The sequence below is a fragment of the Cajanus cajan genome, chromosome 4 (assembly GCF_000230855.2).
Source record: "Cajanus cajan strain Asha chromosome 4, NIPB_CcT2T_4, whole genome shotgun sequence".
Lineage (NCBI taxonomy): Eukaryota > Viridiplantae > Streptophyta > Magnoliopsida > Fabales > Fabaceae > Cajanus > Cajanus cajan.
In genome coordinates this window covers 63,370,932-63,431,879 of record NC_138520.1, presented here as the reverse complement: position 1 = coordinate 63,431,879, position 60,948 = coordinate 63,370,932, and the positions used below count along the sequence as shown (strand labels likewise).

The 60,948-nt window shown below is 33.1% G+C and overlaps 5 protein-coding genes and 1 long non-coding RNA gene across 8 annotated transcripts in view; 1 reads left to right on the top strand and 5 right to left on the bottom strand.

The window, feature by feature from the left end:
• Positions 1-3,789: 3,789 nt before the first annotated feature.
• On the bottom strand, positions 3,790-6,766 carry LOC145956907 (uncharacterized). 2 transcript variants are annotated; one of them, XR_014433287.1, is made up of 3 exons: positions 6,156-6,766; positions 4,744-5,276; positions 3,790-4,654 (listed from the first exon to the last, which is right to left on the bottom strand). It is a non-coding gene; the product is annotated as an uncharacterized LOC145956907 (long non-coding RNA). The 2 variants fall into 2 exon arrangements; XR_014433286.1 differs by lacking the exon at positions 6,156-6,766 and having other exon boundaries at positions 4,744-6,149.
• Positions 6,767-6,826: 60 nt separating this feature from the next.
• DET2 (3-oxo-5-alpha-steroid 4-dehydrogenase family protein) lies at positions 6,827-7,772 on the top strand. Its single transcript, XM_020379651.3, has one exon. The coding sequence runs from the start codon at positions 6,882-6,884 to the stop codon at positions 7,659-7,661; it is 780 nt and encodes a 259-aa protein (XP_020235240.1). The 5' UTR covers positions 6,827-6,881; the 3' UTR covers positions 7,662-7,772.
• An 8,587-nt stretch (positions 7,773-16,359) lies between these two features.
• LOC145957447 (uncharacterized) lies at positions 16,360-18,366 on the bottom strand. Its single transcript, XM_083073705.1, has 2 exons — positions 17,845-18,366; positions 16,360-17,730 (listed from the first exon to the last, which is right to left on the bottom strand). The coding sequence occupies exons 1-2, from the start codon at positions 18,364-18,366 to the stop codon at positions 16,360-16,362; spliced, it is 1,893 nt and encodes a 630-aa protein (XP_082929831.1).
• Positions 18,367-29,765: 11,399 nt separating this feature from the next.
• On the bottom strand, positions 29,766-35,839 carry CAC3 (acetyl Co-enzyme a carboxylase carboxyltransferase alpha subunit). Its single transcript, XM_020379653.3, has 12 exons — positions 35,525-35,839; positions 34,783-35,164; positions 34,559-34,633; positions 33,775-33,882; positions 33,526-33,686; positions 33,288-33,402; positions 33,049-33,203; positions 32,163-32,214; positions 32,015-32,083; positions 31,692-31,769; positions 30,315-31,602; positions 29,766-30,023 (listed from the first exon to the last, which is right to left on the bottom strand). The coding sequence occupies exons 2-11, from the start codon at positions 35,125-35,127 to the stop codon at positions 30,316-30,318; spliced, it is 2,445 nt and encodes an 814-aa protein (XP_020235242.1). The 5' UTR covers positions 35,128-35,164; positions 35,525-35,839; the 3' UTR covers positions 29,766-30,023; position 30,315.
• A 2,540-nt stretch (positions 35,840-38,379) lies between these two features.
• Positions 38,380-43,056, bottom strand: LOC109815071 (RING/U-box superfamily protein). Its single transcript, XM_020379664.3, has 4 exons — positions 42,897-43,056; positions 42,088-42,435; positions 40,713-40,771; positions 38,380-39,594 (listed from the first exon to the last, which is right to left on the bottom strand). The coding sequence occupies exons 2-4, from the start codon at positions 42,340-42,342 to the stop codon at positions 38,601-38,603; spliced, it is 1,308 nt and encodes a 435-aa protein (XP_020235253.1). The 5' UTR covers positions 42,343-42,435; positions 42,897-43,056; the 3' UTR covers positions 38,380-38,600.
• Positions 43,057-49,408: 6,352 nt separating this feature from the next.
• LOC109815079 (uncharacterized) overlaps positions 49,409-60,948 on the bottom strand; it is an 11,985-nt gene continuing 445 nt past the window's right edge. Inside the window, exons 1-14 of one of the 2 annotated variants that reach the window (XM_083072778.1) lie at positions 60,889-60,948; positions 58,309-60,651; positions 58,040-58,157; positions 57,843-57,925; positions 56,915-57,159; positions 56,040-56,126; positions 55,811-55,910; positions 55,322-55,529; positions 55,132-55,207; positions 54,615-54,669; positions 54,044-54,508; positions 53,852-53,918; positions 52,552-52,617; positions 49,409-50,377 (exon numbers count right to left, since the gene is read on the bottom strand). The exon at positions 60,889-60,948 is cut by the window's right edge and continues 445 nt beyond it. In XM_083072778.1, coding sequence (XP_082928904.1) covers positions 54,371-54,508; positions 54,615-54,669; positions 55,132-55,207; positions 55,322-55,529; positions 55,811-55,910; positions 56,040-56,126; positions 56,915-57,159; positions 57,843-57,925; positions 58,040-58,157; positions 58,309-60,651; positions 60,889-60,948 — 3,513 coding nt within the window. In that variant the 3' untranslated portion in view covers positions 49,409-50,377; positions 52,552-52,617; positions 53,852-53,918; positions 54,044-54,370. Of the gene's footprint in view, positions 50,378-50,485; positions 52,146-52,551; positions 52,618-53,851; positions 53,919-54,043; positions 54,509-54,614; positions 54,670-55,131; positions 55,208-55,321; positions 55,530-55,810; positions 55,911-56,039; positions 56,127-56,914; positions 57,160-57,842; positions 57,926-58,039; positions 58,158-58,308; positions 60,652-60,888 lie in introns of those variants that run through there. The other variant, XM_020379671.2, reaches the window with a different exon arrangement.

Genomic DNA, 60,948 nt, shown 5'->3' with positions numbered 1-60,948 from the left:
CTATATATAGCCATTTTCTGAAATTTCCAAATTTCACCCTTAGCAACTATTCACCTCAAATATCCTATTCCTTGAAGTATTTCAACTCCCTAAGCTCTAAAACAACCTCAAATTCACTCAGAAAGACCGAATTTATCTTATGTTCCTATCCTTCAATCTCCTACCCATCCTATTCCTTTCCATGCAATGCGCACAACTCACCACCATATGAAATGTAACATGTATTAACACACAAATGAACATCACTTTCAGATACATATGCTTGGAATAATGAGTTGCATGCCATAATACTTCACTTAACCAAGATGAGAAGGAAGGTGATCAGTCTTCTTCCCTCTTAGTACCAATTCAGTATAATGGTGTACAATGTATCATTCACCAAATTCATGCACACACGTGCCTATATAAACCTCTCAAAACATCAACCTCTCATCTCATACTATAAAATCACTACCATGCTTAAACAACTAATCAAAACCACATCAACATACAACATGCACAGAGGTAAGTACATTTCAAATCCACATCTCCATAATCTAATCCAAATCCATATAAACAACATATACATACATGCATACATACATACATATATATATAGAGCATATCTACCAAATAACTCGGTATTTCCATGATGTTACAGCATACCACAAAAAAAAATTGCAAAACAAATGAAAAAAATACCGACATGTCTTCCTAGTCATGATCTCCATGGGAAGTGATGGACATGATTCTCTAATCATGTAACATCTTTTTTTTTTCTCTAGGATAATTATGATTAATTTTTTTAGAGCTTTGAATTGAATTTGATATAATTTTCGCAATGCTATGAATATTAAGGGTAGGTGTAGGGCTAGCGAACTAGTTTGAACATTTTGTCTTTCTATTTTCATTTTGGTTGAGAGTTGAGACTTAAAGCTTGTTTGCAGCAATAATAGATTTTTGGAAATCTCTTGGGTACGATAGATGTTTCTGTACGGAAACAATTGGACATGTATGTGGTATTTGAATTTTGATAGCTAAGGATAAAGATTTTACTATTGAGGAAGTGTACTTCTTCCCTCAAACTCTCATAGTTAAGATCTCTGATTTCAAAATCTTGGCTTTGTATAGATGTGTATGCGAATCCACATTGATATCTTTGACTATCCACGTGAGAGTATTTGACCTCTATCCAATCTTTTATCTCTCTCCCATGGGTACTAATTGGTGGCATTAATGAAGTATGCAAATCTTCGGAAGTACGCGGGGACAATTCTCTATAGCGGAAGCATCACATTTCTGCAATATGATTGATGATTGTCACCTTCTAGATTTGGGTGCAACTAGAAATAAAGTTACATGGATTTGTAGACAAATTGGAATCTTCATCAATAAAAGACTAGATAGAGCCCTCATCAATCATGCATAGAGAATGACTTCTTGAAAACTTTTGTTGAAGTTCTTTGTCAGATTTACTCAAATCATTGTCCTATTTTAATTAGGTTTAGGGGTGTCTTGGACTCCTTTAAAAATCGTCCATTTTGCTTCCAAGTGACTTGAGCAACACATGGTGATTTTGAAAGGCCTTTTCACGATTCTTGGTCTAGTGGATCCCCAAATGTTAGTCAGTGTTTGAAAGAAGTTTAAAGCAATTTATACAATTTTCATCTGTCTATTTTGGGAGTATTAAACATTTGAAATGACTAAAAAAGAGAAAAATGCAAATAAAAAGAAAAATTAAAAGGACATTCTATGATTAACTGCTACATTTTTTACTCAAACGAATACAAAATGGTTTTCAATTTTATTCCCCCTTCTTGTCCTCTATTGGAACATTATAGAAAAATTAGCCATCACTAACATGGTATCTCCTTTAAATTACCAAAACTTGTTTCTAAGAAATATATGGCCATGAGGCTAGATAATGTTCGACCTGAATAATGGTAATGTATCAAGATCTCACATTGGCGCAATTTCCACTATTCCATTCATTTACTTGTTGCAACCAGCACCATAAAAGCAACATTTTTGCAGTTTATTGATAAGGGGCCGTAAAATCAAAAGATAATCGTGAATCTCTCTCGAGATTATGAGTTTTAATAATAACAAACATAGTTTTCAAGAAGACTATTTCAGACGAAGTAAACATCATATTTCGTCTGTAAGATGAAGGCTATTAGATAAAGCACATAATCCGAATCAATGCTATATTTATTTCTCGTTATGAATTCAGATTATCTTTTAAGAGAATTGAATACTTTATTTCTAATAGATTGAATGAGAAAGCTTCCTCGAAGATACCAAATTGCTAAAAATGGAAAGTCAAATCCTTGCGTCAGAAAGAAAGAGAAAGATCCTAGAAATCACGGAAAAGCAAATAGGAACTCTAAACACGCCGTACTGCTCTAATTTAGTCACTACTTTTCACCTTACCTAACAAAATGATGATAAGTAGCTGCCAAGATCAGATAACAAATGGAATTCCTTACACAAAGCATTAAATGCTTGTAGCAACGACTAGGCATGGCAAGGGGCGGGGCGGGGGCGGGTTTTACGTTCTCCCCCCCCGCCCCTGCAAATTTAAACCGACCCCTATACCCGCCGGGGGTAAAATTTGGGTTCCCATCCCCGCCCTCGGCAGGGTTCGGGTTTGCCCGCCCTGCCCCCGCCCCCACTCCTATTTTTTTTCTTTTTTTTTATTTAAATAAATATGAAAAAAATTTTAAAAAAATAAAAAAAAAGTAAAATAATATAAATTTTTACATATAAATATTTCTAATTTTAGTTTATATATATATATATATATATATATATATATAAATTTTTTAATTATATTATTAAGCGGGGCGGGGGCGGGGTGGGTATTAACATCCCCATCCCCGCCCCCGCCTCCGATTTTATCAATCGGGGAAAACCCGAACCTAAACCCGAACCCGATAAACATGAGTTTTCCCCATTCAAATCGGGGCGGGTTTGGACGGGTACTCACAGGAACGGGTTAGATTGTCATGCCTAGCAATGACTAATGTATTGTCTCTCTCATCTCGAAGAGAAGACAAACAAAGCATCCTAAGAAGATTGTTCAATGGTCATTTTCTTCCAAGCTACTATATAAGGGATTTTCAATCAAGACAAAAAAAAGTGAAGAAGGATAGAGATATACAATACGAGAAATCGGAAAGAAAAAGAAAATAAACGAAGTTCATACCTTATAGATACATTATGTCTTGAACAGTTTATTTGTGCTTAGAAGAGATGACACTATCCTTGTAACTCTTTCAAATCTAGACACTATCCTTGTAACTCTTTCAAATCTATTTGTAAAGATTGAGCCTGAAAAGGCTTGTTCAAAAGAATACTTGGTGTTGAACCTAGAGAGGCTTGTTGAAAGAATGTTGTGTTTGAACTTGGAGAGACTTGGTTGAAAAGAATACTTGGTATTAAGTCTAGAGAGACTTGTTGAAAGAATACTTAGTGTTTGAGCCTGGAGAGGCTTAGTTGAAAAGAATATTTAGTGTTAAGCCTGGAGAGACTTGTTGAAAGAATATTTGGATAGTTGCTTAAAGAGGCAAGTCAAACACTATTTAAGATTGAGCCAGAAGTGACTTATTTAAAGAATACTTGTATCTTTTGAAAGTAATGAAACTCAATTTGCTTGGATTAAAAACTAGACGTAGTTTTTGGGTTTGAGACGAACCAGTATAAAAGATCTGTGCTCCTTTGTCTGTGCATTCTAGCGCTTTGTCTCGTAAAGTTATTTCTCTTCACTGTACAAAAAATGGGAGTTTTTGATATACACTATTCAACCCCTTTTTAGTGTGTATCCTTTTCTCCAACATGACCAAATTTTCATTTTCAATTTCAAATGAAGTAAAGAGATTAGATGCATAAATCCAACCTTAATTATTCCCTGCAATCCCATAAAATCTTCTTAAAACTACCTTTTCTATTGCATGTCAGGATGTAGGTTTCAGCTTAGCATCACTAAGTACAATTTTCAATGGCAAACACAACAGATAAAATGCTAGATGTCACAGGTAGTCAACCATATCACATTACGAAATATTGCAGTTTGCACCAACTTGCACTCTTAACTCGTCAGCAGTGAGATTGTCTTCTGCTGGATCTTCACGTTTCAAACTTCTGTCTTCACTTTCAGAAACCAGATTTACGTACTGATCTTTTGAGCTAGATGAATCAATGGCCTCCACAAGGCTCTACTTAATTTTTTGTGCCAAAAACATCAACCAATTCTATTTTTGATTCTGAATCAGGAGTCTCTCCACCCTTGGCCACCTCTGGTTTCAATTGCGTTATCATGCTCTTGATATCATCTTATGAGTTTACAAGACTTTCAATTTGCTTTTCTATTTCTTCTTTAAATTCTTCCACACCTGACTCTTTTCTGTCTTGTTTTACAATGACTTCAAAGCCTGCTGACTCCAGAGCATTAACCAGCTGTGAGTCCATCTCTTTCCTAAACTCAACGATTTTCTTCTTCAACTCATTATCCAAATCACTTGGTGAGGATACACCAACACCTTTAATTTCAGCCTTTAATGCTTCAAACTTTTCCCTTATTCTAGGATTACTCAAGACATGATCAACATTCCTTCCAAAATCTGTTGCTTATGTGATGTTTTAATAGGTCTTCTGTGTTCATCTTGGTGAGCTCCTACATAATGGACAATCCAAATTTCCAAAGTTAACCCATGCTTTAACATATTTGTTTTCAAAAGAACACTGTCTTCCAATAAAACTTACATCCATGGTTTCATTGATTGCATTTTTTTTTTATCTGTTTAGAGGTCCATTCTGAATCTGCATGTGCACCACCAAGTGACTCCTATTGAAAAAATCAACTGAAATTCTACTTAGATACTATTCCCAAGAGAATAGTGTTATCAATCTATGCAATCATAAATGTTTATATTGTACAAGAAAAGATAAAATTAGAACAAATCATAGCAGCAGTTATTGGTTTGACAAATTTGCCTGAACACTGAAATACTTATTACCTATATATTAATATTTATACCATTAAAATGATAAATTCCATGTATATGAATATGATTCAAGAAAAAATGCATAATTAATAATTTCCTACAGGTATAACACCGTCTGCAATTTGTAATTTGCACAATTCAGCGGCTGTAATCTTCAGTTTTTTCAGCGCAAAGGATTATAAAAAAAATAAACTTAAATATATTATGAAATGAAGGAATCCAAGTACTGGCATCACATATATACCCTCGGAGCAGCTTTAGAGCTCTTTAATAAGATTGCTGCACATGCCTCTGGATTAAATCATGTAATAAATGAAGATGAAACAAAGAGAAGAGATCAGAAATACTTTTTCAATTAGTAAATCGATCAATAATATCACAGGTAGTCAACCATATCATACATATATGCAAAATGTTTAATAATAACACAAGTAGTCAATCATATCACATATATATGCACACACATATATGCCTCTGTGTATGTAGCTGGTTCCAAGAAGCAACTTGTATGATGGGTTAAACTTTAACCAAATTTAAGCACAAGTTAGAACCATTTTTAATGTTTTAACACTTTACTTAAGTGGTCAATTTAAACACTTCACTAGCTTAAAATTTTGGTTCAAACTAAGGGTGGTCTTCATACAACCTGTTTTTTCTTGCCAGAACAGTCATCCACATTATTAAATAATTTCAATAATTCATAAAATTCGTAACTGACATAAACATAATCACGTTCAATATAATTCTGAATTAACAATATATGTTAGTTCAAAATCATAAATATAATGTTTCTGAGAAAGTTGGTTAGTTGGGCCGAGACAGTTCGAATACATAGGACATAAATATTGCCTATAAATAAGATGGGAGGTTAGGAGTGAGAGGTATGTTGTTATTTTATGACAGAATTGTGACCTTTGGCATTGGGAGGTGCAGGGCCTTGAAGTTCTGCAGTGTTTCCGTATCATGTAATTGGGTTTTATCCCTATGTGTTTTTAATAAGAAATCATGTTTCTATCAACCTCAAACCTTCAGCTATAGATAATTTGCAATGTTAACATTATTGCAAGAAGCTCTACAAGATTCATCCAACATGCAAGCGGCACATCTAATCGAAATAAATTGTTACAATGTTATAAAATTTGCAAATAGTTGAGTAAAAAATCAAATCACCTGGCAACATAGAAAACAGCATTTTCAAGCATGAGTAAATTTATTAACACGTGTAGGGCACCACCTGAACCATCAATGTCAAATGCAGATACAATCGATGTCGATTAGAGTTCATATCCTATCTTAAATGTAGTCAATTTCTCATGTCTTAAATGCTAGGATGCTTTGGGATGCTGACCCGCTGTACAGGAATCAGATGCGTATATAAAGCCTTTAAAGCCTAAAATAATAATAAGGTTAAAATATTTTTATTTTACTTTATGTTGTTTTATTTACTTTTATTTATAGTTTAAAATATATTTTTAAATTTTTAAATTTATAATTTTTATTGTTAATTTCAATTTTTTGTAAGAATGATATGTGATTACTAAATCAATAAAAATATCTATTTTCATTTTTTTTTCTTCTAGACCTTTCATAGAATCAAATACATTATTATTAATTAGATTCATTAAACCCATGTCACTTACACAAATTTTATAAAAAGAAATTAACGAGAAATGTTAAAAATATTAAAAATTATATATATATATATATATATAATTATAATAATTAAAGGATAAAGTTAATGAAATTATAAAAATTAAAAAAGTATTTTAATGTAATAATAAAATAATAATAATGCGAGTGATTTTACCCTTTTTTCTATTATAGGTGAATATTTGTGATAAAAGAGGCTCACTCATATACTGTCTGTGACATGGACCTCATCCGAACGCAAGAAGCATGATGATCGAAGACGACTCATCCTTCTTCCACTACTCCCTCCTCACCATCTTCCTAATAGCACCCCCAACCTTCATCTCCCTCGCCTTCCTCCAGGCCCCCTACGGCAAGCACCACAGGCCCGGATGGGGGCCCACCATCTCTCCCCCCCTGGCCTGGTTCCTCATGGAGAGCCCAACCCTCTGGCTGACGCTCCTCCTCTTCCCCCTGGGCCGCCACGCCTCCGACCCCAAGGCCCAAACCCTGATGGCCCCCTTCCTCCTCCACTACTTCCACCGCACCGTCCTCTACCCCCTCCGCCTCCTCCTCACGCCTCCCTCCAAGGCCCCCACCCCCTTCCCCCTCGCCGTCGCCCTCATGGCCTTCACCTTCAACTCCCTCAACTCCTACCTCCAGGCCCGCTCCGTCTCGCACTACATCGACTACTCCACGGGCCTCTTCTGGCCCCGCTTCTTCCTTGGGCTTCTCCTGTTCTTCTGCGGAATGTGGATCAATGTCTGGGCCGATAGGGCTCTGCTGCGGCTCAAGGGCCAGGGGAAGGGCTACGTGGTGCCCGGGGGAGGCCTGTTCGAGCTCGTGGCCTGCCCCAATTACTTTGGGGAGATTGTGGAGTGGCTGGGCTGGGCCGTCATGACTTGGTCGTGGGCCGGGCTCGGCTTCTGCGTCTACACTTTTGCGAACTTGGGGCCCAGGGCGCGCGCGAATAGGAGGTGGTATTTGGACAAGTTTGGGGAGGATTATCCGAAGGAGAGGAAGGGGGTCATTCCTTACTTGTATTGATGTTTTTTGAAATTTCTCTTCTTCTTCAATTCTTGTAATTGGGAAGGTGTTGCTGAGATGTGAAGGGAAAAATCAAAATCATAAATAATTGGAATCTTATTTTCATTTCAACTTGGTTCTTTATGCCATGACTTTGGGCAATTTCATTCGTATGATCGCAAAAGTTTAATGTAATTCTTTTTTCTTGATAAATTTCTTTACTAGTATTTAAAGAACATGAAAATGACTACATGAATAAAAAAGTTTTATTTGGTACACTGAAAAAATGGGGGAAGAGGATGAACAAATGTGAGCAATGTGGGAAGCACTGAGATTGTATGGCATAAATATGTGAGAAGGGGAATTTTTTTTTTTTCACTTTCAGGCATAAACCAGCGGAAATGGACCAGAGAAGTGTTGTTATTTAAATTTTGTGGCAGTTTTGTTTAGCAGACAACCAATAATTGGCATTTAGTGGCTGATATATATTTTTATTATTAGTGGAAAAGATTACGATTATCGTAATAACACTTGTATCATATTGAGAATATTACTCCGATTCTTATCACTACATCATCTTCTAATGATTCTATTTAGTAGCTGGTATGAATGTTTATTAACGGATTAAGATCGATAGAATTTTGTTTTATTTTTTTAAACAAGATTGATAGAAAGTTAGAATATGCTACAATTGATTTTTAAAATATGAAAATTGATTTTTACTTATGACAATCGATTGTTTAGGGCATTCAAAAATGTATTGTGTTTTTTTAGGGGGGGTGTATTGGATTAGGATTTTAAAGGACTTCTTTAGTTAAAAAAAATCCTGCGGATTTTAAAAGACTTTGTAGGATTTTCATGACTTTTAAGATTTTGGAAGATTCCATAATACTTAAAATCAGGATTTTAATGGATTCTGCAAGATTTTTAAATCAGGATTTTAATGGATTCTATGAGATTTTGTGGAGTTTTGACATTTAATAAGATTTTAAAAAAAATGCATACATTCAAATTTAAAAAGAGTCAAAGACAAAAATAATAAGAAAAATAATAATGTCTAGATAAATAATAATGATAATTCTCCATAATATCCTATCCTCTTTTTATAGCATCCACTATCAATTGTAACAATTCATCGAAATCCTCCTTGGTCCAAGTTTCATAATTTTCTTTCTCTTTTCCTTTTTCTTTATTATTTCCTCGTGAATCTCCCATTTGAATTACTAAAACAATATATGTTGAAAACTAGTATATAAATAATTATGAATAAGAGACAAAATCAATAAAATTATATTATTATTTTTAGAAGCACACTATATCTTGACTATCCAAATGGATCAATAGAAACATAAGATAATTTTTTATATAAAAAAGAAATTATTATATTCGATACTGAGAAAATATTTAAATATATAATATTTTTTTTATATAAACAGAAGTATTTAGATATAGAGAATATATATATATATTATTTTAGTTATATATTATATAATAATTTTTAACGATATTTATAAATGTAAATTATTTTAACAAATAATTTTAACAATATTTTCTTTTCTAAAAAATAAGCTAATGAAGACATAAATCCTAAATCTAAAAAATTAGATACTGCAATGTCTTATGTTAATTTTCTTTTTTTAAAATATAAAAGAATCTTAATTTCACAATATAAAAATAAAAAAGAAAAATTCATAGTAAAAAAAATAAAATAATTGTTGAGTCGATGATGGATAAGAGTAACAAATTCAAGGGAAGGAGAGAGTTTGCAGTTTTTATGTTGAGATCCATTTTCATCTTATTCTACTCACAGAAACCCTAACAAATTCATCTTATATATATATATATATATATATATATATATATATATATTATAGAGATTATAATATCAATTTCATCTTTCACCTTTTTCTTTTCTTGATATGTGTTATAAAAAAAATTACCACTTAAAATTTGAAATTTCAAGCATTTTTTTTTGTGTTATATAAAGGAACAAATTTAACTACATAGAAGAAATAAAGCAAGTCAATTAAAGAGAACGAACAGAAAAATAGAGCAAGTCAATGACACTATCATTTACATATCAGAATTTCACAAAATAGGGGAATGAGATGAGAACAGTACTACAATATTATATATGAGCAATGAACAATAATGTACTATTATTAGTAGAGAAAAAATGGAGAAGACAGGAGCATAGAAAAAAAAATGAAAAACTCACTTGAAAATTCTTGAAACACTTGAAAAATCACTTCAAACAATCCTTCAAAATTCGATGGGTTTGGATGAGATTGTTTTATGAATATGGTATTTATAGATAACACTAAAAAGTCCTTCAAAATCCCTCTCACACAACAATCCTTTAAAATCCTTATATTTTTGAATACCAATGGATTGTTTTTAAGTTGTAAAAAATCTCAAATGAATACCAATGGATTTTAATGGACTCTTTAAAAAATCTTGAAAATCCATATTGAATACCACTGTATTGTTTTTAAGTGACATAAAATCCTGATTGAATACCAAGGGACTTTTTTAGTCAAAAAAAGTCTTTTAAAATCCTACGAAATCCTAAACCAATACACACCCTTAGAGTTTTTAAAGAGATATTAATATTCTACTTAAACTAATAAATTATTCCTTATAATGCAGAGTTAATTTTCGTGGATCACAAAAAGAATATGAAAACTAACTAAGCATATCATAAGAAAAACATCTCTTGATTTTATTTGTTACTGTTATAGTTTCTAAATGCTAGAGGGTCCATGTCATAAACAAAGGTAATGAGTATTGGATTAGGGAGATAAGTGGACCGGTCTTATTTATTTAGGTTTGGCCTGCATGTGGTCCACTAAAAGTAGGTTAGATTGAGTCGGCCTACGAACAAAAATGTACTAGACATCTTAACTCATCCTATCTAAGGGTAACTTCGCAGGTTGGTTCACAAAAAAATAAATAACAAATAAAAAGAGAAAAAAGAAAAGAAAAAAATTGCATTTATTTTTAATTACTTTTATAATATATTTTTTTTAATATCTAAAAAACTTACATATATCAATGTATCTAAGTATATATGTGATTATAATAATATTCATAGATGTTATAACAAATTTATTGCACAACAAATATTAAATTATATATATTAAAATAAATTAAATGCACAAATTGTTGCACAACAAATCATAAATTATATACAAAATAAATCTAAAGTGACTTAATTAAATTTACATTAAAATAATAACTAAACAAAAAAATATTAAAAAAATAAGTGCGCTGATAAGTTAAGCAGAATGGGTTAGACAAGCTGACAAGTTAAAAAACCTAACTTAGCCCACAAATTTTTTATAAGCCAACAGATCAATCCACGAATCATAACCCGTTTTGCCAACCCTATGCTAGACCGAGTTTGTTAGTGCAAAGAGATCGATTTCAAATAATTTGACTTGAAGGAGATTAAGAACATATTTGCTCAAATGCCTAGACTCAAAGAGCTCATGCTAAAGAGATCATCCCAAGAATATGGCCTAAAACTTCAAATAATACAATCTCCAATAACAAAATTAGATATGAACTAGCACGATGGGTGGATAAATGAATGAATAATTTAGATTGAAGATAATTAAAAATATGTTAAAATATATTATTTTATTAGTTGATTTGTTAATCTTAAATGTGATTTCTTTAAATTATGTACCATAATCTTAGCCAATTTCATGGATTTTACATTTAATTTTTGTGTTATGATACCTTTTTCCTAGAGATTTTAATTTTATTTGGCAAACTCCTCGCTTGAACACATCTTTCTTATTAAAATTTTAACACATGAATGTCTTGTAGAATTATTGTTCTTTAAAATTTGTTTTTCTTCAAAAGTACTTTTTTGGTAAAATATTTTTTTTATTTAATAAAGTGCAATAAAAACTTAAATCACAAAATAAAGTATAATATGTATATATGAATATATGTGTGTGTATATATAAGGGACGATTTAAGTGAAAACACAGGTTAATATAAAAACATAAAAATAAAAAATGACAATCTTTAGATTAAAATAAATGGTTTAAATTCAAAAGTTATGTATAAAGTTATAACGTATTGTTGTCATTGCATTTTTTCTATATTTTGTCGTTAACTCCACCTCCACTTCTATTTCACCTTCTTCACATTACCATCACCTTCATTGTCACTGCTATCACTGTCATCGTCACCCCCACCACCACTATAGAAAAGTTACATGATTATTTTGTCATCAACTTTATCATTATTGTTGCTGTCACCGTTGTCACCATCATCGAAGGTAGTGGTGACAACAACGACAATGGCAGTGAAGGTGGTGGTGATGTGGTAGAGGTGGCAACAACAATGTTGGTGGTGGAAGCAGTAACAATTGTGACGATGGTGGTGGAAGCAACGTTAGTGACAACGATGGAAGTGACAACAACAACTGAGACAACAACAACGATAATAATGATGTGATAATGGTGTAGTTGAGGTGGTAGTGGCAATAATGACGATAATGTGGCAACAACGTGGTGGTGGTGGTTGCAATAACAAAGATGGTGATAACAATGATAAAGAAAACTTTGTTGGCAACAATACGCGATAACATATTTTAATTTAAGTCGTCGATTTTAATCTAAAGGTTAATTATTGATTGTTCTCATATTCTCAGATTAGTAAGTGTTTTCACTTGAGTCACCCTATATTTGGGGTTGACTCAAGTGAGAATACTCGCTAATATGAGAACATGAGAATATATGATTATAACCCTCATATCCAAATTAACGGTCAGGATTACAATACCAAGTAAAAATAGCACTTGACCACTAATTCTGCTAATTCACATTTTTTTTCCTACACTGCCCTCTGCCAATGCATATGGTTACTACTCATACATGAAATAAGTAAAATTGATATCTTGACAATGCAGCATGCCAATTTTTTTTAGAACACCGAGGAAGCATTTTCCTCGATGAAAAAATTGAATCTAGGCCTTGCATTTGATATGGAAACTAGGTTTCCCATTTTCATGGAGTTTAGCAAGACCATAGAATTGACTTTGACGGACCGCACTTTCTTTGGTTCTAAGGCTAAGGAGTTAGGTTTTTTATATTTTTTTTATCAATTAGGTATAGTTAGCAACCCTCTCACACGATTTAGCTTGTATAGTTGATTCTTGTAAAACATTGTTGAATTTAAAACAATTTGTCATATTATAGATATAATCCTTACTCTACAATGAGAACTAAGATTGTGTTAATATTCAAATCTCATGTCTTGTAAAATGCATCTCTAATCTTGTTGCATGGTGGTAATAAAATGTGCATTCTACTCTCTTAAGCCATATACAATTTCGAAATCTTAGAGTCATGTATCAAATTGTTTTTTATTAATACTTGATTTGGGTGTTATCTTTTTCCTGTGGATTAGTTTTTTATTTTTTGATATTGTTATGGACCTTATGGTGCATGTATCGTTTGATAGGGATATATATGTGGTGATTACTAGCGGTAAATTTAGTTTAATTTGGGGAAAAACTTTTTTCTCTTTGAAACCGTAAGGAATTATACATTTTGTGGTCATGATGTTGATATTTTATCCCTTTATTATTATTATTTTTTTTGTGTGTGTGGGAGGGGTTGTTTATCTTGTAAAATATGTTTGATTTTGCTTATGCATCTAGTTTTTTTTTTGTTTAATTGTTAGGATTGATAGTAGCTTTTAAGGTGTTAATATTATAACATTCCTGCAAATGTAGTTTTTTTGTCCTTCCATATATGCTAAAGTTGCTTCTTTTGGTCACAATGTAACAATGTTCAAACTATGGAAGAACAAGTCAGAGCTTCAGTTGAGCATAAACTTGGTGTTGCTAATCAAAGCATTACAACTGGTTTTTTTTTGTTTTTTTTTATTTACAATAATACAAGGTTGATGATGCCATCATATTTCACCTTTAGTTTATTTGGAACTTTTTGAGTCTGCTCTGAAGTTTATGTTGTTTGTTTATTGTAGTGCTGAAGATCAGAGAAAGAAAATGATAGAGAAATATTGCCTTGATTCGAGGTCAAGGAGCCTCCTGCAGAAAAGAGATAGAGAAATGATGGAAATATTCTTTTCTTACTTCATTCATTCCTTACCAGCACTATATAACAGAAAAGTTAATAACAAACTCATAACAAACCCACTAAAATACTGACACGTCATACATGAATGTTCCCTCACCCATAACCCAATTCTCACAGCTTATAGTCAGCCAAGTACTTTGGCACCCTACGAATCCTTGTTGACATCATTGGGTCAGTTATTCCACTAATGTAAGTTTCCTCATTTGGGCCTGAATTAGGACCCGCATCACTGTCATTACTGTCCCCTGGGAAAGACACCTTGTCCTCAAGGTGATAATTCAGCTGCAAATCATTCCAATCTTCCCAAGTTGTGTCTTCTGGTGCCAATCCTTGCCACTGCACCAAAACCAATTTCGCAGGGGGATCTGTGGAGGTGTCAACCTTAGAATCAAGTATAGCCATAGGGGTGATGGTTGGGCAGTTACCATGGGTCTCAGCCGGTAATTCAACATGATGCACAAGGGGAGGGCCAATATGAGCCTTAAGCACTGAACAGTGAAAAACTGGATGAATTTTGGAATTTGAAGGCAGCTCTAGCTTGTAAGCAACGGGTCCAACTCGCTCCAGAATGCGAAAGGGACCATAAAAACGTTTGCCCAGCTTCTCATAAGCTGAACCACGGACTGAATTCTGGCGGTAGGGTCGCAACCTGACATAAACCCAATCATCAACCTGATAGTCTACTTGCCTCCTCTTGCCATCAGCAACAAGTTTCATCTGACTTTGAACCTTTTGAAGTTTCTTTTGGAGGTCGTTCAGCATGTCTTGGCGCGTTGCTAGCAGAGAATCAACCGCCTCTACAGACGAAGATCCTGCTAAATATTGAGGAATCGAAGGAGGTTCCTTGCCAAACGTGACTTGGAAAGGGGACATTCCAGTAGCTGAGTGAGTAGTGGTATTGTAGCACCATTCTGCCAAGCCCAAGTATCTACCCCAATCAGTTGGTTTGTTGTGAACCATAGAACGCAGGTACTGTTCTAAGACCCTGTTCAGAACCTCTATCTGGCCATCCGTTTCAGGGTGGAAGGAGGTTCTCATGCGCAACTTGGTACCACACAATCGGAATAGTTCTCTCCAAAACTTGCTTATGAAGATAGGGTCACGATCCAAAACCAAGCTGCGAGGGAACCCGTGGTGTTTGCAAACCATATCCAGGAACAGTTGTGCAACTTTGAAGGAAGTGAAGTGTGCAGGTAGCATCCCAAAATGTGCACCTTTCGAGAAACGGTCAACAACCACCAGAATCACTGTATAGCCCTGGGAAGGTGGCAAGCCCGTAATAAAATCCAAGGACAAGTCAACCCATGGTTCCACTGGAATTGAGAGGGGTTGTAATAATCCTGCTGACCGCTTAGTCTCATACTTGGTTTGCAAACAAGTTGTACAGTGAGCGACAAATTTCTGAACGTCCTCACGCATACCCTTCCAATAGAAATTATGTTGAAGCCTTGACAAAGTCTTGGCAACCCCTGTATGCCCACTAAGTGGAGTTTTGTGAAACTCTTCCAACAAAACTGAAACAAAGGGATTATCACGGTTCAACCAAATCTTGCCTTTGTACAACAAAAGGCCTTGGTGAATACTGAAATGTTCATAAGCATCCTGGTCAGCCTAAACATCCTGGAACAGTTGAACAAATTCAGCACTTGTGAGTAAAGCTTTGCGAAGTTCCTCAAGGAACAAGAAACGAGGCATAGATAAAACGAAGAGTTGACTTTCACCAAAATCAACAGGACGCGAGAGAGCATCCGCCACTACATTTGTCTTCCCTGATTTATACTGAATGGAATAATCGAACCCCAACAACTTTGACAAATAAACTTGTTGTTCTGGAGTTTGGATAACTTGTGACATCAACTCCTTGAGGCTACGATGATCAGTGAGGATTGTAAAGAAGTGCCCAAGCAAGTATTGGCGCCACTTCTTAACAGCAGCTGTAATGGCATGAAGTTCCCGAACATAAGTAGAAGAACGCATAAGCTTAGGGCAAAAAGGTTTGCTGTGGAACGCGATCGGATGACCTTCTTGCATCAAAACGGCTCCCATGGCTAAGCCTGATGTGTCTGTCTCCAAAACAAAAGGCAGTGCAAAATTGGGTAAGGCTAAGACTAGCGCCTCAGTCATAGCCTTTTTCAAAGTGTCAAAAGCGGTTTGAGCTTCACTGTTCCACATGAATGCGTCCTTCTTCAATAGTGCAGTCAAGGGAGAAGCTATGGATGCATACCCCTTTATGAATCGCCGGTAAAACCCTGTCAATCCCAAGAATCCACGCAATGCCTTAATCGTGGTAGGAGGTGGCCAATCCAACATTGCCTGAATTTTTGACTGTTCCGGTGCAACACCAGTGGCAGAAACCACATGCCCCAAATATTCAACCTGTTGCTGTGCAAACAAACACTTAGAGCCTCGCAGAAAAAACTCGCCCAGTAACAGTTGCTGGAAAGTCAATTCTAAGTGTTGAATATGATCCTCTAGAGACCTGCTATAAACCAATATATCATCAAAAAAAACAATAAGGAATTTGCGCATAAATGGCTTGAGCAGTTCATTCATAGTTGCTTGGAATGTGGAAGGGGCGTTACAAAGCCCAAACGGCATCACCGTATATTCATAATGTCCATGGTGGGTACGAAAGGCGGTTTTAGGAATATCAGAAGGAGACATGCGAATCTGATGATATCCCTGGCGCAGATCCAGTTTTGAGAACCATGAGGCTCCCCCAACTCATCCAACAACTCATCAATTGTGGGAATGGGAAACTTGTCCTTGATGGTGATGGCATTAAGCGCACGGTAATCAACACAGAATCTCCAACTACCGTCCTTTTTCTTGACAAGTAAAACTGGGGAGGAAAAGGGACTGTGACTTGGTTGGATCATGCCATCAGATAACATTTCTTCAATTTGTCTCTCAATTTCAGCCTTCTGGAAATGAGGATAGCGGTACGGTCTCACCAAAACCGGGGAAGAATTGGGAAGGAGATGAATTTGGTGGTCCATGTGGCGAGAGGGTGGCAAGGATGTAGGTTTCTGGAAAAGTTTAGAATATTTGTTCAAGAGAGTAGAAATGTGGGGAAGAGGATGAGTAGGTATGGTCGGTGAGTTAGGTGTTGGTTGAGTAGTGGGAAGTATACGAATGTGGAAAAAACCTGCTGCACCATGCGTTTGGAGGATACGTTTAACCTGTTGGGCTGAAATGTCATTGGGCTTAGGAGGGGCATCAGCTTTCAAGTCAACAAATTTCCCATCCTTAATGAATTTCATAGTGAGTTGGGAGTAATCAGTAACAATGGGGCCCAAATCTTTGAGCCACTGAATGCCAAGAACGACGTCAGCTCCACTAATGGGAAGTACATGAAGGTCCACCACAAACTTATGGCCCTGAATTTTTAATTCCACCCCTGGACAAATACTGTGGCATTCAATTTCACTACCATTTCCAACCATTACTCTGAGAGTGTTAGTGGGCTTAGCATCCAAATTCAAGAAACGGGCTACCCTGGCCTGGATAAAGTTGTGGGTACTACCCCCATCTACCATAATAGTAGTGGGCTGGTTAGAGATGTGACCCACAATACGGAGAGTTTCAGGTGCTGGTAACCCAACCAAGGCATTGAAACTTATTTGGGCTTCACTCTGGCCCAGATCTGCACCTTCCAGATGGAGCAGGCTAGGAACCGTTTCTAAACGTGGTGACTCAACCCTGCTGTCCTCATCCTCATCATCAACAGCAACTAGTAGAAAGAAACGAGCCTTGCACTTATGACCTGGACTGAACTTGTCATCACAGTTGTAACACAATCCTTTCTCGCGGCGAGCCAGCATCTCCTCATGAGTCAGCTTTTTGTAATGAGATTTAGACGGGGTGGACGGCGGTGCCGGTGGTCGAGGCGGTGTCGGAAGCAGCGGTGGTCCAGAGAGACCAGGACGAGGACGGAAAGAACGGCACTGGTCAGCAAGTTTGTCCTCCTACAATTTAGCTAACGTCGCGGCCTGTGTTAATGTCCGCGGTTGCAACGCTTGAACCTCTCGACGGATATCCGAGTTTAACCCGGAAATAAAGTTACTCAACAAGAAAGTTACAGGGAGGCCAACAATGCGGTTGGCAAGGCGTTCAAATTCATGCAAATAATCTTGAACAGAACCTTTTTGTGTCAATTTAAACAGGGAACCACCTGGGTCCTCATAATAAGAAGGGGCAAAACGAACCTCAAGAGCTTGAAGAAACTCTTGCCAGGAAGGGATCATGTTGTTCTGATGCAGCCACTGGAACCAACTGAGAGCCGGACCCTCCATGCAAAAAGACGCAATCCGGAGCCGATCCACCTCCGGTGTGCGATGGTACTCAAAAAATTGGGAGATCTTGAAGATCCACCCCATGGGATCTGTGCCATCGAACCGAGGAACATCCAAACGGAGGTGAGAGAGAAACGAAGGAGAATCGGAACGGCGATCGTCCAAATGGGAAGAAGATGTGTCACGATTAGCAAGCTGAGAAACAATAGCGTCCAAACGGGTAGTAATCTCAGTTTGGTTAATGGTGAGTTTGAGAACGGCTTCTTCCAAATTGGTGATGGATTTTGAACAAGTGTTATGATCGGACATGATGAAGAAATGGAGAAAAAAGAAGGATAGAAAGGGACAACGAGAGCACCAAAATGATAGAGAAATATTGCCTTGATTCGAGGTCAAGGAGCCTCCTACAGAAAAGAGATAGAGAAATGATGGAAATATTCTTTTCTTACTTCATTTATTCCTTACCAGCACTATATAACAGAAAAGTTAATAACAAACTCATAACAAACCCACTAAAATACTGACACGTCATACATGAATGTTCCCTCACCCATAACCCAATTCTCACAGCTTATAGTCAGCCAAGTACTTTGGCACCCTACGAATCCTTGTTGACATCATTGGGTCAGTTATTCCACTAATGTAAGTTTCCTCATTTGGGCCTGAATTAGGACCCGCATCACTATCAGAAAAAGTTGCACCTATTTTGGATGATGATGCTCTAAATGATCTTTTAGCCTAAAAGTTCCTTTTTAAAGTAGCCTAGTTTTTCTTCTTATTTTCTGATGATTAATTGGGTTGTTGGATTTTCTACTGCTATTTTCACGTATATTTGAATGTGTTAATTTTTTTAGAATGACAACTTGGTGGGGAAGTAAGAATTAATGGAAATTCTGGAAAGATATGTATTTGGCTCTTTACTAACTCAATTTTATTATAAATGGTTTTTGATGTATTGTTGTCATTTGAGCATTCTAACTTGTTCATTACTGATTTAAGTCACGGATTATCATGTTACTTTGTATGCAATCATAATGGCCCTACCTGCTACATGGTGTTATTATTTTATTAGGTATTTGCTTAGGCTTTTTATCGACATACATATAGAATTATAGCTATTGTTTGTGAAATGGTTATTAGAGAATAAGAGTAGTTGTTAGTTAGTTTTCTGTTAATCTGTTCGAGGCTTATTTTGGCTGACTCTTATTGTATATAAGTGTGTAGAGGCTTGCTATTTGAGATATAGAGAATCATTTTATTCAGACATTCTTTTTCTCCTCCACTCTCTTTTCGTTTTATGGTATCAAGAGCGATCTCAAGGAAAGCTCCGTCGTGCCACACTCTGATCCAACATGGCTGAAGAAGAAAGTTCTTTAAAACAAACCAACATCAAGAAAGGAGATGAGTCACATAATCCCAACAGCCCCTACTACCTTCATCCGGGTGAAAATATCAACACCCTCACTGTTTCCCCTGTTCTTGATGGCCCAAATTACCATTCTTGGAGCAAGTTAATGAAGAGAGGACTTCAATCAAGAAACAAATACAAATTTGTAGATGGAACGATCAAAGAACCACCAGCCAATGACTCCTTGCATGATGTTTGGATAAGGTGCAATATTATGGTCATTTCTTGGATAACTCGATCTGTTTCTTTGCAGATTGCACAAAGCATTGTATATATTGACAATGCAGAGGACTTATGGAAGGATTTGAGAGACAGATTCTCGAAAGGAGACCATTTCAAGATGTCTGACCTCCTACAGGAAATTCACTCCATCAAACAAGGAGAAAGAACTATTTCCACTTATCATACAGATTTAAAAATTCTATGGGAGGAGTTAGAAATCCTGAGGCCTATCCCAGCATGCTCCTGCACAGTAAAATGCACCTGTGACCTAGTGAAAACTGTGAGAAATTACAAGGAAACTGAATATGTCATCTACTTCCTCAAAGGCTTGAATGACTCCTACAACACTGTCAGATCCCAGGTACTAATGATGGACCCTTTACCTAACATTAACAAAGTTTTCTCTCTTGTTTTGCAACAAGAAATGCAGGTCTTAGGGACCTTGCTTCAGGAGGTCAATCTGGTGGCAAGCATAACAAACAATAAACAATCTTTTGGAGGAATAAATGGATCCTCATCCGGAAGAGGAAGAGGAAGATTTAATCAAAGAAATTTTAGCAACCAACCACAAAAAATCTGCACATTTTGTGGAAAAGAAAGGCACACAGTGGAGACGTGTTATTTCAAACATGGATTTCCTCCGAATTTCAATTTCAAAGATAAAAGACAAACGTCAACTGTGAACTCCTACACCTCAGATTCCTCTACCTCACCTAACACTGTTGAAGGCAGTGATCACAAAATTACTGGAAAGGAATACACTGAGGTAAGCAGTACCATTACAACTGAACAATATAATCAACTCATGGAGATACTCAAGGGATCAAATGTAAGTGGAGAAACTCATGCTGTAGACAATCTCCAACAACATCCAGGTAATATCTTATCTACCCAAAAAGAGCAAAAATTACCTGATAATGTTTGGATACTGGACAGTGGCGCCACTGACCATGTATCCAACTCACTTTCTTGCTATGATTCTTATAACACCATTGAGCCTATAAGAATTAAATTACCAAATGGATTCATTACTCAAACACAGATTTCTGGTACTGTTTCTTTCTCTGGCAGATTTTTTTTACAAGATGTCTTATACATCCCTGATTTTAACTACAATATTATATCTGTTAGTAAAATTGTTAAAAACTTCAATTGTAAAATTGTCTTTGACAAGCTGTGTTGTTATATCCAGGATCACAACAACAAACTGATGATTGGTCCTGCTAATCTTCAATGCAATCTGTATATCCTTCAAAGGCAAAATTTTTCAGAGAATAAGATCGTTAATTTTGCTAGAACTTCCACTGACAACAATGTGAATAATTCCAATTTTGATTTGTGGCATTATAGACTAGGTCATCCATCTGATTCTGTTTTACAACAAATAAAAGGACAATTTCCATATGTTAAGTATGATCACAAACTTGTCTATGACTATTGCCATTTAGCAAAACAATGCAAGTTATCTTTTCCTATTAGCATCAACTCTACAGCTTCTTGTTTTGATTTGATACATATGGATATTTGGGGTCCCCTTTCTGTTTGTTCCATCCATGGCCACAAATATTTTCTAACTATAGTGGATGATTTTAGAAGAAACACTTGGGTTTTCCTTATGAAAGCGAAATATGAAACCAGGACCCTTATCCAGAACTTTATCTCTCTAATATTTACTCAATACAAAAAGAAAGTTAAAATCATAAGGTCTGATAATGGCATAGAATTTCGCATGCCAGATTTTTATAACAGTCAAGGTATTATACATCAAACATCTTGTGTGGAAACACCACAACAAAATGTTGTGGCTGAAAGGAAACATAGACACATTCTAAATGTGGCCAGGTCTTTATTATTTCACTCCAATCTACCTAATGTTTACTGGTCATATGCTGTTCTTCATGCTATACATCTAATAAACAAGTTACCCACTGCTGTGCTGAAAGGCAAATCACCTTTTGAAATTCTCAATAAAAAAAACCCAGCTTATCTTGATCTAAAAGTCTTTAGCAGCTTGTGTTTTGTTTCTACACTTACTCAACATAGAAATAAATTAGATCCTAGAGCTAAGAAATGTGTCTATCTAGGAATTAAAGTTGGTACGAAAGGTTACATTGCCCTAGACTTAACCACTAGAGAAATTCTTATTTCTAGGAATGTGATTTTTTATGAAAATATATTTCCTTTTCACAAGGTTCCTGACATTAATAAACAGGTTGATTCTCAGGTGAGTGAGAATTTTGATTTTCTATCAATTGATATTGACCTACCCAACAATTATCCTATGGAGGATGATGTTTCTGACAGCCAGCTTGGTTCTGTTATGCCCCAAGTCACTCAAGGTGAGCTTGGTTCCCTTACACCTCCAAACGTTGACCTTCGAAGATCAACCAGGCATAAGCAAGCACCAACTTACCTAACTGATTATCACTGCAACCTTTTACAAAATACTGAAATTCATGATTCTAACAATATAAGGTATCCCTTGTCCTCTGTTTTATCTTATCACTCTCTGAATCCTGAATTTTTAAAATTCAGCCTTTCCATCACTACTGAACTTGAGCCCAAAAACTATCAACAAGCTGCTCAATTCCCTCATTGGATTAAAGCAATGCAAGATGAACTTGCGGCACTAAAAATGAATAAAACTTGGTCTTTAACCCCTTTACCCATAGGAAAGTCTGTTATTGGATCCAAATGGGTGTACAAAAACAAATATAATTCGGATGGGACCTTGCAAAGATATAAGGCCAGATTAGTGGCAAAAGGGTATAACCAAACTGAAGGATTGGATTACTTCGACACTTTTGCTCCGGTAGCTAAATTGACTACTATAAGGCTACTCCTTGCTATTGCCGCTACTAAGAATTGGGTTCTTCACCAACTTGACATCAATAATGCCTTTTTACATGGTGATTTAACTGAGGAAGTTTACATGGAAATTCCACAAGGACTTGCTGTTTCAGATCCTGCAATGGTTTGTAAATTACACAAGTCTATCTATGGCTTGAAACAAGCCAGTAGACAATGGTTTGCTAAACTCTCTACTTTTCTTTTTAATCTTGGATACAGACAATCTTGTTATGATCATTCCCTTTTTATTAAGAAATTTAATTCTAAGAGTATCATCATTTTAGTTTATGTTGATGACCTTATATTGGCAGGAGATGATGCAAAAGAAAGTGCTTCTGTCAAACAAAGCCTTGACAACAATTTTAAAATCAAGGACCTTGGCAGCCTCAAATACTTCCTTGGTCTTGAAGTGGCAAGATCAAATTCTGGTCTTACCATATCTCAAAGAAAATACACTTTAGATCTAATTTCTGACTTTGGTTTGCTTGCAGCTAAACCAGCCCTTACACCTATGGTCAAGACTACTAGACTAGCTCATGATGATAGCCCATCTTATGCAGACACTACTGGATACAGAAAGCTGGTTGGGAGATTACTCTACCTCACCAACACCAGACCAAATATTAGCTTTGCTGTCCAACAACTCAGTCAATTCATGAGCAATCCAACTGAGTCACACTACAAAGCCTGTATTCATGTCCTCAGATACTTAAAGGGTTCTCCAGGACAAGGCATATTTTATTCCAGCAATTCCACTTTACAACTAAAAGGATTCAGTGACTCAAATTGGGGCACATGCCCAGATTATCGAAAATCTATCACAGGTTACTGCATCTACCTAGGAAATTCTTTAGTTTCATGGAAATCCAAGAAGCAACCTACAATTTCAAGATCCTCTTCCGAGGCTGAATATCGGGCCTTAGGTACTAATGTTTGTGAATTACAATGGTTGACCTACCTATTGGATGATATTGGAGTTTCCCACATTCAACCAGCACTTCTCTATTGTGATAGTGCATCAGCCAGACATATTACAGCTAATGCAGTATTTCATGAAAGAACCAAGCATTTGGACATTGACTGCCATTTGGTTAGGGAGAAGCTTCTAGCAAAACTTTTCCACCTTCTTCCTATTAATAGCAAAGAGCAACATGCTGATCTATTTACCAAGCCTCTTGATCCTACTCCTTTTTCTTTTCTTCTTTCCAAGCTTGGAGTTTTAAATATCTACTCTCCAGCTTGTGGGGGGGGGGGGTATTAGAGAATAAGAGCAGTTGTTAGTTAGTTTTCTGTTAATCTGTTCGAGGCTTATTTTGGCTGACTCTTATTGTATATAAGTGTGTAGAGACTTGCTATTTGAGATATAGAGAATCATTTTATTCAGACATTCTTTTTCTCCTCCACTCTCTTTTCGTTTTAATGGTGAATCTCACTATGGCTTCAAAAAGATGTTGCAGGCTACATGGAAGAAATTGGTGCTTCGACAGGCGCAACTGATGGCTCGGATCTTGTACCTCCACTTTGTTAGATCGAGCACTTACCACTAGGCCAAAAGGTATAACTTATAGTCAGGGCACAACTCTTTCTACTTAAGAGCGTAGCAGCCCAAACACCATGATTCAACAGTAACTTGGCCCACCTAGTCTCTGTCACAGGACAATTGATGAAACCCGCAACACACTTCTTACTCATTTCGTCACCGACGAAGACATGAAACAATTCTTAATTTGTTTTAAAATTAACACAATTCTTAATTCTCATTGTTGAGTAAGGATGATATCTATAATATGGCAAATTGTTTTAAAATCAACAATGTTTAATGTTTTATAGGGATCAGCTATACTAGCTAAATCATGTCAGAGAATTGCTGATATACTCAATTGATAAAAAATATCCAACTCGTTAACCCTAGAATCAAAGAAAGTGTGACCCATTAAAGCCAATTCTGCATCCTTGCAAAAACCATCTCTAATGGAATTGTTTATAAGCAACTTCACTTATCACGTCATTTTCTTTTTTTCTTAAGAATTAGTGCTTATATAAGTAATTTTGATAAATTTTAAACAACTCATTTATTTATTTTCAGGTTGATGTAACAAGTGAAGTTGCTTATAAGCAGTCAAATCAGAAGTCCTCTAAATTCCACAAAATAAGAAATCCTCTCAAGAGTTTCTAGATTAGATACAAAGCCCAAATCCAATTCTTTCATAGAGAAAAATGCTTCCTCGGCATTCACAAAAAAGTGGCATGTCGAACTGTCACGATATCAATTTTAAATAGTATTAGTTGGTAATCATATCAATTATAGGAATAAAATGTAAATAAGCAGAATTAGTGGTCACATACTATTTTTATTCGGTTTTGTAATCTTGGTTATTAATTTGAATCATAATTATTTGTTCTTATGTTTTTATATTAATGAGTTTTCTCACTTGAGGCAATATATATATATATATAAGAAGGAATTTATTTATTTTAAGAGTAAGTTTATTTAGACTTATTCTATTCGATAGTTGATGTTTTATATCAAATTTTAATGGTTCAACTGTTAAATTTAAAATTTTTAATGCATAGATCAAATCTACAAAATTTTAAAAAATTTAAAAATCATTTGATTCTTCGTTTCATTAATTCAAATCAATATATAAGATGATTTTATGATTATCTGTTAATTTGAATTAATAAAAAGAAGTATCAAATGATTTTCAATTTTTTTTTTAAATTTGTAAACTTAATCTATGTATTAAGAAATTTAAATTCAACAATTGAATCATTAAAATTTGATATAGAATATAGTTATTAAGTAAAGTAAGTTTATGTGGACTTACTCTTAAAGTGAACAAATCTCTCCATCCACTTACTCCAAAAATAAGTATATTTAAACTTATTCTACTCAATAATTCATATTTTATACTAAATTTTAACAATTCAATTATTGAATTAAATTTTTTTAATGTATAATCATAAAAATATTTTATATATTAATTGATTTAAATTAATAAAAGAAAGTATAAATAGTTTTCAATTTTTCTGATGCCATATTTAAATATGATAGACTGATTAATGAACATGCCTTTACACCTAAAATCTGAACTACTTTTGAGCGAATATTTTGGCGTCTGTAAAGTCTATATCTAAATATTAAATAACTTTTAATATATTCTATTAGAGTACAATTAACTTTGAAAAATTGCTCCCTGCTTCACACTAAAATGTTGTATTGGGACTGTGAAAGATAAAAATATAGACGAGCACAAGAAGCAACTAAAAAAAAGTTTATTTACATAAATTTCATCATAAATATTTATTAAAAAATAAATTAAATTTCTTTATAAACTAAAATTAGTTGATATTGAAACTAATTTGTTAAAGTTATTTTCTATTAGTATCTCTAAAATCTTAATTTTAATTTATTCGTAAACAAATAAAATATTGTAATTTTAGTTATGGATACTTGTGCTCACAGGTAGGAAAGTCTGATGTTAGTGTGTAGCTATGGATTGCTATCCTTACTAAGAAGAAGAAAACATCTTTAGTTTGAATTGTGGATGAGTGCTGTTGGGAAATGGGACTAACAAGTCACACTAACATTTTTTTTTTTCTGTTTTAAAAAGAAAATTTGATATTTTTCTGACTTCATTGGTGTAGTCTGATAAGACTTACTTCTTGTTGTGGTATCTTTGATTTTACCAATGAAGGCCTAAGTTTTGACAACTTTGCTGATTGGTCCGAGAATAATAGTGCAAAAGTTGAGAATAGTAGTGTGTGGTGATGGTATTTGAAGATTGTGCAATTAAGTTACAACAAGAAAACTAACCCAAAACTTTTTGTACAATTGTTGAATAGAATGTATTTTGGAAGAATTGTGAAGAATGAACTAAATGTCTATCATAAGATAAAATAAACTTTGAGTGGGAAGTTTTTAATAAAGTTAGTATAAAATTACTAGTATGTAAGATTTATTTTCTTCTGCGTGTCCAAAATAATGAAAATATCAGTTTTAGCATCTTTGAGTTGAGACAACAAAACAAAATGTTGTAAGCATATCTTACTTTTAACCAAAACTTCACAAAATCCTTACTTTGATTTTGTAATACATCATTTGCTTTAATTTTTTTTCTATCCGTTTTCCACTAATATTAACAAATAAAGTGAATGAATGGTAATAGCATCTTGTAAAGTCAAGGGTTGAAGTAAAGGCTAAGTCATCTATACTTGTAATATGAGGGAGTAAAATGGGTGTTTATTCTTCTATCATAAGATATCATGAAATAGCATAGTAATCTAATAATCTTCTCCGTAAATAGTGTTAAGACCGATAGTATTGAATTCTTGCATTTAAAGAGTAATATGATAGGAACCAACATTAACAATTGTAGGAAGAAAATAAATCTAAATAATAACTTCAATATTCTCATTCATCTTCTCAAAGAGATGTTACAATGATTCCATATAAAGAGTAATGACAGAAACGGTCTAATAATCTCAACCCTCCAAAGGTGAGATCTAAACCTATTAGGGAATAAACTAAAAAAAACAAGCTTAAAGTCCAAAACTATAATACTCAACTCTTGGTAATGCCCATAAAAATACTGCTAATGGTCCAATACACTACTGGTAATAGTTTGATAGCCATGTTGGTATTCTTGAATAAAATTGGAAGAAGTGCATTGCTATGTTGAAATTGAAAAGTGATTTTATAGAGGTAGATTCATCTTCATTTCTACAAAGGGCTAAGTTAAAAAAATACGTGAATTATGATGGCATGAAAAATTAAGATATTTCTTTTTGCCTTGTTTACTATTTTCAATGTAAATTTTTGTTTTCTTGGAGTTTTAAAAGAATTTTTTTTTGAGGATAGAACAATAAATCATTATAAATACTCCGACAATCTACTTATAGATTTTGATAACACGTGTTAAATTTACAACAGTGTAAAATAATTATCTACAAAGAATTCTCATTAGTGAAATATTATGATCAACAAAAATTTAAGTAAAGTATTATTGTATTCAATGTCACGAAAACATATGTTGTGACATTAAATATGAGAAATATTATATCAATTATACATAAATTTGAATAATATATCTGGATATGTGATGTTTGGGTTAAAACTATATATTTTTCTTAATTTTTTCATTAATAGTGTAATAAATGAATTTAACATTCAACATTAATCGCATGAGAAAATAAACACATTTTATAATGTACACCTTTTCTTCCCATTCACCAATTTTTCATGAGTTGCCGACATGCCCCGTGAATGTCTTCTCATAGATCCTCATTCTAAACTCTTCAAAACTCGTAACAACCATCTTCTCCTTCACTAATAATGAAACAAATTAATAAATTTATTTTAGAATATAGTTTGTATTATTATTTGTTCTATAGATTGATAATATTGTATTTACAACAATGTATCTAATAATTTACATCTATTTTTAAATATTTAAATTTTTACAAAAAAATAAATAAATATAATTATAGAGTTAATTAATCAAACTCAACCCAATTTATTCGTGATTGAGTTGAGTTAAAAAAATTACATAAATCTGATATAATCCAACCTGTTAAATTTTGGTTGAATCTGAAAACAAATCTTTCCAAACCCGATTCAACTTTGACCCACTTACACTATTAGGAAGAACAATACGATGGTTCATGTGGAATAAAATGGAAAAAAAAATAATTTAAATCCTTGATTAAAGTTATCAAACCTATCGAATCATATTAATTTTCTAAAGGTGAGAGATACGTATAAGTCACCCACGGTAGCATGCACCTCGATATGTGCTTCAAATTCAAAACATGTTCAACCCAATTTATGAATACAACTAAAACTAAGGTCATACAAGTAAATGTATGTTTGAAGCAATTAAACCGAAAAATAGAGCATTTAAATAGAAAACCAAATACACGTGTAGATATTATCATTAATCTTTCGGTCTTCTGAAAGAAGGCATGTGTTTTCTACTGTTGACATTTTGTTAGTTATTTTACAAATTAATTACTTAATGATATATCATGTTTGAATAATTTTATTCAAAAATATTTTAAGAGGAATAAAATAAGAAAAAATGAAATAAATTTTATTATAAGATAAAATTAACTTATACACAAGATTAAAAAAATTATTTTAAAAAATTTAGAAAAATTTTAACAGATTAACTTATGAGTAAACCAATTTTAACTTTTGAAAAAAATTGTTTCATTTGTTCTTCTTATTTGAGTATTTTTTTTAAGAAGCTTATTTAAATAGAATAGTATTTTATACCTCTTCATCAATTATTTCTCTTGTATATCTTCTAAAAGATTAAATTACTTTTTTGTTCTCTCACTTTATTCAATTAGTTTAATTTGACACCTTTATTATTAAAATGTTCGATTTTGTCTCTTAATTTTTTAGAAACAATACAATGTAATCTTTTTTGTCAAATTAAAAATAACTGGCAATAAATTTTTGTAGTCATAATAATGTGAGGCATTTTCTATTTTGTCACATGTAAAAAATAAATTAATGTCATAAGTTTTAATTAAAAAGAACCATCTCGAATTCTTTTTTAAAATTTAGAGACTAAGTTAAATATTTTAATAACAAAGGGAACAAATTGAACAAATAAAATAAAATAAGAGATTAGAAGCGTAATTTTACTTTCTAAAATTTGCTTGAATCTGGACAAGAGGAATAAAGTATGTGGGCTACATGTGCACCCAACACTTGTATTAGCAGTCCCTAAATCTATTTACCTGAAAACATTCAATTCAATATGCGGGAAAAGGAAAACTGGTACAAAACAACTATGATGTGATAAGCTTGTTAAACTGTTATTTAATTTTATTGTTAAGAGTTTGAAGTTTATTTACTATATAAAATAAACTAGTTATTACTCTTTCATTCGGATACTAATAAATCCAATTAACAGAAAATCAAACATATTATAAATAGTCGATGGTCATCCAAAAAATTGTTATAACTGCGGTGCCTAAAACTCCACATTATCTAAATAAACAAAAAATGCAAGGCAATCATTTTTGCACATAAAATACATTGCAGCACCACGTCATATTATTAATTGGTAACTCAAACTCCATGCAATTTGTAGAATGTTCAGCTAAGTCTATTTTGGGAGAAATTGAACATTTTAAATGACTATAAGAGCAAAATGAAAATGGAAAGAAAAAAGAACATTAAAAGACATTCTAAATTTAACTGCAACATTCCGACTTAAACAAATACAAAATGCTTTAATTTTATTCAGTCTTCTGGTCCTCTATTGGAAGATTATAGAAAAATATTACCCACCATTAACATGGTATTATCTCCTTTAAATTACCAAAACTTGTTTCTAAGAAATAAGGCCATGATGCTAGATGATGTACAACCAGCTGATGATATTGGTAATCTTGCAAGATCACACACTGGTGCAGTTTCCACTATTCCATTCATTTACTTGTTGCAGCCAGCACCACAAGAGCAGCATTTCTGCAGTTTGTTAATAAGGGGTAAACTTTCATTTTCAATTTCAAATGAAGTAAAGAAAATAGACACATAAATCCAACCCCAATTATTCCCTGCAATCATTTTAAATCCAAAATCACATAAAATCATCCTAAAACTACCTTTTCTTTTGCAAGTCAGGATGTAGGTTTCAACTCAGGATCACCAAGTACAATTTTCAATGGCAAACACAAAAGATAAAATGCTCCCCCTAAAATGCCTTAATAGTTCAGAAAATGCATTGACGATATTTTGGTATAGATTAAATGAACTCACATTAAGAAATATTGCGGTTTGCACCAACTTTCATTCTCAACTCGTCAGCAGTGAGATTGTCTTCGGCTGGATCTTCATGTTTCAAACTTACATCTTTAGATACCAGATTATCATACTGATCTTTTAAGCTAGACGAGTCAATAGCCTCTGCAAGGCTCTGCTTAATTTTTTGCGCCAAAGCATCAATTCTATTCTTTGAATCTGAATCAGGAGTCTCTCCAGCCTTGGCCACCTCCCATTTCAATTGAGCTATCATGCTCTTAATATCATCTGATGAGTTTACCAAACTTTGAATTTTCTTTTCTATTTCTTCTTTTAAGCTAGACGAGTCAATAGCCTCTGCAAGGCTCTGCTTAATTTTTTGCGCCAAAGCATCAATTCTATTCTTTGAATCTGAATCAGGAGTCTCTCCAGCCTTGGCCACCTCCGATTTCAATTGAGCTATCATGCTCTTAATATCATCTGATGAGTTTACCAAACTTTCAATTTGCTTTTCTATTTCTTCTTTTAGTTCTTCTGCGCCTGGCTCTTGTCTGTCTTGTTCTCCAATGACTTCAAAGCCTGCTGACTCCAGAGCACTAACCAGCTGTGAGTCCACCTCTTTCCTAAACTCAACGATTTTCTTCTTCAACTCATCATCCAAATCACTTGGTGAGGATGCACCAGCATCTTCAATTTCAGCCTTTAATGCTTCAAACTTTTCCCTTATTTTAGGATCATTCAAGACAGGATCAACTTTCATCTTCAACTCTTGCTTCAATGTGGCAGCCTCCTTCTTTGTAGCTGACAAATGCTTCACTTTAGATAATTCTTTCAAACGGTTAAGCTTAGTCTGCAGCCTACCATAATTGGGAGCTGCTTGCAATCGCTGTTCAAACTCCACCCTTAGCTTTTCTACCTCATCCTTCAGTAATGGATCAATAGTTTCATTATCTGCATTTGCTTTTGAAACTTCCTCCCGTAACTTCAACAATTTGTCTGTCAAGCCCGCACCTTTAACTGCCTCGGAGTATTCTTGATCCACCTCCCTTTCCAGTTGCTGCATCATCTCATCCAGATCTAGTTTTGGAGGAACAGAAGATTCCTTAACTTCCGAAACCTGTTGTTTCAGTTTCTCAATCTCAACTTCTAGCTCAGCATCGGGAATCTTAGCGATAGATAGATCCCTCTTCTTCATATTGACCTTTCTCTTAGGATCTATAGGAATACCTTCCTGGAAACCACCAATCTTTCTGTACTTAAGCATGCGATGTTTTAATAGGTCTTCCGTGTTCATCTTGGAGAGCTCCTACATAATGGACAATCCGAAGTTCAAAAGTTAACATATGTTTTATCATTTTTGCTTGCAAAAGAACACTTGCTGCCAGCAAAACTTACATCCATGGTTTCATTGATTGTCTTTTTTATCTGTTTAGAGGTCCATTCTGGATCAGCATGTGCACCACCAAGTGGTTCCTATTGAAAAGATCAAATGAAATTCTACTTAGATTCTATTCCCAAGAGAAGTGTTATCTATCTATGCAATTACAAATGTTTATATTGTACGAGAAAAGATAAAATTAGAACAAATCAAAGGAGTTAATGGTTTAACAAATTTGCCAGAACACTGAAATACTTATCACACACACACACATATATATACCATTAAAATGATAAAACCCCATGTATATGAATAAGATTTAAAAAAAAGTTAAACTTACAGGTATAATACCATCTGCTATTTGTAATTTGCACAGTTCAGGGGCTGTAATCCTCAGTTTCTCAGCAGCCTGCACAGGATTATTATAAAAATAAAATAAAAATATATTATGAAATGAAAGAATCCAAGTACTGGCATCATATGTATACCTTCGGAGCAGCTTTAGCGCTCTTCCATAAGATTGCTGCACATGCCTCTGGACTAAATCATGTAATAAATAAAGATGAAACAAGGATAAGAGATCAGAAATACATTTTCAATTAGTAAATCGATCAATAATAGTACAAGTAGTGAACCATATGACTATCATATATATATATATATATATACGTGCAAAATGTTTAATGATAACAAAAGTAGTCAATCATATCACATATAAAAGTACACATACACACATATATGCCTGTGTGTGTAGCTGGTTCCAAGATGCAACTTGCATGATGGGTTATAACCAAGTTTAAATACAACTAAGAATCATTTTTAATGTTTTAAACACTTTACTTAACCGTTCATTTTAAACATAGTTATACAAAATTAATTTTGCTAACTACTTCACTAGTTTAAAATTTTGGTTCAAACTAAGGGGGGTCTTCATACAACCCGTTGTTTCTTGCCAGAACCATCATCTACATTATTAAATAATTCATAACTGGCATAAACATAATCATGTTCAACGTGATTCTGAATTAACAATATATGTTAGTACAAAATCATGAATAGAATCTGTTACTGATAAAGTTAGTTGGTTTGTTGGGCTGAGACAGGTTGAATACATAGGGCATACTTCCTATAAATAAGATGGGAGGTTAGGAGTGAGATGAATATTGTCATTTTATGACACAATTGGGACCTTTGGCATTGGGAGGTGGCCCTTGAAGTTTTGCAGTGTTTCTATATCATGTAATTGGGGTTTATCCCTATTGCTTTTTAATAAGAAATCAGGTTCCTATCAACTTCAAACCTTCAGCTAAAGATAATTTGGAATGTTAACATTATTATAAAATTTGCAAATAGTGGAGTGAAAAATCAAATCACCTGGCAACATAGAAAACAGCATTTTCAAGCATGAGTAATTTATTAGCACATCCAATGGCTAGGGCACCACCTGAACCACCTTCTCCAATAACTATAGATATAATTGGCACCTTCAGACCAAACATGGATCTCAAATTTTGAGCAATCGCTTCACCCTGCAATCATGAAAATCAACTAATCAATTAACCTTGTAACAAAAGAAAGCCAAAGAATCACAGGGAGCCTAACTAGCTACATACTTGGCCTAGTTCCTCTGATCTAACGTCAGCATAAGCCCCAGGTGTGTCAATGAAAGTAACTATGGGGAACCCATGATGATCTGCATACTCCATCAACCGAAGAGCCTTCCTGTAACTGTTTGAATAGGAAATTTACCATCAGTGTTAAATGCAGATAAAATCAATGTCAAATTGAGTTCATATCCTATCTTAAATCAAGTCGAGCTCTCATATCAACTACAGTTCCTAGTGGACATACCCATGAGGAGTTGGCATCCCAAAGTTACGCTGAATGTTTTCTTTAGTATTTCTACCCTTTTGGTGACCAATGAACATATAATTTCTACCATCTATAGTTCCCAAACCAGTAACAATAGCAGGATCATCATAACCTGCCCGATCACCATGGAGTTCAACAAACTGAAACATGAGGAAACAAGAGAATTCAGTTAAAGTGGTTCAATAACAAAAAAACTAATAAAATATGTATTACGAAAATGCAATAGACCTTTTCAGTTATGTTAAAGATGTGATCAAGGAAAGTTGGCCTGTTAGGATGCCGTGCAATGTTGACCCGCTGTATAGGAGTCAGATGCGTATATAAATCCTTTAAAGCCTGAAATAATAATGCAAGTGGTGAAAGAATGAGACTTATAACCATTTTACTGTTAAAATTCTAGGGATTGGGAGGAAATGCTGAAAACAAAAAAAAACAGAAAAATATATATTCGAATTTTGAATAATGAAACTCAGAAAAATTGTATTAACAAAAAAAACTAACTTCTAACCCTATTTATACTGATAATACAGGTAAAGAACAAGTGCAGTACATACAAGCCCAAGTCAATAACACTCACAAGTTACAACACACTAACACACTAATATTCTGTATCACAAGATACCCTAATAGTGAGTTAAATATAAAGAAAAATATGATCTGGAGAAAGAGAAGAAATAAAACAGTTGTGGTAAAGTTGAATTTGCATTTCATAAACAGATATATACTGTAGGCAACTAAGAAGTCAAAGCGAATATAGGATTTGCCACAAAGGGATTGCCAACATGAATCACAGTCAAGCTTAACTAATTTGCTTAAAATATGACTAAATAAGCATAGACTAAAAATATGCTATATATTCAATCTTGCAAGTGACAATCAGAGAGCAGCACGAGAACTCTTGTTTTACATATGACGCTGAGCACATAATTCATTCCAGAAATCATCACCAGTTTTCTCATTCAAGTAATTCAGTTTTCTTAAGAACAAAACTTATTTGTTATGACAGCCAAACCTGCTGATACTTGGACTCCAACGAGAGAATCTGATCGCTGAAGTCCAGCCCAGTTTCGTTCGCCATCTTCCGCACCTGTTTCCAATCACAAATAGCACTCCTATTAGCCCATTAACATAAAGCACGACCTCAACGAATCAGACAACTACAACAAAACAACTCATTCCCACTCAAGCAAACAAAGCACACAGCAACGCACACAAAGAGAGTAAATTAGAAGTTACATCAATGATCTTCTTCTGCAGATCAAGAAGAGGCTTTTCAAACTCTAAGGTGACAGGCTTTGACTTCTCATTGAGTGGCTTGAAATATGAAAGGTGGGTCAGCACCCCACCTTTCACATTGGGATCAGGGTTAGCAGGCCAGGGATATTCATGCTTCTTCACCTTCCTCATCTTAGCACCAACAGTAAAATCCCTCCTCTTCAAAACCAACCTTCCCTTCCCCAAGGTTCTCAAAGGAACACCACTGAAACCGCTGGTTGAACTCCTTAAAAGATCCGAAGCAGAAGCAGAAGCACCAGCAAGAGATGCAGAAGCACCAGCAAGAGATGCAGAAGCAGCAGCCATGTTTCCCTCCAAACTCAATCCCCCAAATCAGCAAAATCTAAAAACAAAAGCAAAGACACAATAAGATCACCAAAAACCAACTCTCAATAAAGAAACATAGACACAGAATCGACAACACCCAGAAAGGAAATACCCAAAAAAGAGTGAAAAAGAAAGAAAAAAAACTTTTATCTCGATCCCAAAAAAAAAAACAAATCTTGCCATGAACCCATTTGGGTTACTTAACTAAGCTCCACTTTCACAAAATCCAAGCAACATTAAGCAAGAGTTTCAAACACCCACAATCAAAACAAACCACAACCATTTATTCAAAAACCATAAAACAAAACAAGCTCCTGAAATTGAGGAAAGTAAAGTCCATTTTGTATGAATAAAAGGGGGGTTCTAGGAAAACTACCAGGGAGAAGCTGAAGATCCAGGAAAAGTGGCGGAGAGAAAGAGAGCAATAATAAGTGAAAGACAATGGTAAAAGAAAGAGAATGCGATGGAATAAAGGGTGTGTGATGCTTCGGGGAGATCGTCAAATGAAAGAGGAGGAGAAGGGAGTGGTTGTTGTAGGGAGTGGAAGGCAAAGGAATGAGATTGGGGTTTTGTTGTTCAAAGAAGGAAAAAGCCAAACACCAAAGTAAGGAGGCGATACTTCTTATGCTACCCTCTCCGTGTGTCACAACTCACAATAATGAGCCAGCTTTTTTCGGTTTGGCCGTTAAGCTACACAACACCTCACTCCTCTACACAAGTAACAACACAAAATTCTTTCCAACATAAACAAAAAATGTGCATTGTGAAACTCACACCACACCAGAGAATCAGATATTGAAATTTAGTGATTTTTTCTTTTAATAATGTGGTGTGAGGAATTTTATATTTTTTGTACATTTAATCTTAGAGTATTTATGTCTATGTATACTCTTTTGAATATTTTTTTAATTAATTAAAATTTATTAAAAAAATATAAAAATTGATCGATCTCACACTTTGTTTAATAACTTTATTTTCATTTTGTAATTTTTAATAAATTCTAACTACATTAAAGGATTGTGTTATTAGTATTTCTTATTAAAAATTATTGCATATTATCAATTATTAAAGTTAATTTAGTAATGTTTAATGAAGTAATTGAAATAATATGTAGATAATATTATGGTTGAACCTTTTTGTTATCATTGAAATTTAAAAAATAAAAATTATTATAAATTTAATTTTAAAGTAATTATTATAAAAATGAGGAGTCTTCTTATATGTTTCAAACAATATATAATAGGATAATTGTATAAAGAAATGGATAAAACATGTTTTAGATTTCTTAATTTTTAGTTAGACTTGGCTTTTTACCATCTATAATGTAAGAAAGTGAATGGTAATATGGTATGATTTAATAAATTAAGAATATACTTATGGTTGGAATAAAATAATTAGGTGCTTTGCTTATATTCTAACATCTTATTTTACCATCTATAGTTAATTATTTATTTAGAAATTTTTAAATCTTTTTATCAATAATATTTTTTTTTACATTTGCAATATAATAAAGTTAATAATAAAATAATAATTTATCAATTATATTAAAAATTTCTAAAAAATTAAATATGATCTCACATATTTCAGTTTAATTTTTCTATATTTTCGCAATCAAATTTTACATTATTGATCAAGTAGAAATTGTTTTAGACATGATTTTTAAAATAATTGATATAAAAGTCAATAATTAAATGTCAGTGAAAAAAATATTAATTAAATTAGTTTTATATAATAAATTTAATTTTATTCATTAAATTATTTTTTCAAATAATTTTAATTTTAAAATTATGTGTATTAAAACGGCCACCTAAAACATTAAATAATATAAGAATGTGTCGTTTGAGCATGGATAGATTAGAACCGTTAGTAACGCATGTTTGTGCAGTTGTGCTTACATTTACAATCTGTCATCGTCCCCGTACACGTGCCTGCTCTGGTACCTTCTTTTACTTAACTTTTTTAATTATAGATATAACTTAATAAATGTAACTTAGACCCATAAAATATCGGCATAGATTCAATTTATTAGCCACACATAGCTTGTTTTCTATTATATATAGTCATCAAAAAAAAAATTTGTTTTCCAACAATATTTTTAAACTTGAGAAAATATATAAATATTAATTAAGAAAAAAATATTAAAGTTGACTTGAGAGTTAAGATCTCTACATAATTTCTTTAACTAGTAATACGCAAAATTAGTGAATATTTTTTTATTAATAATATAGTTATAAAAAATAATTTTTATGTAACTAATTTAATTTAAAATTAAAATTATAAACCAAACGAAGATATTGAAAAGTATATTATATGTATTATTGGGTTAAGTGTTTATATTGGTTAAAGGTTTCTCAAACCGAAACGAATAGAAGAAAAAAAATTGAAGGATCGACGGAGAAGAAAAATTTATAAAAGTCAAAGTTTGTTGCCAAATTTGGTGGTCTACTAATTCCATTTCATTTAAACGATGGAATTAATAACATTTTTTAATTAGTATTTTAGATGTTAAATATTTATTATATAAATAAAATTTATATTAAATTATATAAATAAATATTATATATTTTAATATATAAATTATATTAATTTAAAAATTATATAAATAAATACTTATTAAAAAATTAAGAGTCTCCAAGTGTGTTGATATCACGTGCTAAGATGATATATTTTCATACTTAAATTTGTTTCTTGTTTTGAGGTAGATTTTTCTTAGTTGTGTTGGACGTTTTTCTCTAAGTTCTTTATAATGGATTTTTAAAAAGACTTATGTAAGTTTTAACTGATGTTAATTTGCTTGTTATGATATGTTATAATCACACCATATATTATTTAGTCCCTTTTTTTTCTTAAGGAAACATCTCTTGCCCTAAAAAATATATATTACATCTATCAAACTCAAGTACATACATGGTAAGAGTTTCTTTTGTTTGTTCATTTGCTAAAACCTTATTTGATTGTGTCTCTTAGATTATTAGTCATATGTTTTTATTGTCAACCTCCATCCCACTTATATTGTTAAAATACAAAATAAAAATTTATTTATATATTAACAAATTTCTAAATTAATAAGTTAAATAAAAATATATATTATATAAAATAATGTATTACACTTTGTGCACTTACAATCTTAACAAAACTTAATCTTTAGTTCTGACTATAAATATTTCGTATTAATATCATTGTTGGTTATCCAAAAATATAAGAATAATATCACAGAATATCACGTGAGTATAGTACCAAACAGGGCATAAAACTTTTCATTACCTTTGGTAAATGATAATGGAAAAACTCAATTCAATTAAAATATACAAATACAATATCACGTCCAAAAGTAAACAGTTTAATAGCAGTTTAGCGATTTGAATGATGCATGAGACGAGTATGCTTGTTGCAGAAACATCCTCAAAAGTAACCAAACATAATCCGAGAAAGTAATGATTGGGGAAGCCTTACTAGCTTTGGCCACCAAAGCTATCACGGTTATCATGCTGCCACCCATAACCCTGACCATCATGCCCATGCTCCCCAGAATAGTAGTTTTGTTTCAAATGTGACATGTGAGGTGGAGGTGGGGGTGGTGGTGGGAGGGGCATGGGTTGTGGTGCCAATATACCTTTGCCATCCCTTGGATCCACAACCATACCACCCTGTCCTTGTTCAAAAGGCACACCACCAATTCCTGAATTCCAGGGCTGGGGATAGTTTCCTGGAAAATTTGGCCCACCTTGTGGAAAACCCAATAATGAACTCTGGTCCCCACCTATATCAGCGGCCGAGTCTTGCCTAGGCATGTCATATGGAGCAGTATAAAATGGTTGACCTCGTTCGTTTGGGTAAGGGGGATAACCAAATGGCATAGGAGGGTTCAGCATTGGGTTTGAAGTAACCAATGAGGGAACATTGGAAGGTTGTGCAGGGTGCATTGTTGGATACTCAGGGAATGGGGTCTCTGGACCCACTGCTTGTTGCCTGTCAGCAAACTGGGAAGGTTCTTGAGGGGGATGCTGCATGTCAAAACTCTGTTGATGAAAGCCCTGTTGTCCACCTCCAACAGAGCCGGACATGGTATCTGAAGGGTGATGTTGGCCAAAATATGGTGGCTTTTGCGGCAGGGTTTGCCTTGAAGGTGGTTGCTCTCTAGGTGTCTGTCTACGAGTTTTGTCTTCCAGATCATGTTGCTGGGAATTTGAACCAGGAGAAAAAACTGGTCTTTGGGGACCTCGAGCAGTGGAATCTGAAGCTGTAGATTGCCTAACGCTCTGTGCCTCTGACTCGTTTCCATCTTCTTTATCAGCATTGGGTCGAAGAAGGTTGGCATGGCTGTCTTGGATATGAGATTCAAAGTCAGCTTTCTTCAAGAAAGACTTGAGACAATGAGGAGCGGCACAAATGAGGATTCCTTCCATCATTTTGATTGTTAGAATCTTCTGGATTCTTTCATCACACCTGTATTCCAAGAAAGATGGAAATCATTTTTTAAATAAATATAAGATATTATAAAAATAAATAAATAAATTTTTTATACATGACATGGAATCTATCAATTTTAAAAAATTCCCTTGGTCAATAGTAAGGTCTGTTACGAACCAACTATCACGAAAGCTTAAGCCATTGGGTAATATCTCATAAATGGTTTTATATCCAATATGCATCCTCTCACACAAAGCCCTCTGAACTTGGAAATGTAAACTATGAACAAGCCCATCTTGACTTGTGTTTAAATGCATCTTTTTATTTAAGTAATGGGAGCAGTGGGAACTGAACTCTAAACCAATTGGTCATAGAGTTGGTGATGCCATGTCATTTACTAATATCCCAAAAGCTGAAGTTGTTGGATGAAAGCTCATGAATGGTTTTATCTATCGTTTGACATACCTCTGTCCTCAGGTTCCCTAAATAGTGAAAATACAAGGCAAACAGTAAATAAATGAATAAATAAAGACACCTCTTCCATGCCTATTTAAGTATTTCTAGTATCTCTAATATTGCAAAGTGGAACAAAGTATTTCTACACATCATACGCAACTATTAAAGCTGCAAGAGTTTGAACTGTGTGCAGCTGGTCCCACATTAATGTACAAATCAAAATATGGCACCCAACCCATACTGGGTGCAAATGATGTGTAAGTAAGCAAGAGGTGTTTACAAATATTTAAGAATGAATTCTTAATTCTAAAATCATATTTCCATAGTACTTAAAAGTTAAAAGTAATATCAAATTCACTGAAAATCATGTAAAAGGAAAAGGTTTAATGGCGCCTTTAGAAATATAACATCCAAATGCACCTCTTGCTTGAAAATTGAAAGGCATATGTAGTATACCTTTAACTTAATTAATGTGAAAGATATTGGTAAAAAGACAAAAGAGAGGGCCAGTTAAGATGAAACCCCTCCTAAACTTAGTAAGCAAACATTATGATCCAAAGTGAAGTCCTATATGAACCCAAACAATGAGTTAAAGGTTAAAACATACAGCTAGTACTAGTACCAAGCAAACATATGATCCATAAACCACTGGAGTTCGTGGATTTACTGTATGAAGATAAGATAAGAAATATCCTTACAGGTAGCACATTGAATCACTTCTAGCACAATCCAGACAAAAGGCATGTTCACAAGGGCTCTGCAAGAACATAAGCCTGTTAATTTACTGTAAGCCAACATCAAGATATTTCACTGGTTCTAACACATTTTTCAGTGATTAAGAGGGAGGTAAACAAATAGAAAACATATCCTACCACAATTTCTGAGTTCAAGTATCTTGGATCTATATTATAAAATTATGGATAAATTAATGAAAATACATGCACGATACAAGTTGGGTGGTTAAATTAAAATAGAGAAAGACATTAGAGGTTATTTGTGACTGCAAAATAGAAAATTAAATGTCACAAAAATGAGAATGTTAAGATGGATGTGTTGCCACACAAGAAGGATAAAATTTGGAGTGACTGCATATGAGAAGATATTAGTATGACACCTATCAAGGAAAAGATGACAAAAATTCAGTTAAGTATTTTGAACATGTGCAAGGAAGGCTACTGAAGACATCAACAAAGAGAGCATATCGCGTGGTTTTTAGCCAAATGAAAAGGGATAGGCAAAGACCAAGGGCATCAGAGGAAATTATTAAAAGAGGTCTCGTGGACTTGTGGTGAATAATATTCATAAGAATTTGGGTTTTAACCAAGGTCAATAGCATCGTGTTTGTGTGATTCATGTAGACAACCTCACATAGTAGGATAAGGCTATTGTTATTGTTGTAGCACATTTTCAGTGTGAAAGGACAAACACAACCTAAATTTAAAACATGACAGCCATGTCACTAAACAGGTCCGCCTCTGAAAGCATGCTTTACGTCTAGAACACAGAAATGCAAACATGCTGCATAGGGAAAAATGCATTGGATGCAATTACAATATGCATTTTGCTGTTTTCAAGTAAATTTCAGACAAAAATGCAACACCATCAGTGGGATAACTAGAGTTTCATGAAGAAATGCTAAAGAATAAAACCAAAAGTCTATTATAAGAATATGCCAAGAGGTGAACAATAACCCTGTTTAGCAGAAAAATAAGAAGTTCACTCCAAATCAAAGGCGTATAATAACATACAACTTATATTCACATAAAAGCTCTAATAAAAGAATTATATGGACATGAAAAAGAAGTGAGTTCCCACTAAATAACCAGTCAGCATTTCAGCTAGCATACTCTCTTCAATAAATTTCTTTTCTCTTTCTAGCATTATACTTTGCAAGAGGACGCAGGGTGAAACTAGACCAAAGAATATTTCCATAAACGAACACTTTTGAAACAAATCCCAAACAAAAAAGCTAAATTGGAACCAAACAACTTAGATCCTGCCATGATCAAATGCATCCATCCTAACAAGGAGAAATCTCAAATGAAAAAGATGCTACAATGCATAAGCAGTTACCAGCCGTCCATAAATGGCAATGGGAAAATCACAGCGAACACAGAAATGGACCCGCTCCCCAAGCTGGCGGCGGGACCTGCGGCCCGAAGTCTTAACAAGGGAAGCAGCAGTGGCTGCACCAATGCCCTTTGCAACAGGAAGATCAGCAAGGACCAGATGGTCAGGGCATGCAACTGTAACAGTCTCAACAGGTGACAGCTTCACCCCTGCCGACCCTTCTGATGCAGGAGCCTTACTAAGCCGAATCTGAAGCATTTTTCAATCAAACTTCGGCCCCTAACTCTCAAAACCTTTCAAACCACTGCTCCAAATTGGGAATAGTGTTACAGAAAAATACGCCTCCTCCTTCTTTAACAAAACAAAAAACAAGAAGGAAACAATTTCAGATTCAAAAACAAAAAACTGTGAATAACAAATAAGTGACTTATATCCAGAGACACCAATTAAAACCAAAACAAAAAGCTGAAAGAGAAGAATTATAAGCATTCCATATGAACTGCGTAAGCATATCACATTAATCAAATGAAAGACGTGTATATCGAAGTTGTAGAAGAACCCAGACGCACGAAAATTATTTGAAATAAATCAAATTACAATAAACAAGAATGCCGTGAATTTGCGGTGAATATTGAATCTGGCGTTAGCAAAACCAGAGGCATCTGTGCTCATACAGGTTCAAATTCAGGGATGAAAAATGTAATAATACACTACTAAACCCTATTCAAAAATAAAGAGAAAAAGAGAGGGGATTTTGATTGAAGAAGAAAAGTGAGAATAAGAACAAAGTAGCATCGATTGCAGAAACTAACTTGCAATTGACGAATCTAGAAGCCTTAGTCTCGGATTTGTGTCGCTCTGCGTTCTTCCTTCGTTCGTTCCCTAAGCAGAGGCTCTCAAATAAACTGGCTTGCTGCAAATTGCAATACTGTGATTTAGAAAATATATTCGAGTAACATTTTAGTCCCACCACATTAGGCCCTTTTTATCATAGTCCCTCCAAGTTTTAATATTGCAATTAGGTGTTTGAAGCGTATGATGTAGAAGTGATTAAAATCCAACAAAATCGATTTAAAAAATAGAAAACTCATACAAAATTGTAAATTAGCAATTTTGTTTAATTTTTAATTTTTAAATTATGAGACTGGGTTGGGTTCGATTTGTAATTTGAAATGTGAATTTTGTCCTAACCAAATTCAACTGTATTTATATGTAAATATATTTTTGTGTCAAAATGTGTAACGTTAACACAACATAAAAAAATGTGTTTTATAAAATTGTCAATTTTTTATTTCTTTGAAATGTACCTTTTTATAATTATAAATTATTAAACTAAATTTTAAAATGAAAAATTATAAATCATTTATAATGTTTAAAAATAATTTTATTTTAAGTGATAAATTATATATATATATATATATATATAAATGTTTAATATAATAACTAAACTTACATTAAAGAAGTATTATCACTAAAATAATAAAATAAGAATTGGTATTGAATATATTGAGTGGACAGAAATTTTCAGTAATTTATATTTTAAATTTTATTTTTGACATATAAGTATAAAACAAATAACATTATTTATATATTTTTAGTCAATTTTTAAACATATTTTTTTAAATCGTAAAAATTAAACAACAAAAGATTGGTTTGGTTTAATTAGTTCTATGGTTGACCCTTAAGTTTTTAAGTTCGAGTTTTGAGTTTAATAAAAAAAAAATATTAGAAGGGATAACCTTAATATAAGATCATGAGAGAGATTAATTATTGACAAAGTCCAAAGATATTTTTATCAATACAATAATACTAAAAATCGATGATTTTGGTTTGGTTTAGATTATATAATATATTTAAAACGAACCAAATCAAACCGTAATTAATTTTCTTGTTTAATTTGAATGATTTTTTAAGTTAAAAATCAAACAAAACTAAACCACGAATATTCTTAATATAATGCATGGAAAGAATAAATTATATTAGTACGAAAATTAATGTATTTTTTATTTTTTAATAATATGTATATCTAATTTCAACTTTAATATAAATAATAAGTTATGTTAAAGTTTTTAAATTGAATATTTCTAACTTCATAAGTTATAGAACCATTAGCATGTATCTAACACATTTAATTTGTTAACTAATTTTCCAATAATATATAAGCATCAATTGCAAGGTGACATATTCTAATAAAAAAGTCATTTGTTTTATCTATACTAGTAGGAAATTATATTAAAAAAAATTAAAAAGAAAATGAGAAGTTACTTATAAAAAATGGTTATTAAAAAATAAATAAAGAATAAAATGATTCATGTAAAAATGAAAGTCAAAAGTATTTATTGTAAAAATGATTTATTAGTTTCAAATTCTTAAATTTGATTAAAAGATAATTTTTTAATTTTTTAAAATAAAAGGGTATAATGGTCTAAAAAGAGTGGAGACCAGGGTAATTACCAAAAAGAGTATCCCCTTTATATATTAGTATAGATTACAACTTGTTATACAAATTCATTTTAATAAAGAATAATTAAAGTTGAAAGTTGTTATTAAAATAAAACTAACATAAAATCATTTATTTTTGTATATACAACATACTTTTAGCATGAAAAATTCATTTATAGCAGTATTTATTTAAATAGCAGTAGAAGAAAAATAGTTATTCAATTATGATAAATCATAATGATAAGCCTACAAAGAAAAAATAACAATAAAAAAGATGACATGAAAGAGTTATAGCTAAAGCCTGAATTTGTTTTTTTTCTTAAAAAGTAATAATATCTAACTCAAATTTTGAAACACCTCTTTAAAAATTATATTTGAAGTTGTAGTTGTAACATGACCATCTTTCTTGCATGTGAGAATTTTAAACCCATAATTCAAGCTATCTTTTTATTGCAAGTAAATATGATAAAATAAATTATGGTGTCCAACCAATGAGTGATTCATCATAACATCATGATAGTTATGAAGCATATGACGTGTATATCTTATAAAATTGGATGGAAAAATAATTTTTCCTATTGTCGTCAAATTATTTTTCCCTCTCAATTCTTTGTAACATTATGCTTTTTATACATACTCATTATAAGATTTTACATTGATTTATGGTGTTTTGTGTTGTTACCTATATTTTTTATTTGTTTGTTAAAGTTTTGAGGATTAAGAAATCCTTGAGAGTTAGGTTGTTATAAGTTGTTTAAGTTGAAGTCAAGTTTGACCAAGAGAGGGAAGAGGAATACAAGGAATTTTGAAATTATTAACTTCATAAGTTTCATTTCCAAACTTTCTAAAGAGAAATTAGAGAGAGGAGCATTGGAACCAAATAAGGTTGTTACTTATTCTAATTCCACTAGGAGCATTCATATCCATCCTTGTAGCTAAGATTAAGTCTTAGAAGTTAATTCAAGCTTTGTGAAGCTTGGACTTTAAAGAGAGAAATCATCATTAAGGAGCTTTGTTGTTTTAAACCTTTTCTTCAAATTCTAGTTTATAAGAAACAAGTTGATGTAAGGGAAGCTTGCTGTTTAATTTATTGATGTTGGAGAATGCATGCACAATAATGGTGCAAAAAATTCTAGCTCAACAAGACATTTCTTGTTGAGTAGACCTTCATAGGTTGAAAGACAAAACCCAAATTCTCGAGTACTTGCTTAACAAAATTGGGTATTGTTGATGAACACATTGAAGCTCTGCTAAGCAGCAAATAGTTGTTGACTGAGCTTTGGTCACTAGTGAGGCCATGTTGTGTTCACTTAGTGAGCTAGTCTTGTTAAGTAAGCCATAATATCTGGGTTAAGGGCATTTTTGTCCAACCAAGTGATACAAATCCACTAAACGAGAGATAACCTTTGGTTGATGTGAGTTTCTAAGCTCATTGAGCGAGTTGTGGGCTCTACCAAGACCCTAAGTTGCGAGGCTACTTAGCAAGGGAAGTCTAGTTAAGCGAGAATCCTCCTTTAGAATTTGGGTAGTTTGCTCAACGAAAATCCTATTTTGAAAAATCTTAAGTTAGATGATCTATTGTTGTTATATAAATTAATGTTCTAATGTTGTATGATGTTTATATGAGTTGTACAAAGATGAATGATGATGTTTACTATTAAGTTAAGACTTATGTTGAAAGTTGTATGTGAATCAAGTTTGATATGTTGTGAGTTGTAAGTTGATTCAAGTTGTGATGTGTGTGCATTATGCATGCTTTTTAAGTTGAAAGTTGAGTAAAATAAAAAACTAGAAGAGTGAAAGTTAGTTTAGAAATTAAAAAACCCCACTACATGGATCTAAATCATAGTGCTTTACGAGCTCAACATTGAAAACCCTATAATGAGAAAGTTATCTTCTAAATGGAAAGTTATTTTTTCAAAGTTGTCTCCTCTAGATTTTTATGTTGAAAACGATATGGGAGCCAAGCCGAGTAGTACTTAACATAAGTTGCCAAAGAGCAAGGCATAGAGTGATAAAAGGGTGTGTGATACATAGAGAATAAGTGGCACACTAATTGCATTTAGGGCTTGGTTGATGCATATTAATATTGTGGTAGACTTATACCCAAGTTGTACTATTTCTAAATTTCCTTCATAATTTTTGTTACAAATTTTTTGATTGAAAATGAGTTTTATTTGTTTACTATATTTTAACAACCATCAATTTTGTGATGATCAAGGGTTATCATTTGTGGATCAAACGAAAATCATTTGCATTAGTTGTGGAATTAATTTTTCATTGTTAAAAAGAAAATTTTGCGACAAACATAAATTACATGACCATCAAACTATTTCTACCATCACTTGTAGGTATCTTCATTTTATTAGTCCACCTAAGTATAAAGGTCATCACATTATAGATGATGAAGATATTGAGGTCATGTTTGATGCTTTTCAAAGTCAATTTAATAGCACAATGATAGAGATATATATCAAACTTGATATTATTGGTCCTTCTTCTTTGACTAATATTATTGCAAATGAGACTAACCTTAAAGGTTTACATTATAGCAACTCATGACACACATGATGATGTCCCCATTTTTGATACACACACCACAAGATAGTTACATGTCATGGTAACTGAAGAATATACACAAACAAATTTTTCTCCACCTCTAAATCATCTAGATTCAAATATAGGATTCGCAACTAGCTTTAAGTGATGATGTCAAGAAAGTTCAAGAAAAAGCTCAGATTCCTGAAGATAACTCTTCAAACATAGATGTCAAAGACAATTTTGATGCAAACATTAATCCTTTGATGAACACTCGATCACCATTTGACGAAGCACGTCTTGCTAATAACGAAACACGTATTTCCTTTTTTTGTTAATACGACATTATTTTTATATATATGTCACACAAAAAATTGTGATTATTAACTTTGTCCCATAGGCCAAAACCAACCTCCATTTTGAAAAACGACACCACATTACACATACATCGATTAGTCTCACCTTAATCAAGATACATGGTTTATTGGTTTAAATGTCCATGGTTCATGGCATGTGGGGGACAAACTATATGTTGGGTTGCAATTTCACACCAAGACTAACATGCAAATGACTTAAATATATTATTCAATGAATGCATATTAAAATTTTGTTGTTATTGAGTTTGATTTGAAGGTTTTGTCCCTAAATTATCCAAATGAAAATGTCGATTGTCTTTGAAAGATGAGAACAATAATGTCAACAAAAATCAATAATAAATGGTTATTAAGAAATGAGATGATTGACACACATGCATTAATATGATGTTATCTCAAGACCACAATAAATTAGATTCTGAATTCATTTATTGTTGTCTTCTAGGTAAGTATTATTATTTTATTCATTATATCATAAGTGTAATCACATGTTATTTATGTAAAACATAATTAACTATATTACAATCCATTTTAGGTATGATCAGAGAAGATGTTTTATTCTTAATTTCGTTAATACAAAAAAGAATTAGTGGTTAATTTAATTATAAGTTATTGTACAAGAAAACTTGAAAGGTAAAACAAAAAACAATATCATACTTTATATATTTTATTTCCACTTAACTACTTAAAATCTTGAGTGTAAGTTCACTACATGTTCATGATCTTAGTTTCAACTCTTACTTTGTTGATTTTGTTATATTTTTAAAAACATGACCTTCCATTAATTCATGTTGTCTAGAATCCAATACCTTCTTCTTGGGAGAAAAAATAACTTTGGAAAATATTTAAAATGAGAATTCAATATTTTTTGTTTCCATTTTCAAAGAAAAGAGAAAATAAACTAAAAATGTGTTGAATTTTAATTTTAAAAAATGTTTTATGTGAAAATGATTTTAAAAACAACTGAATTTTGAAAAGATAAACCTTAACATTTTTTTCCTAATTTTTCTTAAACCGGTTCATAACTGCCTTAAAACTACTTTTATATATATATATATATAATTTAAACTACCTTTTTTATCTCTTTATTTTAATCATAATTTAACCGAATTATTTCATCTATATCTTTATGATCTTTTATCTTGCTAATAATTTAACTTATTAAAAATTTTGTTATTTTATATATTTTTAGTTACATATTTATTATTATTATTATTATTATTATTATTATTATTATATATATATATATATATATATATATATATATCAATTTCTATATATTAAACATGAACTTTTATGCATGATAGTATTTTTAGGGATTTTTCTCTAACAAGAAAGTTTATAGATATTTTTTTTAACTTTTTTTTATCTAATTCAATTTTTATTTATCATAATTATTTATGTACATTAAATTTAAATATTATTTTTATATATAATTTATTATAAATTTTAATCATATATAATATATTTATGTATGTGTTTGTAAAAGTTTAAATATATTTATGATTTTTATTGAAAATTGTTAAACCAAACATGTTTTGTAAATTTTAAATTTTGAAAATGGAAATTATTTTTTGAAAATAAAAACAAAAAAAGTTTTTAACTTGATCTTGATCCAACCTAAATAACTTGGATTAAACCTCAATCTTCCACTAGTTCAATCACATCATTATTGAATCCCAAGCATGTTCAAACTAATAATTTGCTCGACTTGGTAATATACTTGATTTCAGGTCATACTAGTTGATCCAACCCGAGTTTCAAAATTATTTGATATGATAATTGACTTGACTTGGTAATATGCCTAATTCTTGGTCAAATAGGTCAATCTGAACTGATTTTTAAAACTATGCTCATGGTACCTATGGGGTATAAAATTATGGGTTCAAACTATTACAAATCAATAATTAACGTCGCTCTCAAACAAATGTACATTCATCATATTTAATAAGAGCATTTTATTTTAAGTGAAACTATGTTCATGTACCAGTTGAATCTCCCGAGCAATTTGGAGTAACAATATATGCAAATGCATAAACAATAAATACTGCTCAAAATTAATTATAGATAAAGGGTAGCTTCTAGCAATCCTTTATTCACCATTAACTAAAATATTAGCAATTTAAAACTAAGATTGAATATAATGAACAATATAACACTATGAATCTATGTTGAACATCATATTTGTTACTCTATCAATATTAGTTTTTCAAAGCAACTTGGACTATAACAGCTAGTCTAAGAATCAGAGGAATAGAGCTTGAGTCAAGCTATATCCTCAAAGGGGTGAATGTTGTTGATCAAAGTGTTGTGGTTCATTAAATATTGATGGTTGTTTGTTATTGTCATCCCCTAACAATAGATTAGGGGGTGACAACCAAGATTGCCAAATTCTCCTACTCTTTTGTTTTTGGCTTCAACTATTGTATGTTGATATATGGTTTAAAGTCTTTTTTCGTCATCATTGTCTAACACTCAATCAACTCCATTATGCCTAATCAACATTACTGCAAAATACATGTATATTAACATATCAAAGCAAATTATAACAATGTATTTACTCTAAATGAGAAATTATACAACAAAAAAGATAAATACATAATCATGCTTACTAGAAGTCAAACCAAATTTGTGTATGTGACACTCTACCCCAACATACATATACAATAATTATAAAAACATATTCTCAGGGTAATAAAAATCTTTTGGATCGAAAGAATGATTCCACTAACATAAGAGTAAATGATTCACATTTGTAAACTTAAATCATGGTCAAATGCAAAATTTATAAGAAAATGAAACATGAGTTTTTCCAAAACAAAATAACAATAATGAAATCCTAAACTAAGCCTAACTACGCCCCGATGTCACATATCCTATCAGAGCATGCCCAACTGAAGCCTAAACCTCATCACCAATATCCTCATGTTGATGATCACCTACAACACAATAAAATACACATAGAGCAACAAGGGAGTAAAAAACATCTCACTCAGGTTAGACAGCACACACACAACAAATAGAATACAAGTCACAAGCACAATCACATGTAAACAATACACATACTAAATCAGTATCACATACACACTCATTTATCATGTAATGATGTCATGGACTCAACTCATAAATGAATGCATGTGACGCCAATCATGATGGAGGACCATCCTTGAAGCATCATATAGGGCCTATCACAAGGTCCATGACTATGAGAGTAGAGGAAGATGAAGAAAATACCACACTAAGAGCCATTAAATCATGTGTGTAAATTTTGAGCCCTTTCCTTAGTTTGTTGCTTTCTTTTCTAATTTTGCCCTTGTATTTTGGGGTAGATTAGATATTAGGATTTTACTTTTTATTTCTATTTAGCCTTTGTATTATGGGGTAAAATTAGTCTTAGAATTTATTTTAGGACTTAAACCTTAATTTAGAAGGTCAAAGTCCATTTCTTTCTTTTTCTAAACCTAAGGGCACTTTAGTCTTTTAGGAGAGATGAGAGCCATTTCATTTGGGCTGCATTTAGGGTGTATTTGGACCTCAAAATTTCGGCCAAATGCTCCCAAGAAACCCTAGATGTATTTTCTCTCTCTATAAGTACTTTAGGTCACCCACCTTGTAGCCACTTTGGAAATTAATGATATTGAGTGGGTCTTGGGCCTCTTTATTCCTTCCTTAGTCCCCTAAGAACTCCATGGCCCCCTATCCTCTCCCCTCTTCCTTGAGTGAGCTTGGGTCTTCCTTGGTTGACCTTCATCATCCTAAGTGAAGTGAGCTAGCCTAAAGGAGCTATACCACCAAACACCTTCCCCTCCTCTCCTCCATTTTTTGTGTCAACCTTCACCTACCTAAACACCATCTCCACCATTTCCATACCCTTGATGAGATCACCCTTCATGTCATCTCAACCTTGGAGAAGAGAAGGAATCAACCATTAGCCCTCATAGAGAAGTTGGTTCCATTAAATCACATATCACTGGTGTGCTGCCTAAACAACACACCTAAGGTAGTCTAGGAGTACATGTACTCTCAACTAGAAGGATATACTGCTAGGGTCTGGTTGGGATAGCGAAGTTGTGCAAGTTACGTCTCATGCTAAAAAACGGGCGAAATCGCCCCAAGTTGTTACACAAGGAAAGCCTTCCTTAACGATGTACTCCATATCGTACCCGTCACATAGATGCACATGATACATGTCACATACATTCACACTCCATGGACTCATCACTTTACTTGTCATGGAATTTCATGTTTTATCTCATTTCACACGTTTCATATTCTCATAGTCATAGTGTTCATAATAGCACGTATTTCACATCATGTCTCATAAAACACATCACTTACGTTAACACAGTAATAAGGTAATTCCCACACAATTTACATCATCAAACAAGACATAAAACATGTAAAACATCATAAGGATCATGCCCAGCGCACCCCAACTCGCGCCCGGCGCATTAAATGCCGCCCCAAAAGCGGAGCATCACGCCTGGCGCGCCCTAAGCATGCTCGGCAAATTTAATGTCACGCCTAAAGCAGAAAATCCCGCCCAGCGTAGCTTCACACGCGCTCGCCATGGCTTTCCTACGCCTGACGCAACTTTCCTGAGCCCGGCACAACTTTCCTTAGCCCGGCACAACTTTCCTTAGCCTGAGCCTGACTCAACTTTTCCTAGGAAACTATGAATTTGCGCCTGGCCCACTTTGTGCGAACCTACACTTTGAAATCAGATGATTTTTCACAATAAACATGTAATCATATAAATCAATCAGTAAAAAATCCTCCAAACAACACCTAGAACATAAATCCATACTCAAATTTACATAAAATACCTTAAATCTTGTCAAAAGATCATACTCTTAATTGTTTCTAATAGGTTTCTCACGGGAACCCACAAAGTACTCTAATTTATATCAAAACTTATCTAATTTCAAAATTAAACACATATTCACGCATCACATCTAACAAGGAACACAACAAAAAACTCATACATCAAAACAGAAAACATTCATATTTTGTTTGTTCCTAGAAGCATGCATCAAGCAAGGGATTGAGAGCCAATCGTGCTACCCAACAATTATTCCCACATCCCCGAATGAGATTTCTCACTCCCCCTTACCTTGATGAACAGAAGATGAAGCACGAGCGAAATCGAGTTGATTCTCCCCCTCAGGTTCTCCTTGGTCTTTAGAAGCATAGAAAGAAAATGAGTCAGGAAGAAGAATGCGTGGAATGACTCAAATAACTTCTAATAACCTCCATTTTCTCAAATTAATAAAATAATAATAATAATAATTTGCAAAAGACTATTACGTCCTTCCTTCCCTTTCATAAAATAATAATAATTAATAATAATATTATTATTATTATTAAACATATCTTCTCCTTTTCATAAGATAATTTAAACATAATTATTAATAATAAAAAATATATTTCATAAAAATAACTCTTGTTCTACGAATTAAATAAAATTAATTATAAATTGTGTCATATAAATAAAATAGAACTTATATAACTAATTAAAAGTAATAGGCATTGAAAGTAATCACATTTTATTTGTAACACTATCAACCTGACAAAAAAATAATTCATTCTGATAAATAATTCTTTTAATAATCTATTTTTATAATTTAAATTGATTTTTAATTTAATGTGGCCAAAAGGCTTTCGTTTTCTTTGGGAAGTAAAAAATGTAAAAAAAGCTTGACAAGAAATAATATGGGTAAATAATTGACATCATCTTGGCCTAAATCTAATATCAATGGAAAATATTCTTTTTTTTTAGAGAATGTCAAATGGATGAACATCATGATTGTGTTTTCTCAGAAGAATCTGAAGTTTGAGAGCGATCTCCTTCGATCAATTTTGTTTGTGCCCAAGGAATTGCAACAATCCTTATTACTATCATTGATACTTTCTTCAGAATTTTTTGAATTAAGTAAATCAAGAAGTTTGCCATTTGGCACCTTCATTTCTAATTTAAGAAGAATTTTTTAGCTTTATAATATCTCTTCTAGAAATTTAAAGGCTAAAAGGCAGCTATGTTTTTAGGCATCAATGTTTATATATATATATATATATATATATATATATATATATATCAAATACTTAAATTTCAATTTTTTTAATAAATTTTTAATCTAAATAAAATATTTCCCTTCAAAACATTTAAAATTCTTTTAAAAAAATAATAAATTACTCTGAAATTCCATCATCCAAATACATTGCTAAGACTAGGTATTTTTTAAACTCAACATTTGGTTAGGGCATGATTTTGATCACCAAAGAACAAAACTGTCCAAGCTAAAAAAAAGGAAAAGAATAACCAAATTGCTTCTCCCAATAAAGGAAAATATAAACAGAAAAAGGAAAAAAAAAAAGAATAAATAAATAAAAGAAAAAGAAGAAAAGAAACTTACTTATTGAAGAAGACAAGTGTTACATACCCGCCAAAGAAATGTCAAAGAACCGTTGGAGGAGATCTGTCTGAGAAAGAGAAGATGAAGGGAAGTTAGGACAGTGAGGAAGGAGAGTGCAGCGCCCACTACTTTCTCGACCCACACTCTGTTTCTCTCAAAACAAAAAAAAAATGAAAATAAAGACAAAAATACCCTCATTTCGCACTCGCTACAGCCACGATTGCGGCCGCTATAGACAACATAGGCTTAGATACTTGAGTCTCCTTAGTCAATATAAATATGAAATAAGATATGGACATAAGAAAATAAATCAGTTAGATAAATAACGTTGGTACAAGGGACCTCACTCAAATTTATCATTTCTACTGTACAAAGAGAGATGAAGACAAACGTATGATTGTACAAGGTTGTAACAAAAGTACAGTCTTTGTACATGTGATTCATGCTTTGTACAAAAATTCTACTTCCGATGTCAGTGTGGACAGATGAAGGGTGAATCGTCTTGATTCCCCTCTGATGCTAAAACCCTTCACTTGTCTTTTTCAATTTCTTTCGTGAATAGATGAACTTATGCAGGTCAACTTGTTCATCAATAGAGCCGTGTGAGCTGCTTGTTTCATTCTGGCTCTCTTGATTCCATGAACTTGGTTGCTCCACCTAAGAAAAAAAATAAAATATTAACAGTCTTAACTGAAACAAGAAACAAAGGTAACAAGAGAGAAGCAAAGGGTAACTCGTTAAAACAGTTGGAAGAAGAAAGTACCACAGTGACTGGGTCAATAGCACCCATTGCATGATCATTGTTGCATGAACAGGATCTGGACAAAATAAAATCACATGTCATTGTTTCCCAACATAAAATCTCTGGACACAGTTGTGGTGAGGTTAAAATATCCACAATATTTTACTATGAGATTGATTAAGTGTGACTCTTGTATGATGAGAATGGTAATCTCTTTTGAATTACTTTTTTTAATTATTAATAAATAGTTTAACCTGTGAATCATATAACTCCAAATAGATCACATGAACATTAATAGCATACACCTGAATCGATCACATGAACATTAGTATGTGACGACCAGAAAGATGGAACTTTGATAGTAATTGAACTTGCTAATTTCAATAATTTTCTATAAAAAATTATTAAGTGTAGAAGTGTGACACCTGGTGACAATCCACACATATATATATGTATAGAGATAGAGGAAACATTTAATTTCATTATAATTTTGTTTTCTCACATGGTTAGGATTAAATAGACAGAAGTTAAGACTTACTCCTCCATTTGTTGATCAACTACCCTTCCTTCATCAGTCTCTTCTATTTGGTATACACCACATTTTAGTTGTGACTCTGCACGTGAAAACATCAAAATTTTAGTCCTCCTTGTGTGTGGCACAAACTTACTTAATCGGCTCCTCCATTACAAAATCAAATAATTAGCCGATCAAATAAAAATTTACAGACCTATTAACAAAACTGAATCGCTAGATGGAATATTAGTCAACAGCTTCTGGCACATGATGGTACCCTGAAAATCTAGGAAAGTATAGTCCAGAAATTGAGATCTCTCAAAATCAGTCATCTTTGCAAATCCAAAAGAGCCTGTCCATGTTTCTAGCACACTAGGAACAGCCGGCAACACAAGTCTCTCCACACCTAGTTGTGTGAGTTTCTGAAGAAAGAAAAGTAACATGTTAGGAACTAATAGAACTAACTTTATCTTAAGAAGAAAACAAATTATGATACTATAGTTATTGTCACTTTTTTTTTATCCAGACTCACCACTTGCACACAAATTTAACAATTCAACAACCTAGGATATTTATGATTTTGAAACAATGTAGTCATCATACACGTTTCATAATATGACATTATGACAAAAATGTACTAATAATTAAAAAATGAAAAAAAAAAACATTACGACAAAGGGCAAATGTATGTTTTGTGGATTACCTTTTCAAGCTCATTTATTAAAATGCGACACATTCCATGTCGACGATATTGTAATCTGGTACCAACAAGAGGTAATTCTGCTACCCTCTTCCCATAGACCCTAAAAAATTGACATGGCAAATGAAATATGACCATAACATGACAAGGCACAAAAAGCAACTCAAATAGAACATGTAGTCATACCGTCAAACAAAGCATAATACTTGATAGTAAAAGATCCTATACTCACCTAACAGTTGCAACACTGATCAGTTCTTCATTTCTCTCAAGTAGCACAGTATAGAAACCCTGGAAGCTTAATCGGTTAAGCTCTGACCTGCAAAGTTCCGAAGTGCAGATATCATGATTATGGACAAAGTAAATAAGGTAGCTGTTAACAAATCCAACAGTAAATGTTATTCATATAAATATCACATTAACCGTGCATATTAAACACGAACCTCAATATGAATGAATTTTTAATTTTTTAACTAATTCAATTTTTATTTATCATAATTATTTATGATTTAAATTATTTTTTAAATAAATTATCAAAAATAAAATAATATTATACTACAATATAAATTATTTATCATAAATCTAAAATACAATTTATATATTTAAAAGTATTTATTTATATAAAATTTAAATATCATATATATTCAAACATAAAATTTATGTATATAATATTTATTATAAATCAACCTTCTATATTAAACACAAATCCCTATTTTATATGAGATCATTTTAAACAGTTTTTGTTTAATGAAATTTTTTAAAATATTTTTTCAATTTCTTAACTAATTTAATTTTTATTTATCATAATTATTTGACTTAAATTTTAATATTTTTAAATAAATTATTAATATATAAAATAATATTATACTATAATATAAACTATTTATTATAAATCTAAAATATAATTTATATATTTAAAAATATCTATTTATACAAAATTTAAATATTATTTATATATTTAAATATAATATTTATTTTTATATATTATTTATTATAAATTATATTTACATATAATAAATATTTAGTCTAATACACTTATACTAATACAACAAGTACAAGTAACATAAAACATTAATGACCATATCGTGAGGGATAAAAATTTCTGACCATCTGTTGAATATAACATCTTCCACAATATCTCTGCGAGTGAAAGATTCCTTTAGAGGCTTAAAACACTCATGCATCACCGAAAGAGCGAGATTGAGTTTGCAGTAACTTTCTGCCAATAAGTCACTTTTAATACTACCACTGTCACAACGGTCAGGGTCGATAAACTTCACCAATGTCCAAGTTAGCTTGTCCACACCCACAGAAATTGGTTTTCCTAATAATTTATGAAGGCCCTCATATATCTGCAAAAAATAGACACCAAAATATAAAGTTGAACCAGTGTCCTAAAAGAATCTCACTCAATGAAGACACAACCTAAAAATGTTTCTCTAGCACAACATAAATATCATCTGTTTGTCAAAACATAACATGTAAAATCACCAAAATCAATCATCACTATTTCTAGGAAATCTCATGAGTAACTGTTGACCAAAATTACATGTGCAGAAGTATTTACAATAAATATAAAATTGTTTCTATAAACAGACATAAAAAAATGTAAAATAATGCTTCCAATGAATGTAAAAATGAAAAAAGAAACATCTATTGATGCTAGATGATTCTCAAGCTAAGATGGAAATGATAATGTTGTTCCTATTCACTGCCAAAAGCCACGGGTCCTGAATGAAAACCAAAAAATAACTCTGATGTTTACACTCATCCAATCTCCTGAATTAAAAACTAGAAAATGGCAGGCTGAGCCTCATAATGCAAATAAGCCAACCCCGTAGCCATGCCTAAAGCACTCTGTTGATTGATTGACCGAGTTTCACCCCATTAGAACCAAACAAATAATCACGGAGACTCCTATTTTTCATCAAATCGCAAACAAAAAGCTTGAAGGTAAACAAATAGGAACAATAAATTTTTCATGCAGATTATGGCTAAAAAACTATAAGAAATAAAGGAGTTGGATTCAATGTACCTTTTCACAGTCTTTTCCACAGAACCAATTTCCAAGATATCTTGATATATCTACAGCTCCATTTTTCAGGCACCTAACATGATCTGCACAAGTTTGACAAAGATATCACCAGATTCACATATGCAGACAAATACACACTCAAAAGATATTCAGGCATGTTGAAATATTAAAGTAAAATTATAGAGTAGCTTACTTACATTTATGTTCACACTGAATGCAAGTTAGGAAATGTCCAACCTCATCTCCATCAATTTTCCTTTGGCCACAAATCCCGCAGCGACAAGATGGACAAAACCAGTCACCATCAGGGATTTCCTATACGGAAGAAAAAAAAGAAGCCAAAGGAGCAAATTCAGATCCAAGATCAATTATTGGTATCAATGTACCCAATTGAAGTCATATAAGAAGTAAAAACACAATATAGCATTAAATATAGCATGAATGAGAAGGAAAATGGTTAATATACCTCCAAACCGAGACACGTCTTATGAAATGAAGATGGACATTTATCGCATAAAATAAGTTCACCGCCATAGTGGCAAACAGAACAAATGTAGTCATTCTCAACTATAGACAAATCACTGAATGATTTTCCGCTAGTTTCCTTCGTCTTATGACTTCGCATCATTTCTATCTGGCAATCTAACAGTGATCTACCATCTTCCAAAAAAATACTAGCAGAGGGTCTGCAGGTACTACTGCCACCAACATGATTTTCAAAGCCAACAAAACTGAATATCTTCATGCAACAGTTACACTTAATTCCATCGTGAGTTATTTTCCCTTCACCCAAAGTAGGGACTTCACGGTACCTGCTTTTTTCCTTATAGTAAACCTTCGACCTTGGTAAGATGATGTTGCTGTCTATCAAGCAAGACATAACATTTAAAGGTTTTTGATGTAAAAGAGAAGGGACAGACACCTTTTGCACCCTCTTCCTTGATCTTAACACCCGTAGAGGCAATCCATTGCTTTGGCACTTCGGTATGTTGGCCTTTGAATCCCTCAACCTTTTCCGCTTTCGATTTACACTCGACCTACTAGCAGCAGTACCATCCATAGCCTGCAACTCAGGGTCTTGTAGTTGCATTTGGGATTGCTGATCAACATTTGCCTCATTCATGCTTGACACATTTACAGGTTGATTGCCAAACATAGTCCATTTAGGAGTGTTTTCTTCGATACAAAATCTGCATGCTGCATGGAGTGTTGGGAATTTCCGATTCTGTGGAGACATGTATATTATTCCCCTTTTCTTATTATTTGGAGGTGGATAGTCAAAAAACCATCCTTCTGCTAACAGATGATTCTTTGCTTTCGGTATCCATTTTCTTTTATCAACCCGATTCTTATTGGATACATGGGCGTTATAATATTGCATGATAGCTTGAGGACAAAAATCAGGTTCATCTTCAACAGGAGAAAATGGCACAGTTGGAATATTTTCTGACGGATTAAGAGGCATCTCAGAAAGATTACATTCAACTGTAGGATGTTGCATTGAAAATGGCACAGTTGGAATATTTTCTGATGGATTAAGAGGCACTTCTGAAAGATGACAGTCAACTGTAGGATGTTGAATTGAAAATGGCACAGTTAGAATATTTTCTGATGGATTAAGAGGCACCTCTGAAAGATGACAGTCAACTGTAGGATGTTGCATTATAATCTGATCATTTTGGAACTGCAAGGAGTTCATATTGGGGTTGTTCTTTATAGCCCTACAAACTTCAAGGAGTGAAAGATAAGCTTTATGGCCCAGTTTATCAGGAACATGATACCTGTAACGTTGAATGTTACGTTTCTTTGTCCTCTCAATTTTCCATCCAAGGTACACAAGATGTTTTTGCAATTTCTCCGACCAAAATGTCCTTGCATGTTTGGAAGCCCGTGGATATTCATTAACAGCATCAGGGCAGAATTCACCTTCAGAGAAATTCACAGGTTTCCAATAGTCGGAACTTGTACTTTCTTCAAAACAGTTAGCACCTGAAACTACTTCACAAGCACCACCATTGGGACCAAATTCTTTTTGAAACTCAGGTAAGATCTGTTTAACATGAGTTTCCTTATCAGGCAGGGTCGTGTTTAAACCAACACTAGCCACAGCTTCAGCAGAAGCCAGCTCTGGTGCTTCATTTAATAAACTTCCTGGAAGGTTTAAGGTCGAGATAACTTCTTTTACCATAACAGATAAGTAGTCATTAACTACCTCCACCACCACTTTTTTCCACAAGTACTCCACATTACATGTCCATTCTCTAATCATCTCAAAAAAATCCCTTTTTAGGCGCACATCATACCAAATTTGCTGAGCTGAAACTGCAACAAACAATTTCCCCTTCAGCTCCTCAACCAAGTCAAGAAACACCCACTTCCCTCGCTGCCCCCACTCCTCTGTAACTTCATCCCAGTCCTGAGTAATCCGCATCTGATGCATTTCAGCTTGTAGTTCATCACCCATATCAGGGAAAAACACAGTCCTCTTCGTCATTCCATCATTGTGGTCAAATATAACACCCTCCCACCAAGCTTCCTCATATTTCACATCAACACAAAGACCAAACCTAAGGTCTGATTTCTCAAAATCAACCAAAGGAGGCACCGGCCTAAGGATCCCACGCTCGTAGTAGTTTACGTCTTCAGTATCACCATCCAAAGCTTTTGAAACAGTTACTTCTTCCTCAAGATAACCCTCACCATTATTATCCAAAACATTTTCATATCTGATGAGGCGCTTCAACTTCTCGCACTGTAAAACTGTCGCAGGGTGCCATGATCCCGCAAAACCCATCTCTAAACTCCTCAACTGCAAAATTTCCAAAAAAAAAAAAAATCTCAGATAAAAGAAACGTCACTCACTCGTGTTCACTACTACCAAAGCAAGTGTGATCATTATGGAAAAAAAGAAGAAAAAAAACATTGCAAAACAACACGACACCATATTACGTTAGCATAAAACAAACAAAGCTACACATCAAAACACTCTGCATCAAAATGACACCGTATTCTTTTTGACTTGATCATGAAAAAAAATTGACATTACCTCCACTTTTTCACCGACATCAAGTTTTCTTGAAAACCCTCTTTTACGGTTCTTGCCATG

What these genes read in the sequence shown, in the direction of transcription:
- DET2 (XM_020379651.3), top strand. Translation starts at nt 6,882, where the DNA reads ATGATGATCGAAGACGACTCATCCTTCTTCCACTACTCCCTCCTCACC.
- LOC145957447 (XM_083073705.1), bottom strand. Translation starts at nt 18,366, where the DNA reads ATGTCCGATCATAACACTTGTTCAAAATCCATCACCAATTTGGAAGAA. An exon ending in ACCGCATTGTTGGCCTCCCT is followed by an intron (nt 17,731 to 17,844) that starts GTAACTTTCTTG and finishes GCTAAATTGTAG; the next exon opens with GAGGACAAACTTGCTGACCA.
- CAC3 (XM_020379653.3), bottom strand. Translation starts at nt 35,127, where the DNA reads ATGGCTGCTGCTTCTGCATCTCTTGCTGGTGCTTCTGCATCTCTTGCT. An exon ending in GCGCTAAAGCTGCTCCGAAG is followed by an intron (nt 32,084 to 32,162) that starts GTATACATATGA and finishes AATCCTGTGCAG; the next exon opens with GCTGCTGAGAAACTGAGGAT. An exon ending in TAGCAGATGGTATTATACCT is followed by an intron (nt 31,770 to 32,014) that starts GTAAGTTTAACT and finishes TCTTTTCAATAG; the next exon opens with GAACCACTTGGTGGTGCACA.
- LOC109815071 (XM_020379664.3), bottom strand. Translation starts at nt 42,342, where the DNA reads ATGCTTCAGATTCGGCTTAGTAAGGCTCCTGCATCAGAAGGGTCGGCA. An exon ending in TTGCCATTTATGGACGGCTG is followed by an intron (nt 40,772 to 42,087) that starts GTAACTGCTTAT and finishes ATGTTCTTGCAG; the next exon opens with AGCCCTTGTGAACATGCCTT. An exon ending in AGTGATTCAATGTGCTACCT is followed by an intron (nt 39,595 to 40,712) that starts GTAAGGATATTT and finishes CTTGGAATACAG; the next exon opens with GTGTGATGAAAGAATCCAGA.